The sequence below is a fragment of the Pogona vitticeps genome, chromosome 3 (genome assembly GCF_051106095.1).
Source record: "Pogona vitticeps strain Pit_001003342236 chromosome 3, PviZW2.1, whole genome shotgun sequence".
Classification (NCBI taxonomy): domain Eukaryota; kingdom Metazoa; phylum Chordata; class Lepidosauria; order Squamata; family Agamidae; genus Pogona; species Pogona vitticeps.
Genome location: NC_135785.1, coordinates 228,183,077 through 228,255,165, shown reverse-complemented (window position 1 = coordinate 228,255,165; position 72,089 = coordinate 228,183,077). Strand labels below are relative to the sequence as shown.

General features: G+C 39.7%; 1 long non-coding RNA gene across 1 annotated transcript; it reads right to left on the bottom strand.

The window, feature by feature from the left end:
• Positions 1–43,692: 43,692 nt before the first annotated feature.
• Positions 43,693–66,102, bottom strand: LOC144588013 (uncharacterized). Its single transcript, XR_013543315.1, has 2 exons — positions 65,915–66,102; positions 43,693–44,206 (listed from the first exon to the last, which is right to left on the bottom strand). It is a non-coding gene; the product is annotated as an uncharacterized LOC144588013 (long non-coding RNA).
• Positions 66,103–72,089: the final 5,987 nt, after the last annotated feature.

The window sequence follows — 72,089 nt, the reverse complement described above, 5'->3', positions numbered from 1 at the left end:
CTGATGACCGCATCCCGTGGACCAGCGACTGTGAGGAGGCGTTCCAGAGGTTGAAGGAGGCCCTCATCAACTATCCAGTGCTGCGTGCTCCAGACTTCGACCGGGAGTTCATCATATACACCGATGCGTCTAACAGCGGGGTAGGAGCAGTTCTTTGCCAGGAGGATGAAAATGGTGACCAGCATCCAGTGTCCTACCAGAGTAGGAAACTCCAGAAAGGTGAGAGTCATTTGGCAACCGTGGAAAAGGAGTGCCTGGCCATAGTCTACGCGATCCAGAAGGCCAAGCCTTACATCTGGGGAAGACATTTTATTCTGTGCACTGACCATTCACCACTGCAATGGTTAAAGACAATGAAAACCCACAATAGTAAACTTATGAGGTGGGCTTTAAACCTGCAAGACTATGACTTTGAAGTGAAGGTGGTCAGAGGGTCAGTGAACTGTGTTGCTGACGCCTTGTCAAGAAGACCTGAAGAATGAAGACGGCGAAAGAAACATGGACTATTTATATATTTTGGTGACCAAAGGTTAAATGTGCTTGTTTATTAAATATGCTTGGTTTGTATGAATAAAGGTAACTTGATGTATTGTAAATGTTTAAATGCCTAATTGATATGTTTATCCTAAAGTAAGTATGGTATTGTATGTTATTGTATAACTGTTTTTGTATGTTTTGGATCCAGGTTGTTTTTTGGAGAAAAGCACTTTACCTTTCCCCCTACAAAACAACTTATAAAGAGGGGAGGTGTTACATACAGCACTGATGTTACCTGTCTGTCATGGGTTGGAGGGAAAGTTCCATCCTATGGGGAGTGGAAGGCGGGACATCAGGAGGAGGGGCTGTACTGTATATATATGTGGAGCTTGTGTGGAGAAGTTAGGAGAGCTGAGAGGAGAGCTGAGAGAAGAAGCTGGAGTGGGAGTCTGTGTGTCAGACTGAGTACAACTGTGGGTCAGTTAGTACATACCTGATAGGTTCAGGTTTCTTTCTAGGTAGCCAGAACTGATAGGTTCAGGGTCTGTGCTTTACTTTAAAGGGTTCTGTGGGAACCAAACTGTTATATGTATATGTTTGGGACTTTGCCACGTTACAGTATCTTATTTACTTGATCTTTTTATTTACCCTGTTTGTTATTTAAATAAACCTTGTTCTTTTGTTTGTTAAAAATCCATTCCTGGTCTGTGTGACTCCTTATAGGGAATGGTTGGTGGCAGCTTAGTTAAAGGGTGGCACACTCCAGTAGGTCTGGGGTTGTCACATTGAGTACACCAGATTTTGAGTGATGCAGAGAGCCCCACAGCACAGAAAGGGGAAATTTCCCCATTATTCCCATTGAAACATGGAATTTAGACTTCAGCAGTGAGTGGGTAGGTGATAATAGTAAACAAAGTCAAGAAAAGGCGTGATAGAGGTGGAAGCAGTGTGGAAGAATTTATATCAAAGCTAGAATTCTTCTTCAGAAGTAGGCACGTTTTCTACGTGGATAAGAAGTGATACCTACTGTTTTTTTCTTTATAAAGAATGTGTTTAATTACATTAAACATCTTCAGATTGTGAATGCCATTTTTCTTTTCTAAAAAATCCCATAACCTTCCTATTACCTGCATTAATCTGCATTGTTATTATGAAAATAAAGAGTCAGTAATTTATTGCTGGCATATTTTCATTATGGAACATCAATACATTCCACACACACCCCCCATGATTCAGTTTCTCTTCAAACAGTGTTTTAGTACTTTTTCACTCTGAGATATAGATGTAAACATAGGAAAGAGGGACTTGTGTTGCATCACCTAATCCACTTAATTGTGGGGAGACTGGAGCCCTTCCTAAGATACAGTCCCACTTGGAGTCGGAGATAATATCCCAGCTGATCTTCCCAGGTGGGAAAGCTGGAATTTCCCTGGGGAATTCTGCAGTTTCCTTCTTTCGGTGATCAGAGACAAACTCAGAGATTGCTCTCTACACAGACAAACACACGCGACATACCTTCCTATCTCAGAAGGCTAGTGCCATGGCAGGGTGTAAAATCCTTCTTGCTGTCTCCAATAAGAGACAGAATAATAGGAATATGCCTTTAGCATCCATTTTCTACCTAAAATTTGGGTAGTTTCGGGGGATGTCTTGGGGAATGGACAAAGCCCATCATTCCTACTGCAGTCCTATAGCAGGTGCCTTTGCTGGGGGTCTGACTTCACTGCTTTGGGCTTTCTCTGACCTGACTATGTTCAAGAGCTAGCCTGAACCCCACCCCACCCCCACATTATGTCAAAATCAGTGAAAATATCCCTGAGTAGATAGAGAATACATTTCTTTCACTACTAATAATTACCATTCTTCACATCTTGTGGGGGGAGGAAGAGCTGGTAGATTTAAGGATTTCATTTCTGTTCTCATAAATTAAGTGCTTAAGTATGTTTAGCACAGTCTAGCCATGTTTAAGCACCTCTAACTTTCACTGATTCAGTGGGAAAAAGGGTTAGAGAATATGGTAACTGATGCACAGATATACCGTGAGGTACGGATTGAATGGCTGAAATATTGTTGGTTAGTGTACAAAGTCACACTAGAGTAGGCCCATTAAAATCCTCCATTAAGGTCCATTGTTCAAATGGGCCCACTCTAGAACAGTGTACTCTGCTAAGTAACAGGATTTCTGCCATTGTGTCATAAGACATGTCCTCTAATGACACTATAAGCATCTTAGTATAATTGTATAACGCCAGAAAATCAAATACTGTAGTTGAAATTTCAGGAGCATAGCTCACTGTTATCCACTGCACATGATTTTATTTGGAATAGTCAGAAAACTATGCCAAAATGAGAAAGAGAGAGATAGAAAGCAAGAGATGCAGCAGCATATTTTGCTTTCAACTGGGGAAAAATATTGTTCATGTTTTGTGATTTTTCAATATTATTCCTTCAGTGAATCATGGTATGAAAATAAAGACACAAAAACATGCTGTTTTTTGTTTGGTACAATTCTTATCAGTAAATCAGAAGAGGTCTCATGGCAAGGCAAGTGCTTCATGACATTTAACTAGATCATTCATCAGAGTAAATCTGTATAATTCAGTTAACTTAATGGAATTACGCAAACTATCAATGGTACTTAAATATTTCAGTCCAACAGGAGAGGAGCAAAGTATAATGGAATGATCCTTAGCTATCCATTAACTGTTCTTACAGAACACAACAGAAAATTGTTTGGGCAACAAGATGATCAAAATAAATGTGGTTTTGAAGAACTGTGCATAGAGTGCTTTGAAATATGTCAAAAAAGCAAAAGAAAAAAAAATCTCATCCATTTGAGTTTGGCATCTCCATGATGCTTCAGGAAAGACAATATAAAAGCATGTGAATGGATTGTCCTCCATTTTTCATAAAACATCACCTTCCTGGGAAGAAAGCTTTGCATCTTTAGACCCAAAGGGGAAAGAAAGCAGCTAAAAACTGTCAGTCATTCTAAGATTGTGGTTGCTGAAATCCAATAAGAAGTCACAACTAGAGTACCCCGTTGAATCACTGGGACTTATGGATGAATCTAGTTACTAAAGTCTAGTCTGAGTCAAGAGGCAACATATTACTGGATTTCAGCTATTATCTTATCAAGGCAGGTATGGCCAAGGAGAAGCCTATGGGTTGTATGTGTGTCCTCAACTGTCCCTTTCCAAAATATGAGGTGCTGGTGGTATATCTGTGCATGTGGGTGGGTAAGTCCACACATGTGTGTGTACATTCATATGTGTGTGAGTTTTTAAATGTTTTTAAGATTTTAATTTTTTAAAAAAAATTTGCTCTTGAACAGGGGCGGTAGCTCTCCTCTGAATTCCTAAAAGTCCCCCAAGGAAACTGTAAATTATTGTCCAGCCATTTCTTGCACTGTTTTCATCTTTCTTGGACTTGTAGGTAGCAACACAACCCATAGTGTGTTCTAGGATTGGGAATTTAGCCCATAGATCCCCATTACCTGCCCACCCCTTTTATAAGGATGGCATGTTTGTTGTTTCCCGCTTGCCAATGTTTGACCTGCTCCTCTTCTTGGCCTGCAAAAGTCAGCCAACAGAACTCACCACTGTATAGAGGGAAACAAAAAAAGACATTTCTCAAACAGCTTTTAAATGCATTAATCTTAAAAGCTGGTTCAGGAGTTGGCAATTCAGCCAGAAGGCCAACCACACATATGGAAAGTAGACATCTTTGTGCATGAGGTTGTTCTATACACACCTCTGTACGAGTAAGCTCCAGCCAGCACCATGGCCAGTATCTGATTCAGAAGATAAGGGAGATTGCACCAGTGGTCCTCTACTCTGCCATGTCCTCTGTGACAGAATTTATTTTGGAACTGGTTGTGCGAACAGTCAAGAAATCAGTGCAATACTGAGAATACAAATGATAGCTTGCTGGAGCTGAAGGAATGAATGTTTACCCAATCAACGCCTCAAAAATTTTAAATATAGGATATTTTAATATAGGATATTATTATGTTTTAATATAGGATATTATTATAATATTGCCAATTTTTAATGTTTTTAATGTTTTTAATGTTTTTAAAGCTTTAATATTGTTGTACGCTGCGCAGAGACCACTGGTAATGGTGCGGCTAAAATGTTTTTGTAAATAAATAATGATGTAACTCAAGAGGGTGCTGGCTCATGGGACTCACAGATGAATAATAAGTCCAGAGGAAATCCAGAGGACTTCACTGTAGTGTAAATCCCTCCATGACCTACTTCAAGCACCAAGCCTATAGAGACAACATTCCTCACAATGTCTAGACAGGCATTGTAAGAAACACAGGAGACATACAAATCCCTTTTTATATATGTACATTCTGACAAGAAACCAGAGATTGACACTACACTGCTGGGACATATCTAAGGAAAGCAATTAGTAGAAAATGTTTGTTTTATTTAAGGCATTCTTCCCTGCTATTCAGCTGAAAAAGGCTCCCAGAGTGGCTTACAAAGATTAATAATAAGACAGTACCTGCCCTGAGGCTTACAGTCTAAAAGAGACATAGTACAAAAGGAAAAAGGATTAAGAAGAAAAAGGCGGGGAAAATAAATGCAAGCATTAGCTTTTATTTTTACCTGCCTCCCCTTCAGCTGTAGATGAAAATCCTTCAGCTACAGCTTCAATTACAGATGTGTTACATGTTATTTCTGTCAGAGAGAAGTGAAACAAGTTCACTGCAGCTGCTCCTTCTTTGGCCAACAGACGTAGATAGATTGGTTTCTCCCATTGTCAAGGAATTCTTCTTAGGAGGCACATGTGTATACAGTTTTAAGGGGTTTTGTTTGTTTGTTTGGCTTTTTGTTTGTTTGCAACTTTAAAACCACTTGATCATAATATTTGCACAGGTAGCATCCATTACCATACAGAAGTAACCATTGATTAGACAAATGTCTTTGCAATTTGTACAGGATAAGGAAACAATAATTTAATTACTACATCCTATTAAGCTTAGAATTGCTAACATGCGCTGGATTGTGGAGAAAGCCAGAGAGTTCCAGAAAAATATCTACTTCTGCTTCATTGACTATGCAAAAGCCTTTGACTGTCTGGACCACAGCAAAGTATGGCCTTTGTAATGGGAGTGCCTGACCACCTTATCTATCACCTGAGAAACCTATATGTGGGACAGGAAGCAACAGTTAGAAGTGGATATGGAACAACTGATTGGTTCAAAATTGGGAAAGGAGTATGACAAGGCTCTATACTGTCCCCCGGCTTATTTAATTTATATGCAGAATACATCATGCGGAAGGCTGGACTGGAGGAATCCCAAGCCGGAATTAAGATTGCCTGAAGAAATATCAACAACCTCCGATATGCAGATGATACCACTCTGATGGCAGAAAGTGAGGAGGAATTAAAGAACCTTGTAATGAGGGTGAAAGGAGAGTGCAAAAAACGGTCTGAAACTCAACATCAAAAAACTAAGATCATGGCCACTGGTCCCATCACCTCCTGGCAAATAGAAGGGGAAGATATGGAGGCAGTGACAGATTTTACTTTCTTGGGCTTGATGATCACTGCAGATGGAGACAGCAGCCACGAAATTAAAAGACGCCTGCTTCTTGGGAGGAAAGCAATGACAAACCTTGACAGCATTTTAAAAAGCAGAGACTTCACCTTGCCGACAAAGGTCCGAATAGTCAAAGCTATGGTTTTTCCTGTCGTGATGTATGGAAGTGAGAGCTGGACCATAAAGAAAGCTGACCGCCGAAGAATTGATGCCTTTGAATTGTGGTGCTGGAGGAGTCTCCTGAGAGTCCCCTGGACTGCAAGGAGAACAAACCTAAGCCAGGAGGTGAGGCTGAGGAGCCTAACGCTGAGGGAGGCCCGGAAGGAGAAGACAAGAAATCGGGCCTTCTCGGCGGTGGCTCCTCGCCTCTGGAACAATCTACCTCCTGGGATTCGCGGGGCTCCCTCACTGGGTATCTTTAAGAAGCAATTGAAGACATGGATGTTTTGGCAGGCCTTTCCTCCAGACAATTCCTGATGTTTCTTTTCTTTTCCGCTGCACTTGGTTTCTATTTTTGTAAAGTTTTTATTATTTACGCTGTTGTATGTATGTATACTTTTATTACCTGATGTTAGCCGCCCAGAGTGGTCCTGAGTTGGCTAGATAGGTGGGATATTAAATAAATAAATAAATAAATAAATAAATAAATAAATAAATAAATAAATAAATAAATAAACCTATCAATTCTAAAGGAAATCAACCCTGAGTGCTCACTGGAAGGACAGATCCTGAAGCTGAGGCTCCAGTACTTTGGCCATCTCAGGAGAAGAGAATTTATTTATTTATTTATTTATTTATTTATTTGATTTATATCCCGCTCATCTGGTAAATCTATACCACTCTGAGCGGCTAACAGGAACATATATACAATTATAATAAAATAAATTAAAAATCAATTAACAGAAAATGACAAAAATCATAAATAATTGCAAATAATAAATAGATAAAGAAGAGAAAAATAAATTAAGTTAGACTAGGTGCTGGCAGGAGGGAAGGCCTTGACATAGAGCCATGTTTTTAGTTGAGTTTTGAATGTACCCAGCGTAGGGGCCGCGCGAATCTCAGGAGGGAGATTGTTCCAAAGGCGAGGAGCCACCGCCGAGAAGGCCCGGTTTCGTGTCTTCTCCCTCTGGGCCTCCCTCGGCGTCAGGCTCCTCAGCCTCACCTCCTGGGTTGCGCGGGTGGTCCGGGTAGAACTTGGTGGGTGAAGGCGTTCCGCCAAGTATCGAGGTCCCAAACCGTTTAGGGCCTTATAAGTGAGCATTAAAACTTTGAAGTCAATACGGAAACGAATGGGCAGCCAATGCAGTCTAGCCAGGATAGGAGAAATGTGATGGAATTTTCTCCCTCCGGTAAGGAGTCTGGCTGCTGCATTCTGCACCATCTGGAGTTTCCGTATCAGCCTCAAAGGTAGCCCCACGTAGAGCGCGTTGCAGTGATCTAATCTTGAGATTACGAGCGCGTGTACTAAGGTGGTGAGTGCCCCCGAGTCGAGATAGGGCCGCAGCCGGGCAATCCGCCAAAGGTGGAAAAAGGCGGAGCGGACAACCGACGCCACCTGTGTTTCCATGGTGAGCGTCGGGTCCAAATGTATGCCCAAGCTGCGGACCCCACTCACCGGAGCCAGGGTGGCCCCCCCAAATGAGAGAGAGCCAACCAAACCACCAACCACGGGGGGGGCCCACCCTCAGGACTTCCGTCTTGTCCGGGTTCAGCCGCAGGCCATTTTCCTGCATCCATTCCAGTACAGTCCCCAGGCAGCGCTGAAGGGACAGGACGGCATCACCTGCAGTTGGTAAAAAGGAGATGTAGAGCTGGGTGTCATCAGCATACTGAAGACTCCCTGGAAAGACCCTGATGCTGGGAAAGTGTGAAGGCAAGAGGAGAAGGGGACAACAGAGGATGAGATGGTTGGACAGTGTCATCGAAGCAACTAATATCAATTTGACACAATTCTGGCGTGCTCTGGTCCATGGGGTCACAAAGAGTCGGACACTACTAAATGACTAAACGACGACGATTAAGCTTAGAAGAAGTAGACCCACATTCAGATCTATGGACAGGTAAGACACCAATATATCTCAGTTGTAGGACATTTTATAGAGGACTTATTCTCAGGGGTCACCTTAAGTTGGATATGACTAGACAGAACATAACATCATCTTCAAATGGAGACTGCAACCATGAAATCAGAAGGAAGTTGAGAGGAAAAAAAATGATTCATATGATATGTAGCATTGGAGGAGAGCATTACAGATACACCAGGAAGCCAGCAAGGGAGAAAAAACTATTCATTTCAAATGTAGTGTTGGAAAAGAGTTTACATATATGATGGACCACTAAGAAGACAAACAAGTGGATTCTAGATTAAAGCAAATAGAACTCTCTCAAGGAGCAAAAATAATTACACTGTAGCTATCATACTTTGAGAAAACCATAAGAAGACTTATTGGAGAAGAAAGTAATGGTTGGAAAAGTTATTTAACCTTTTAATTACTTCTAGCACTTCTTGCAATATTTCCTTATTAAAATGTTATCTGGCACAGTGGGGAATCAAACTCCCAGATTCTGGTCCAATAGCCAGATAACCAAACCACTGAGCTATCCAGCAGTTCGTGTTGCAGTAGCAAAGATAATTCTACAAAGAAATAGTCAAACAATGTTTGTGGAGCTATGTCTATATGTCTAACATATGTGTGGAAGGCTTAGACATCAAAATATAATCTAAGCCTGAATATGTCCTGCACTGTGGAGAAAAAAAATGTAAAGTCATGCAAATCTTGATGATGGCATTTCCAAGTACCCTTAACACTGTCTTTAGTTTATGGGGTTTGAAACCCAGTTTCTGATTTCCTTGCTTTGTGGGTTGTTGCAATTGTTTGTCAATAATACTGTTGCTAAGCATGTTAAACTGTCCTGTGATGAAGAGTGCCTTTACAATTGGCGAGTTTTTGTTTTGGTTTGGTGTTTTTTTTTTTTTGTTTTTTTTTGTTTTGGGTTTTTCATTTTTTTTAAAATTGAATATATCTCTTTTCTGTGAGTTCTGGAAAGGTTCACGGCTCTCCATTTTTTGCTTATAAGCTGAATGCATTAAATTGAACCAATGCAGCTAAATTGGTAGAAAATAGCCTGGACAGTCTCACCAGTATGAAGACAGTGCTCTCCTATAAAAGTCACATAATTGGTCATTTGGGAAGTCTCAGCTGCCTGCTTTCACCTCTCTTAATAGGTATTCCTTCCAGCCTCTGGGATATTAATTGAGTGTTTATTACTCTACTTCCCAGAAGGCAAGGAGAAAGTTCTGTCACTTCAGGAGACCTCTAGCTGAGAGGCAGTTCAGTAACAAACACGGAATCTAACACCAGATACTTATTTGGGGAGGCTGAAGCAGAAGGAGTAACGGATTCAGTTGCTGGCTCCTTCAAAGGCAATCATGATGGATCTTCTTTCAAGGAAAAGAAAAGAAAAACTGCTGAGTAGCAGGTACAAATTTGGAGGGCGGAGAAGCTTTCCAAAATGTGGACAAGCGTGCTTTAGTAAGTGAATGCTTGGTTAGATAAATAGGGATTGGGTTATTGGTTCATTAGATTTGCATCTCACCTTTGGCCCAGAACTGGGACCCAAGGCAGCTATGCATTATCACAAGAACAACTGTGAACAAGAATGTGTGTGAATTACAGTGTAGAAAGGAAGATAACGGCGCTTGTGTGGAACCAAGATGGAAAAAGCTATGAAATGGAAATTGTAGCTCACGGATGAATTGAGCTTTTGCAGTCCATACATCCTATTTAAATCCCAGAGTAATTCATACCAAGGAGCGAAACAAAGTCTCTAGGTTGCAAATACTGCAATGCAAAACCTTTGCACAGCTTTTCTTTCTTTCCTTGCTTAGAAGCTATTTGCAGTGAGAATAAATGGCAGAAAGAATGGAAAAACCTGGGAGGGTTAAACATAGATGATAATATCATCAATGCCTCTGATAAAATTCAGCTTGAAACAAATCAAATGAAAATGGCAACAACAAAAATTGCCAAGCCGCATCCAAAATGTTCAAAATCCGAGCCTATGTTGAATTGATTGTTTGCAAATATTACATCAGGCAGCAGAAACTTTCACACTTGCAGTCTGGCATTGTCAACTCCTGTTTGACTTCTTCTACCCTTGTGCCAATAGCAACATATCCTGAAATAGCATGTTAGTAGGAGCAAGAACTGGATTAAACATTCCACTGGGAGAGAACAGGAACCCATCGAATTTGGTGTAACATTGCTCCACAGCTGGAGAATGGAAGAATATTTGCTTTTCATTGTTTTTGTTTCAAGGAGTGACTGTCAGCCCTCAGCAGCTACTTAAAGGGGTATTGAGTGTTCAGATGTTGGACCTTTTATGTATATTAATTCCCCCATATTTCTTGGCAGATTTGGCCTGTGAGAGGACATCTCCAAAAACTGTCACATGATAAAATGGGGCTAGTGCAAAACATGAATCCATAAATGCATCCACACAATAAAGTGCATATCTTTTCCCATGCGAGACAAGCAAAGATTAAACATGGAAGACACCACATAAATACAAATATTACAAGGTATGCAAAATCTGATATGAGTGCACATACATAGCATCATTATCTCACTCAGTCTGTGAAATTGTAGGGAAAAAATTAATTTGCCAAACATTTAAGTGTCTCTGTAGTAATAATGCAGTTCTAAACTTACACAGAGAAATTATACCAGAAAGATTTGGATATCCCGGACAACCCAGATAGTGTGGTTGCTGACCTTCAGCCAGACATCCTGGAGAGTGAAGTCAAGTAGGCCTTAGAAAACATGGCAAACAACAAGGCTAGTGGAGGTGATGGCATTCCAGTTGAACTATTTAAAATCTTAAAAGATGGTGCTGTTAAGGTGCTGCACTCAATATGCCAGCAAGTTTGGAAAACTCAGCAGTGGCCAGAGGGTTGGAAAAGATCAGTCTACATCCCAATCCCAAAGAAAGGCAGTGCCAAAGAATATTCCAACTACTGTGCAATTGCACTCATTTCACACACTAGCAAGGGTTTGTTCAAAATCCTACAAGGTAGGCTTCAGCAGTATGTGGACCGAGAACTCCCAGAAGTACAAGCTGGATTTCGAAGGGGCAGAGGAACTAGAGACCAAATTGCTAACATGCGCTGGATTATGGAGAAAGCCAGAGAGTTCCAGAAAAACATCTACTTCTGCTTCATTGACTATGCAAAAGCCTTTGACTGTTGACCACAGCAAACTATGGCAAGTTCTTAAAGCAATGGGAGTGCCTGACCACCTTATCTGTCTCCTGAAAAATCTATATGTGGGACAGGAAGCAATAGTTAGAACTGGATATGGAACAACTGATTGGTTCAAAATTGGGAAAGGAGTACGACAAGGCTGTATATTGTCCCCCTGCTTATTTAACTTATATGCAGAATACATCATGCGAAAGGCAGGACTGGATGAATCCCAAGCCAGAATTAAGATTTACAGAAGAAATATCAACAACCTCAGATATGCAGATGATACCACTCTGATGACAGAAAGTGAGGAGGAATTAAAGAACCACTCAATGAGGGTGAAAGAGGAGAGTGCAAAAAACGGTCTGAAGCTCAACATCAAAAAAAACTAAGATCACCTCCTGACAAATAGAAGGGGAAGATATGGAGGCAGTAACAGATTTTACTTTCTTGGGCTCCATGATCATTGCAGATAATGACAGCAGCCATGAAATTAATTTCTTTCTGAAGGAAATCAACCTTGAGTGCTCACTGGAAGGCAGATCCTGAAGCTGAGGCTCCAGTACTTTGTCCATCTCATGAGATGAGAAAACTATCTGGAAAAGACCTTGATGTTAGAAAAGTGTGAAGGCAAGAGGAGAAGGGGACGACAGAGAACGAGATGGTTGGACAGTGTCATTGAAGCAACCAACATGCATTTGACCCAACTCCGGGAGGCAGTGGAAGACAGGAGGACCTGGTGTGCTCTGGCCCATGGGGTCATGAAGAGTCGGACACGACTTAACGACTAAACAACAATAACAAATATTTATTCAGAACTGGGTTCCACTAAGTTCAAAGGTGATTTCTGCCAAGTAAATAAGTGTAGGATTCCAATGATAGTATTTTTAAATAAAATTCCATTCTCAGATACAGTGTTCAACAGGGGCAGGGGCTTGAAGTGTGCGTGCATGATTATTATCAGGAAAAATGGTAGCTTAGACAAGTGGTTGCCAATGTAGTTCATCAGAAGTGAAATCCAAACTATGAAAGCCAGTTTTGGAATAATTTTTACTCTGGTCTACTAACGGATGAGGAGCAGGCAGCAGCAAAGCATGTGAGAGGCGAGTAAAAGCAAAGCAATATGTGGTGCTTATATACCGCTGTCATAGTGCTTGAAGCACTCTCTCATTGATTTACAATTTAATTATGCAGGCTACACATTGCCCACCTCGCAGTGAACTGAGTATTCAGTTTAACAACCTCGGAAGGATGAAAGTCTGAGTTAATTCTGAGATGTCTACCTGAGCCCATCAGGATCAAACTCAGGTTGTGAGCAGAGTTTGTCTGTGGCACTGCAGTTTAAGAATTGTACCACGAGGCTCTCAAGTAGACAGATATTCTGCTTTCACTTGGTAAATAATTGGGAGAAGGCAGGCTGCTTTTTTTTTGTCACCATGTCTCACTGTCCAGCCTTTACAGTACAATGGTTTCAGAAAGAATCTTTGTACTTTTCACTTTGTGATAGCAGTGAGAATTCCTTGGGTATGCAGCCAGAGTTTGCTTCCTTCAGGACAGGATGTGAGGTGTGGTGGGTAGATTGAATATAACACTCAGGGTTACTTGAAAGAAAAGCAGTATAATTAAGTGTAATGTAAAGAAACAGATGAAGCATGATGTTCAGATGGTATGAAGCCAAGAAATAGTGGAAGGAGGTCTCCTCTTGTGTGCAGTCCTTTGCGGTAATTGCAAACGTTATGTTTAGTCCCATTTTTCAGGTAGATGGATTGATGTTGACAGAACCTTCCATCCTTTCAAGTTTGGTAAACTGAGTACCCAGCTTGCTGGGGAGGGGGGACAATGTAGATCTTACATAATTAAATTGAGTGTTTGAAGCATTATGAGGTAGTATATAAGCAGCACTCTTTGCTTTTTTGCTTTCAATTGTCTTAATAATTTCTCATTCTTCTCAAGACTGTCCTTCTGGACCCATTGAGACAGTCTTTGATTTCAACCCCCTCAACATTTCTTGCCTGTAACATGAGCATGAAACAATGTTTGTGTGTGTGTGGGGGGGGAGAGTGGTTCCTGACCATGCTTCCACATTTTGACCAAAATATCTCTGTGCAAAACTGGAGATGATTCCCTTGCACAGGCACATAGGACATATACAAAAGGAACGGCTCATTGATCAAAAGGATGCAGAAAATCCAGTATCTTTTTCTAATATTTCAAAGTCCATGCAACAAAACAGCAAGTGTTCTAGTTTTGTTCATCAGCCCAATTTGCATAAAAAGTGAAAACTCTTGGCAAGACCAACTAGAAAAAAGGAGAAAAAAGGATGTTTTTCATTTTTCCACATGCAAACAGGGCAAGAGATTATTTACATCCTCAATACGATATATTGGAACAATATATCAGAAATAAAGGTACCACTGTTCTGGTGACTGTTTTGTAGAGTGGTTGTAAAACCTGTGACATATTTGCTATATTCCATAGGGGAAAAGTCTTTAAATTTTATTGCTTATAGGAAGGGTGAATGGCCATTTCAACATCCCAGTTTCTTTTCAATTCCAATGCAATAGACCACAACTGTCAACCCACCAGCGATACTTCATTTCCTGAATGCAAGCTCATTTGACATAGCAGGGATGTTTTCATTTATCAGATGTTGAACTATCAGTGGGGAAGCTCCAAAGTCTCAGTGCATCTGTTTCAAGGCAATAGTGCCTTCATTAAAAGCTTTGCCAGAAGGACTCTCAACAAAATGGATCCAATAAAGGATCTGCTTTTAACATCAGACTCTAGTACAATATTGAACATATCACTCTGGAAAACTCTGCATCAAGAGTCAACCAATGTGAGCAATGACATTTGCCCATAAAGTATGTAGCAGATAAAAGTACACAAGTGCTGAACTAATAGTGTGCCATATTTGCTCTCACAATATCTATCTATCTATCTATCTATCTATCTATCTATCTATCTATCTATCTATCTATCTGTCCGTCCGTCCGTCCGTCCGTCCGTCCGTCCGTCCGTCCGTCCGTCCGTCCGTCCGTCCGTCCGTCCGTCCGTCCGTCCGTCCGTCCGTCCGTCCGTCCGTCCGTCCGTCCGTCCGTCCGTCCGTCCGTTTGTTTGTTTATTTATTTATTTATTTATTTATTTATTTATTTATTTATTTATTTAATAGTTTTGCTTGGAAACAACCATCTGGAATATTTGCATTTTCAGTTTCTTTCCAGAGCTGAAAGGTGTGAATCCAAACTAAATGAAGGTATGGCTGTGGAATGATGGTTGTTTCATGTTTACATGGCTTTTCTTCTTAGAAAAGGATTGATTTGTAGGACTAGCTGTGCTCTTGGATAAAATGTGGTGACAGTCAAGCTAGGTACTGTGAAGTGCTTAGTCGAAGCTGAGATGGAAGACAGAGTTGTACATTCTAAGCAGCTTCCCTCCAGTCCCTAAGCTAGCCTGCTACTTTCAAGAATGCTACAGTTGAAGTAAAAATCAAATGTCAGTCTGGTGGACTTGTTGAGGGTGAAAAAGAGAGGGTTACTATTTTTTCCACACCACCAGGTAGCTAAATGCTTTGGGCTGCCCATGTTGGCCATGGGGGAATAAAAAGCACATAAAGAAATTGAAAAAAAGAGAATGTATGTATGTATGTATGTATGTATGTATGTATGTATGTATGTATGTATGTATGTATGTATGTATGTATGTATGTATGTATGTATGTATGTATGTATGTATGTATGTATGTATGTATGTATGTCCCACCCATCTGGTATATTTTACCACTCTGGGCGGCTTACAACGTAACATAAATAAATTAAAATAGCACAGGAGAATTACAATAGAAACAGTAAGATACATGATAGAATATGGTAAATAATAAATAGCAAGAAAAGAAAGAGTGTTGACAGGAGGGAAGGCCTGGATGTACATGCATGTTTTAAATTGGCTTTTAAATGTGCCCAGCATAGGGGCCCCACGAGTCTCCGGTGGGAGGTTATTCCAGAGGTGAGGAGCCACTGCCGAGAAGGCCCTGTTTCGTGTCTTTTCTCTTCGGGCCTCCCTCGGCGTCAGGCTCCTCAACCTCACCTCCCAGCTCGCGTGGGTGATCCAGGTAGATCTTGGTGGGAGCAGGCGTTCCGCCAAGTATCGAGGTCCTAAACAGTTTAGGGCCTTATAGGTAAGCATTAAAACTTTGAAGTCAATGCGGAAACGGATGGGCAGCCAGTGCTGCATTCTGCACCATCTGAAGTTTCCGCATCAGCCTCAAAGGCAGCCCCACGTAGAGCATGTTACAGTGGTCTAGCGCCCCCATGTCAAGGTAGGGCTGCAGCTGGGCTATCCGCCAAAGGTGGAAAAAGGCGGAACGGACTACAAACGCCACCTGCATTTCCATGGTGAGTGTCAGGTCCAAATATACGCCCAAGCTGCAGACCCCACTCTTCGCAGCCAGGGTCACCCCCCCCCAAATGAGAGAGACTCACTGAGGTCGCCAGCCACGGGGGCTCCCACCCTCAGAACTTCTGTATTGTCCGGGTTCAGCCTCAGCCCATTTTCCTGCATCGATTGCAGTACGGTCCCCAGGCAGCGCTGAAGGGGCAGGACGGCATCACCTGCAGTTGGTGAAAAGGAGGTGTAGAGCTGGGTTTCATCCGCATACTGATGATAAGACACTCCACACCCCCTGATGACCCCTCCCAGCAGTCTCATATTGATGTTAAACAGCCTTGGGGAGATAATCGACCCCTGTGGAACCACACAGTTGAGAGTCCATGGGGTCAAGACACTCTCCCCAAGCTGTACTTTCTGGGGACGGTCCTCCAAGAAGGAACAGAGCCAGGCAAGCGCCAGGCCACCAATTCCCAACTCGGAGAGCCTCCCCAGGAGGATACCGTGGTCAACGATATCGAAGGCAGCCGAGATGTCGAGGAGGACCAACAGAGACATTTTGCCCCTATCAGCCTCCCTCAACAGGTCATCATACAGGGCAACCAATGCAGTCTCTGTACCGTGGCGTGGCCTGAAGCCCGACTGAAATGGATCCAGGGCATCTGTTTCATCCAAGTGTGCCTGAAGCTGGTCGGCCACCACCCTCTTGACCACTTTGCTCATGAAAGAAACCTTGGCGACGGGCCTATAATTACCAATCTCATCTGCCGCCATATTAAGTTTCTTTCTGATGGGCCTAATGAGTGTCTCCTTGAGAGACTCATTTATTATTGCTATGGCCCATTTTATGAAAAAGAAAGGAAATACGAAAAGAAAAAGGAAACCAAGCTAGCTTATTTTGCAACATTTTGGTTTATGCTGTTATCTGTCGAATGCTGCCAAAAAGGAGCGAGAGATTGTCCACAAAAATATCCTCAGAAACAGATTCTACATAAGCATAATACCAGTGCCCCTGAAAAAGGTTTAAAGTGCAATAGCCAAAACGCGTTGAGCTTATCTTTGAAAAAGTATTGATACCCATTTTACATCCCGGGACTCCCGTCTATCCTTGCTTGACAGCTTCAGTGGATGTACCAGTCCTTTTTGTTCTTGGTTTATGCTGATAGCAACATTGCCATTTTTTCCTTGCATTTGGAATAGGATGAAAGGACAAGTGGTCCATGTCCACTGTTCCTTCCCTGGCCATTTTGTACTTGGTCAGTCCCATTAACCCCTGTAGGGGGAGGAGAGCGGGGTCTGAGATAGGAAGCTTAGAGCCTTCTCTGATATGGAACTCTTCACCTTCAAGATTTTCTCCAAATGAAAGCAGTAGATTCAGAGGAGATGCATGTGTCACGAGCATATCATGAGAGGGAAAGGTTAAATTTTCTCTCCATCCATGCCTGCCTTAATCTCAAGGATGACCAATCCCCCTCCCCCCCCACCAAGCAGGTAAGACTGGCATCTGCAAAAACCTGTATGCTAAACTGAAGGATGTGTTTGACATCATGTCTAGTTTGTCCTTCAGTTATTGTTCACAGAGTAACACTGAAGGTCTTCAGGAGAAATGCTTGGTTTCACAAAGTCTGTGTTGCCTCATTTGACTCAGATCCATGACCTGAGAGTCAAATGAGGTGTACAATGTGAAAAGATGGGAGGGGGACGGGCCTCACAAGCCTTCACTGGGTGACTCAATGTCTGGTTGAATTATTCTGCAGTGTCTTCTTCCACAGTGACAGCAGCAGCAGAACAAAGGCCTTTTACTTTATAACAAGAAAAAAATGGTTCCTTACTGAAATCTTGCAGCTTGGGGACCACAGTCTCTCTAGTAGCATTCCTGAGAACAAGTACTTGGAGCACACATTATCTAGGATTCCCTGGTTCAGATTCTGTAATAAATCAGACTAGGCCAGAGTGTCCTCAGCTATTTTACCAGCAAATAAAGAGGGAATTATACTCATGCCGAAATGACATGCATGCTGTCCTTGCAATATTACACACACAATGAGCTATGCAATTTGCAATCCTAAGTAAAGTTCTTAGTACTGAAGAACTGTTTCACAACACTTCAGGGGCATATTTAGAGATGTCTTGTTGAAATTATTGAGAGTTTACTTACTTATAACAAATAACCTAAATCCTATTTATTTTAATACATCTGCTATAAGCATGACTACATTTGGGAGTGAGTCAAGATATAGCACAGGCAGTTAGGGGCTATAGCACAAAATCTGACCAAATATTATCAGTCAGACTCTACAGAAAACCTATCAACATAACCATCATTCAACACTGTGCCCAACTACTGATGCTGAAGAGGAGGAAATTGAAAGCTTTTCTGCAAGCAGCCAAGAGGAAATTGACTATATGTCAAATCAAGACATGCTTATAATCATAGATGATGTTAATGCAAAAGTAGGGAGCAAATCAGAACAAAATGTGGTTGGAAAATTTGGCCTGAGGGTTAGAAATTAAGCAGGAGAATGAAATACAGAATTCTGCAAGCCAAAAATCTGTTTATTGCAAATACATCCTTCAAACAACTGAACAGACAGCTGTCCATGTGGACATAACAAGTTGATGAATATGTAAATCAAATGGATTACATAATTGGAAGCAGGAGATGAAGAAGCTGTATTCTCTCCACCAAAACAAGACCAGGAGCAGATTCTGATACTGAATATGACCTGTTAATATCCAACATTAGAATAAAGCCATAAAAATATATACTAGAAGATTTGTAGTGTCAAAATATAATTTAAACAACATCCATGATAAATTTAAAGTCCATATAAGGAACAGATTATCAGTGCTAAACTCAATTGACCATGAACAGAAAAACTGTGGATTGAAAGCAGAGATATTGTTAGGGAAGAATGCAAAAATGTAGTTTTTCAGCAACTATCACATAGAGACAAAGGAAATGATTACAGTATTTGACCCAACTCCGAGAGGCAGTGGAAGACAGGAGGGCCTGGCGTGCTCTGGTCCATGGGGTCACGAAGAGTGGGACACGACTTAACGACTAAACAACAACAAGACAATAACCAGTTCAAAGAAACAAAGAATAACAAAGAGGGGAAAACAAGAGATCCTTTCCAGAAGATTAAAAAAAATCAAAGGGAAATTTAAGTCTAGATTGGGAATGCAGAATCATCAACAGGGAAGCACAATATCTGACAGGAGAAAATAAAGAAAAGGTGGAAACAGTATGCTGAAGACCTATACAGAAGAGATAAAAGAATGGCAGACTCTTTGAAGAGGAATACTATGATGAAGAACCTGCGGGAAAGCACTAGGAGCTGAGCAAGTCAGTTGAGGACAGGACATTTTGAAGATTTCTTGTTCATAGGGTTTCCTTGAGGTGATTTAACAGTATGTAACAATAATCTTTGGGACCCCTCCAACTGGGAATCAAACATCTATTTGTTAACATTTACATTCAGGGTACGTTCATCATTAAGACATGATTGGCTGCTGTCTTCCTTATTAAATTTGGGTGCAGTGATGAATTGGGATTTTTCTTTACTTAATCTATGAAATGGCCCTAAGTGGCATGAACACTGGAGAATACATCACAACTGTTTCAAGATATATTCCATTTACTTGCATCTGATCATTTAATACTCGGCCAGACATACATATCACTGCCTGAGTTTTCAAAATGTGAATAAAAGGGTAAATAAATAACATCCCAAGTGGTTCAGAAGTGGAATTATTTAACATTGTCTTGCACATCAATGAATTATAGGATTGCCTCTGAAAAAGTAATTGTTTCAAGTTTAGTGCGGTATACTAATACCCGAAACCATTTTCAAAACAGCTCTTCTCAACAAAATTGAATCCCATCTTCATTTTGCTATGTTTCAGGACTGATTAATAAAGCAGAAGGTGAACAAATTTGTGTTTGCTGTTGCTGCTGTTGTTTCTCCCAAAGAGAATAAAAGAAATCAATCTATTGTCAATGATTGATTCCTTATGCTGGAACGCCTAATAATAGAATATAGGATTAGATGCTCTGACATAAAACACTCAAGAGTTAAGATATTTTTTCTTTTTCCTTTCCACAAGGGATTAGTCAGTTTTGAGAACCAAAGGTTTATTATTCTCATTGATCCACATTATCTCTCAACTAGCGATGGGTGTGTTGTGGTTTCTGTTCTACTGGTGAAGACATCTTTTATCCCAAAAAGAGGCAGGAAAGTAACCCTGGACTATTACAAAGATCCACATGGCCAGCAGACTAGAATACTAATTAAATATTAACCACATCAGACACATTATTTCCACTTTGCTTTGAAATGAGGCATTAATTAGAATGGGCGAGGCAAAAAGAGAAATGAATGAGGTGTCATGCTTGTTGTCGAAAGTAAATATTTTGACCCATTTGGCACTGTAGCACTTAAAAAGTCCCTGGAGACATCCAGGCTGCGACTCTCAGATCAAAGGCAGGTGTCATGTAGCAGGCACAGTTTTCAATCAGGCAAGGATTGAGAAGCTAAATAAAAGTCCTGCTGGCCTTGCTTAAATATTAAGAACTATGCTTTTGCAACATTTGGCCTCTGCCTTTTCTGAGCTGCTTTGCTTTTGAAATATATTGTACTGACAGTTTTTCTTTCTTTTCCCCCCCGGCCAGGTATACAGAATGTTGGATAGAGGCAAGCTCTTGAGAAAAAAGACATTCTGAATATAGGTTATTTGATGCTTTTTCCCTCTCTTCTGATCTTATTCATGAATTGTTCCTTGCCACATTCACATTATATGAGAGAGAGATTATGTGGATGAATAACAGAGAAACAAAAAATTGTCCCCACCTATGATCACTGACAGTGAGGGGCAGAAAACTGGGTATAATCAAGCAAGAGTATGTGTTATTCCTCTGACTACAACAATATCTCCAAGAAATGGATTATGGATGACTCTCTGGCTTTGAGTTTCATGACATGTTAATTCCTAATTGCAAATTCATTTCAGCCTGAATTGGCATCATTTAGTGAATGAAACACAAGCCCTATTCAGGCATTCATGACAGAGTTCATCTGAAGATTTTAGCAGACAGAACTGGCCCAGTCATCATCAATTTCTGTGCATAGAGAATGATAGTCTGAACCACTCATTCCTCTGTATGAGGTTCTACAAGTCCTGGAGGCTGTTCTTTTACATTCCAGGAAACAACAACAACAATAGAGTCATGTGGTCTCCTGCACAATACAAATACCTTTGGTAGACTACTAAACAACTCATGTGAGCTTCTGAGGATGAAAATCTACTTCTTTAGTAATGTGCCAGTATCTTGTGGACAGTGCAGATAAATTATAAATGTATGTCCCAAAAATTCATGGGAGAAGTATGCTTCAGTGTGTAGCATACTTCAGAGAGTGCTTTAAACTCTATGGAGTGGTATATAAGCAGCACAAACTTTTTCTTAAGGTGAGCTTAACGCTGGTTATAACTGGGCTTTCAAGTATGTGGTTTAATACTTCATCCCTGGTAAACTGTGGTTGGACTTTCCACCCAACTATTCAGACAGAAGCAGTCAGTTACTCTGTACAGGTATATACCTCTCTCCTTCATATCACCTGTTTTTGAAATACAAGTGTACTATTTCTCTGGGAGTGGGTGGAAAAAGGCCCTACAGAAACATAGCAATCTCTATCAGGAAGCTGGGATAAAGGAGACTACATGGGCTCCTTACATCAACCAAACTGGACTACAAACTGAGAATAATATCTGCTTAGATAGTTACCAGGTAACATTATCAATTTGGCTTCTACTCATTAAACCAAACTTTATCCCAGCTTTTCAAGTTTTTGCCCATGGCTCTCCTGAAGACTCTAGGCACCAAGAATCCAATCTCCTTGTGTCCTGGGTTCTGTTTACAAGTCACATTACAAGGCAAACTGGCTTTTATGTAGATGGATGCCTGCAATAATAAAGCCTTTGGTTTTAATTACAGTGGAAGGGAAGGAAAGAAAGATATGAGTATGTACCAGTGAATTTAACATATAAAGAGTTTTGTATTGTTTCTTGATCTGCTTCCTTTTATGTTCCTTGTATCTTGATCATTCTTTTGAATCTCTAGACTTCTAATTATGGCACCCTGCAGTTGTGTGGTTAAGATCTTCCTCCCTCACTCCTCAGCCCCATGAAATAAAAATCCATTCTGCCAATTTATAGTAAGGAATTTGAGACTTCTTGGTGAATTCTGAATGTGATTAACCATTGACTAACTAAGCAAATGAGTGGATCAACATAGCTGTAAATAAAATCTGTTCCTACTTCTTGCCTCACATGATTTTCAAAAATAAATAAATAAATAACCTGATCTATCACTGAAGCTGGAAGAGGAAATGAACAGAAATAAAGCTTCTCTTTAGGCTTCATTAACTCTTGGCTCCATGTTTTACTCATTAATAATTAAAAATCTGATAGGAAAAGACACAGCCGCGTCTGTGAATTATAAACCGGGGGTAGAAATATAAGAATTACTGCAGTGTGTCAAGCTAGCAGTTCATTATTGTGTCAGTGGCAGGCAAAAGAAGTGTGAAATTGTTATTCAGTGAAATTTATAAGGAAGATGCAATGAGACATACCTCTGCAAGACTTGTACCCACTAGATTCAACTAACTGAGTGGGAGAGTTTGGTCAACTAAATTCAGCTAGGATATTAAGTAAAACTTGGGTGATATTAAAGGGAAATGAAGCTCAATAGAAGAATTTTGCCTTATGTTAAGTTGTGGATTGGAATCTTTACACTTCTAGATGTAGTTGGACTCTACCTCTCATCCATTCTACTTGAAGAAAAAAATGAATGCCCCATCCTAAGTAATCATAGAAAATTTGAAAACAGGAACATGTTGCAACTCTGAGTTGTCTCCATGAGTTACTTAGTGGGTGTATGTGCGTCTAAATCCATCCCCTTTTGATCCTTTCAGAACAGTTAACCAGCACTCTCATCAGTTGTCTGATTTGTATATTGCTTTTCCTCCACAATGAACTGAAAGCATTGCAGATTATTGTCTTTTCCTCCACATTACAACAAGCCTAGGAGGCAATTTAGGGCAAGAGAGCACAACCAGCCCATGGTTACACAGTGTGTTGTATGGGTCAGTGGGGCTGGGGGTTGTGAATAAACCTCACCACTGTCAGGGCTCTAGTCAAGACTAGCATTTTCAGCACAATGGGACAGGGTTTTCCAACTTCTATGGGAAGCTGGGCTCATGGGTGCAACCTTGCATGCTTTAGACACTAAGAATCAGTGGGAGGGGGCGTGATCTACCATCATTTACTACTTGCCACTAAGTTGATTGGTGCAGTTTTCCCCCTCATCTGTAATTAAGCTAGCCCTTCTTCTTGTTCTGTTCTATCCTCTTGGTTGGTTGGCTGTCCTCCTCTTTCCTGGTCAACTTTCGAGAAGCAAGCATGGAGCCTTTCTCCACGTGAGAAACTCAGTTTTTACCCATTGCCTTCCGATCGTAACTACAGATGACCACTGTGAATAAACATAATTTTGTTCTAAAAATTCATCCAGAGTGATCATTTTACTACAGAAAGGGCTGGTTTATGTGCCCAAGGGAGTGTTGGTGAGACTGGGCTGATCTCTCATGCTTTTGTGTTTTTCTGTCTTATGCTTTGCTAACAAAAGGAATGATCAAATTCATAGTATTTTCCCCCTTTTTACCGAATCCCCCTAGTAGTTTTGAGGCAGTAAACAGGAGCAAGAGGGATTCAACTGCCAGTCCACCCAAATACTGAACAGTCAGAGCTGAGGTTCAAGGACCATCTATGAGTGAATCAGTGGTGAGTGCCAGCAGTCAAGCTGTAGATCATGTACATACAAATTCAACAGAGCCAAAATAAAGCAAACAGATGTAATATAGGCCAAATCAACAGGGAATTCTTGCTGATGTGATACAAGGAGGGTTGGAACAGAAAATGGTTAAAAATGATGCTTCCAGCAGCCTGGGTTTGAGAAGATCATGGTATTTTTTCATCATGGCCTAGAAACCCCCCCCCCCAGCTTCAGCTAGATTTAACTGGGTATTTACAGAAGGTGTCTGACCTTAAGAAGACTCATGCTGCCTTTGCAGTTTCCCCCTTCCTGAAACCTGAAGTTGCCTGCATTCGCTAGGCTTGAGAGGTTCTCCACTCATTAACCTGTTGTTATATCCTGGAGGGACTTTATTCTCTCTGTCAGGGCCAAGTAGCTCCACAATCTTCTATGTTTCAGGGGAAATCCTGCCAACTGGGCATCAAGTCCTTCCACAGTCCTGCTAAACCCCTGTTGTGGTAAGTCACCCTTGGCTTCATCCACGAAGAGGACTCGGGCGAGTAGGGCATGACATAGCATGTGACTGAGGGTTGTCTACACTTGACATTAGGCTGGAGAAGACTGAACAGGATGTCTAGGAGATCCAGTATGCCATTTGGAGCAATCTTAACATCCAAATGGCATATGGGCCTCAAGTGACCCTATTTGTTCCATAGCAGCCTGCTGTCAGTTTATCAATGATGTGAAGCAGTTTAGGAAGAGAGCCACTTCATGATATAGGCAAATTAGTCATTTTTTTCTGCTCCGTACATGGGCCAAAGAAGTGGTAAAAAAAAAAACCAACCCAAAAACACCCTAACTGTCTATAACGGCAGTGAATATGTGCTGCACAATTTAAAATAATCTAAAGGACTAATGGAAAGCAACTGTATATTTTGACAGCAAGCTGCCCTGTCCTGCTGGAAATGGGCAAAATCAGAATGATCCTACACACACCAGAAAAGTTGGCAGCCCCTGACAGGGGCCATAAATATGTGGATGGGAACACTCTGGGGGTGATTATGTTGTGTGATCACTAAAGAAGTGAACCAACCCATGCTCACAACGATCCAAACAGCAGGTTAACTACCTGCCTGCTCACACCCTGAGGCACTGAGTGAATTTGAGTATGGGGGAGGGGAATCGCAGTATTGGTAACTTTCACAAAATCTGATTTGCATATGTTGGTTCCTATGAAAGGCTTATTTTCTGAAGCTAAATAGATATACAGGCAACACAGAGGGATTAAATTCAAACACACAACCAATGCATCCAGTGATACTGCTTTTACTAGCTCATTCAATAACAAAATGGTCACCACACTTTCCAGTTCTGTAGATTTTATACAAGTGGATTAAAACCACGTGCAAAATGTGGAGGTGTTCTCTGAGACTGAAAAATTTTAAAAGCCACCATCTTATAGCAGTTTCTGTTATTGAGTGAAAAAGCCCAAATATTTCAACGTGAGAATGAGTGAACTCAGGTTTTTCATCCATAGCAGGGTCTCTTTATGTCACACTAGCTATTCATATTTCCATATGACTCCTCTCATCCGGGATATCAGCTCTTTAAACTATTACCATCAGGAAGGAGATTCAGGGTATTGAAAGCAAGGACAAGCAGATTCAAGAACAGTTTTTACCCAAGTGCAGTATTGAGTTTAAATGCGGGGCCATAGGTTTTTGGTGGAATTTTAATTGCTGAGAGAAAACGGGGTATCTATATTTGGATGGTGAAAGTTGTGTATATTTTAACTTTTTTTGTAGTGTTGTCCAGTTTTACCTTGGGGAAGAGCACCTCATTTTGTTGCACCCACTTGTGAGCGCAATGACAAATAAATTTCTTATGTCTTACGTCTTATATATGACAGGAACAGCGTAGAAGGAGACCTATACATAATGTTCTTTGCCACATGTTTCCCACTATCATCAGTTTTAGAGAAAAGTGTAGTGAATCTGTCTTACCTGTTTACAAAGTTCAACAGTATTTCCACCAAAGGCATAGGAGTACAGAGTAAATTTAATATTGCGGTAGTATAACTGCCCACCCCAGAGTTTTCTGAATATTTCTTGCTTTCCCTGAAAGCATGCCAGATTTGTTGGTTTTATCAGCATGATGACAATTCACTTGACCAATGAAGAAGAAAATATATGAGACTTCAGTTATTCCAGGAAAATCGCCGTTAAGCGAAAACACCATAAAGCAAAATAAAAAACCCCATTGAAATGCATTGAAACCTGTTCAATGCATTCCAGTGGGGTAAAAACTCACCATCCAGCGAAGATCCTCCATAAGACGGCCATTTTCGCTGCTTGTATAGCAAGGAATCCATCCCTAAGCACAGCGGGGAGCCATTTTAAGCACCCGGCAGCCATTTTGAAAAACCGACAATCAGCTGTTTTTGATCATCATAAAGTGAAAATTGGTTCCCAAAGCAGGGAACCAATTGTCACTAAGCGAAATTCCCCCATTTAGACCATCGTTTTGCGATTGCAATTGTGATCGCAAAAAGATCATCGTCAAGCAGATTCATCATAATGCGGGGCAATCGTTAAGTGAGGCACCAGTGTAAAAGATTCTCTGGCATCATACACCTTCAAATCTTGGGTCTTATAAATTTTAGACTACTGTAGTTTATTATAGTTGCAAACTTGTAGATATCTCATGAATATTTTCCATTGTGCCCCAATAGTATTTATTTATGGGAAGGGTGTGTAACTTACAAGAAACTGTATGAAGTTCAGCTATAATAATCAGAGGACTGGACACCAAGACCCAGGAGGAAAGACTTAAGGAAACAGGTATATTTAGACTTGAGAAAAGAATACTGAGGGGAATTATGATCACACTTTTCAAATACTTGAAAGGTTGTCAAGGCATTTTAAAACCATTAAAAAACATATATGTTAAAAATAGGAATCATAGTTAATAACTGAAAAGTACAGCATATCCTTTAAAGGAAAGGATAGTAGAAATCAATCAGTTACTTAAGGCCTGCCTAATGGAAAGATCATTGGGTGCTGGTCTCCAGCTTAGGTCTTCTTGGCATTGTGTTATACAGGCTGGAAGTGGGCACTGGAAAGGCCTCTTTTCATGTCCTTGTGTTACTGAAGGTGGCAATACCAAGATAAGGGCCTTTCCTATAGATCTTAAATTAGGCATGCATGTTTTGGAAAAAATGTTGCAACTCAAAAGTCTTGCCTTTGCCATCAAATTGCAAGACATCTGGGCTACTCCATCCTACCAACAACCAGTGCATAAAAAGCAAAGAAATCATTGTGAAAGAAGCTAACATTTAGAAAGGCCCTTTTTCATCTAAGATGTTGCATTATAATCTTCTGCAAACAATGGATTAATGTTCAATATTAGGGTTGAGTAATGATGATTGCTGTGCATGATTAGTAAAGTAATTTCAGATTAATGAGGTCATATGTAAAAGGACAATTGAAACAATGTACCACTTTCCATATCCAGACTATTTTTCTCAGCATTTACTAGCAAGCACTAGAAGGAAAGTCCCTAAACTCAATGCAAGCAATCCAGCCATTCATATATGCAGAAGATTTTTCTATTATGACCAAATGATGGTACAGTAAAGGTATGGGATTGATACCATATGCACAATCTGGTCCAAAAGTGGCTTTGCTGTTAACAAAGGCATGGCAATAGCTTGGGACAGACAGTTCCCATACCAAGATTTTGGACTGAAACTCCAATCATTACCAACTGCCATGGATACTGAGAGAGAACAATTGGAACAGCTTTTCAGCACATTTGCTAGATTGGCTGCATCTGCTGTAGAAGAAGGGGAAGGAATTCATAATATCTGTGTCTTTGTTATTTAATTAAAAGAAGGATATCTCAGTCTTTCCTATGCATTCCTGCAGAGAAATCTTCTCAATATGTATGTATGGCTTATTCAAAGGCACCTTTGACTTTTCATAGAATCATAGAAAAGTGAAGTTGGAAGGGACCTATAAGGCCCTCAAGTCCAACCCTCTGCTCAATGCAGGAATACAATCAAAGCATATCTGCCAGGTTATTATCTAAGTTTTTCTTGAATGCCTCCAGTGTTGGAGCACTTACCAATTTACGAGATAACAGGTTCCACTGGTGTACTGCTGTAACAAGATTTTCCTGATATTCAGCCGAAATCTGGCTTCTTTGAACTTGAGCCTATTGTTGTGAGTCCTGCACTCTGGGATGATTGAGAACAGATCTTGCTCCTCCTCTGTATGACAGCCATTCAAATATTTGAAAAGTGCTATCATATCACCACTCAGTCTTCTTTTCTCAAGGCTAAACATGCCCAATTATTTCATCCTTTCCTCATAAAGCTTGGTTTCCAGCCCAATTTTATATCATCTGCAAATTTGACAAACATTCCCTGCACTCCCTCATCCAAGTCATTAATAAAAATATTGAAGGGCACTGGGCCCAGGATTGAGCCTTGGGGTACCCCACTTGTTACTTCCTCCCAGTTAGAGAAGGAGTCATTAATCATCACCCTCTGAGTACGTTTCGGTAGCTAATTGTGTATCTACCTGACACTTGATCTATCCAGCCTACACCTAGTTAGCTTGCTAATCAGGATAACATGGGGCACTTTGTCAAAAGCTTTGCTGAAGTCAAGATGTACTATGTCTACAGCATTCCCTCTGTCTATCAGGGAGGTTACCTGATCAGAAAATGAGATCAAATTAGTTTGGCAGTATTTGCTCTTGACAAATCCGTGTTGGCTTCTGCTTATTACTGCATTGCTTGCACGATGACTGCTTTATGATCTGTTCCAGAATTTTGCCTGGGATTGATGTCAGGCTGACTGGCCTGTAGTTCCCAAGTTCCTCTCCCCCCCTTTTTTTTTTTGAAGATAGGGACAGGATTAGCCCTCCTCCAATGCTCTGGCACCTCCCCTATTTCCCATGATTTCAAGAGTTCACATGATTTTGCCTGAGTTCCTTAGGTTGTGAAAGCATCTGTGAATTACATTTGCACCCTTCCTGTGTTTTTGTGTCCTGTGCAAATCTGCCCTTATAAAACAGAGACAGTGTGACCTCCATGTTAGTCAGGCAGCACCATGACTAACATTGCCTTTGCTTTTCCTAAGAGTGCCACAGTTGCTTTGAAGTGACCCAAATAATTTCCATTAATAGGCCCAACATTACTTTTCATTTAAAAAGAGACAAGTCATTTAATAAAACATGTATTTAGTTGTGTTCATTAGTGCTAATCGGGAGTTCATTAAACCTTAATCACAGCCATTCAGGTAGTCTAATAAAATACTTAGCAATAAAAAAGCAGCATACTTTGCATATGCAAAAAGATGGTCATCCATGGTAGACATAGGAGTGAAATTTGCCCTTCATGAGAAATTTCAGGGTGAAAATGTAACAGAGGGAAGAAGCCCAGTTTTTCTTGAAGATGAGAAACACATTGAGAAATTAGGAGTATTGGTAAACTCAATGGATGGTGGTGGTTGCAAGATATTTATGTTCTCAGTAAGGCCCTAAACAATCCCTGCCTTTAATACTCTAATCCTATGAATATCCAGTAACCACAAAGAAATCCCACTTAATTCAGTTTAAGTTTACTCCTGAGTAATCAGATGGAGGATTGTGACTTGTTTATTTATTGCAATTCCCAGTCTTATGTCCCCAGATGTCCTTGGACTAAAAATCTCAGAAATCCCATCCAGCACAGCTAGTGGTGAAGGCTTCTGGGAGGGTTTTTCTTTCCAGGGGGGTATTGGACTACAACTCCCTGAATCTCACAGCCCACGTAGCCACTTTATTCTGAGAAGGAATTTATTGATACAATCTGATAAGGAAAATACGGCAAGTGAGACCTACTTACTACTTGTTTGACTTATATTCAGTATGGGAATAGGCCTGAGGAACCAGACCCCTCGCTTCAGCTATGAACTCCAAATGGTGTTTCCTCATTAAAAGAATCCAACTGCTCCTGCATCCTCCAGATGGCTCCTTAGAGTTGTGGCTCCCATCCTTGGGTAACACACAGAATCCCCAGCTAACATAACTAATAGTGAAGGCTTCTGGGAGTTGTAGTCCAAGAGCATCTGTGGATCCAAGGTTGGGAAACACTGATCTATGGCATTATTTTCAACTTACAGTCTTAATCCTATTTACCAGGCAGGTACATATGTAGCATTAATACCTAATGGGTCAAATTTCATGTAGATATTTTTAGGATCCAGCAATGGCAAAAGATATTTGGTTTGCTTGCAATTGGAAGACTGTTTTGAAATATGAAAGAGAAAGTTGCCATAAATGTGCACAATAGCTTTCATTGAAAACACTAATTTAATTTCAGTGCTATTGTTTTTTGAAACATGAGAACAAGAAAAACTTCAAGTTAATGCAGAGGTTTCCACTGCATTGCCTAATTCATCATCAAATCTTAAAACCTTCCAAAACAGCAACAGAAGAAACTAAACTGGGAAAGGCTATAGCTCCTTGGGATAAACAATCTGCTATAAATTTGACATCTAAATAACAACTGTCGTGAATGTTCCTTCAGCATTCATTTGGGAAGACCCAGAAGCTAGTGCAGAGAGAAAGCAGAAAGAGCCAAAAATTCCCCTGCCCAAAGAGAAGACATGACAGCTGCAGGTGGAAATAGAAGAATATGTCAGTGTTCTAGTTTTGCTCAGTTTTCACTCCATTTCCATAACAGTTGATGGGCTTTGAAAAAGATGTAGCATAAAAATGAATGCACATTTTCAATTATGGTTCTTTGAACATGTGTCTGTTTATAAACTATTTTGCAAACATATTACAACACATATATTTGTGCTAACAGTTTATTCAGGCGGAATCTTTTCCTTTGGAATCTGAGTGATGAACAGCGGGATCATAGTCATGTAATAAAGCCGGGAACTGAAGAATGCAATAAGCAACACAAACATAAAATTGTTTTAAGAATAAAAATTGCAAGGCACTATGTATTCTCAGTTCTATTGTATGCTATGTAATTGTGGACCTTAATACAATAAAGTACTAAAAAGAGACAAATTTTGAGATGTTCATTTATTACAAAACACAATATTGCTTGGAGTGAGGAGGTGACCAAGAAAGAACTAAAGTGACTGTATAAAGACTAGAGTGTGTGAATACCAGCCAAACAAATTTCTCTTCAAATATTCACTGTACAAATGAGGATCATCCTGCTGTAAGTTGATGTGGAGGTGGGCTGAACCATTTGGGTTTCTAAAGATACTTGTATGCATTTCTATGTTTCTGTGTTGGCAGGGAAACAAATCTGAAAATGTGGACAATAAAAGTCTGTAGAAGATGTCCCCTTAGTATCTCCAGTGAGAAGCCTGACTTGCCTAGGCCGAATCAGAGTACTTCAAATTAGTATCTATCCATTCTGGAAAAGATGCATACATCTACAGCAAGTTTTTAAAACACAGAGAGAGAGAGAGAGAGAGAGAGAGAGAGAGAGTTCTGCAATTAAAGTCCAGCAGCAGGCTACCAAAATTAAAATACAGTTGAATATTTGTGGGGCTGGGGATAGACAGTCCCCAGTGCTATTTTGGCCTATTTAATCAAAGCCCATCCAGGAGGGTTATTCAATCACTCACCCCACCTTCACAGGCATAGTCAACTTTACAGGAAATGAAGTAGCTAGCTAAACTAAAAAAAAGTGGGAACATTCTAGAGCATGGCTTGTAATGCACCACACTCTTCTTGCCATACCTGGTAGATCTAAATAAACAGAGCCCAGTGAGATCAAACTGAGCCCTCACCAGGGCCCAATGGTTGGAGCTGTCAGGAGAATTTTTCATTTTCACTGGGAAGTTCTGTTGATTTTTTAAATTTTTTCTTTGTTTTTTTGTTTTGCTACAGTTCTTGCCAGCAAGTATTTTTGTTCAGATTTCAGAATATTTATCCCCACTCCCTAATACTGTGGTGCCCTGCATGACAACAACCCTGCAGAACGATGAAATCGCATGACAATGACTTTTTTGTGATCACTATAGTGAACGCAAAACAATGTTTCCTATGGGGGATTTTCATTTGACGATGATTAGGTCCTTGCTTCATGAACCGTTTGTTCGCAAAATTACGGTTTTTTCCGGATCTGCAAAATGGCTGCCCTGTGTTTTCTGGACCCATGCTTCACAGGGCAGCCATTTTAACAGCTGATCAGCGCTTGTAAAATGGCTTCCCCTATGGGCGATCTTCACTGAACGACGAGGTAGTTTCCCCATTGGAGCGCATTAAATGGGTTTCAATGAATTCCAATGGGAAATTGTTTTTCTCATGACGACGATTTCGCTTAACAGCGATTTTCCTGGAACAGATTATTGTCATCATGCAGGGCACCACTGTACCACAGAAAACATGAGGTTTTTTTATGTTAACACCCTAACAAGCCTAATCACAACTGAAGGTTAATTGAACTCCTCTGTATCTGCTGAGGTAATATGCAGATATATCTTGATGTCCTGTCTCTGGTAAAAGATGAAAAAGAGTAAGAAAGAGAAGGAGCGGGGGGGGGCTTTTGGCCATTGTATCTAATTAAGATACAGTAGGACCATGATATCTGTGAGGAATTGTTTCCAAGCCCTCCCACCCCCACATGGATGACCCCTGTGCATTTACAAACCCTATATATATAGCATAGTCTCTGGTTCCTTCTAGTGGCCAGTTCTGGTAATATATTTTAGAAATGCATATTTCTGGAGTTTTTAATTTAATCTTTTCAGGGAATAAAACTGCAGATATTGATACTTCAGACATGCCTGTCTGTTTTGTACAGAGACAGATTGTACAAATATTTAATTTTTTGCAGATCCCCTCAATAGTCTTTTTTTAATGCACTTTTCAATTTGACAACTACAGTATGTTGCCAAATTGGGAAAGATGCAAATATATCCATTTCTGTTTTCACATTGGTTGAGCACATGCAATTTAAGAATGCTCACTTTAGAACAAAGGTTAAAGAAAGGTTATACTCTATACTGCTAGAAACCAGTTCCTTGTCTCCCTTTGCTAGTCACTAGGGAATCAGGGAAAATGTAGAGAAAGAGAAGTACCAACTTGTCTCTGAAAATGAAAGATGTTGAAGATGAAGTCTGTTCAGAAATCTCATCTGTTTCTCCGGAAACTGTTGTGTATCATCTTTTATTATCACTAAGTATCAGAAAGATTCAGTATCATGTAGAGGAAATTTGTTTTCATTTACCAATAATGCATAGAGAGTTGGTACTCAATAAGTGATGGATATAGGTGATTTGCTTTTGGTAATGGCTTGAAAAGTCATCATTATCCCACACATCTACTTTAAAAAAAAAGGAAAAAGGAAATAGAAACCAAGACTGAACAAAACAAATCCCCCTTTCCTCCTGCCCAGTAGATAAGACTATAAAGGACAGACTATTTACTCTACAGCCTAGCTGTTTGGTTTTTTTTTTTCTCTCTCTCTCTCTCTCCCTTTTGTTCAAATGAAAAACTGTGAATTATTGCAACAAGATATATGGAATATCAAAGGCATTTAGCAAATAACTTTCTGGGCATCTTAATGCAACAGAGCTATCAGTGCCTCTCTAAGATTGTTAGGTTCATCATATCCCTTCTGAATATGGATCTGGAGGTAAACAAATAGAGAATTTACTTTCTCAGTGTGCTCTGTTCAGTACTGAATTAGAAGCACACAAAATGGTTTTAAATCGTTTCTATTTACTACCTTGATAGTTAAAGTTAGTACACATTTATTTCACTTGTCTGAGAACTTCACACTTTGTCTGCCTTTGTTCAGTGAAGCTTACTGTCTTCTGCTCAGATTTCACTGTGTCCTTTAAATTCAACGTAAGTCTACTCTGGCATATGAAAATGAACTTCAGCTATCTAAGTGGGAAAAGTCTGTGCATGTGTGTGGGAACTCTCTACTATCTCTAGGCAGGCAGTTTTAATAGAGATGGTGCTGCTAAGGTTTCTTTATGACACTAAGACCCTGTTCAAGAGGAGGGTTTGAGGTAATAGTACAATATTCACATAGAAGCTGGCATCCTTTCTCCCTGGGGGAGAAAGTTGATCAGCAAGACTCTCACTTGCTCTGTTCTGCTCACTTGATCAATAGCAGACCATACAAACACACATACAACATGCAATAGCTGAAATCCAGTAGTACGTTGCAACTAGCATACAGTCATTGAATCAATGGCAATGTGCTCATTCACCTCCATGAATTCCATTGATTCAATGGGCCTACCTTTGGCTGCAGCTTGCTACTGGATTTCAGCCACTCTGTGTGTATACATGCATGCACTAGGCAAGGCTTTGAAAACTTTCCTGTAATTCTGTAGCAGTGTTTTCAAAGATCACTCAATTTTTCTGAGCCGAACATAACCTGAAGATTCTGCAATTGGACAAATAATGGACATTCTGTTAAGTCTAATCAAGAATGCTTCTTTCTTTGTGTTTATACATGTACCTCAAGGCACTTGGAGGTGATAAACAACAATACATTAAAATGTCACTGCAAATTAAGAAACACAGAAGTAAAAAAAAATCCCTACACAACAGCATTTGGAAACGACTTTCCGCTGGAAGACAAAACATTATACAACAATAACAGCCTGATAGAAATCATTATTTGTCGTTATGTAGTCGTTTAGTCGTGTCCGACTCTTCGTGACCCCATGGACCAGAGCACGCCAGGCCCTCCTATCTTCCACTGCCTCCCGGAAATCATTATTACTTGCTGCCTATCAGAAACAAAATAAGGAGGTACCCAGTCTTTGAGAGGTAGATCTAGAATTTTTGTGCTAAATTGTTTCCACTAGATATTTAGAAATTTATCAGTTTTGATATGTGCTTGTTGGGAATGAATCAAGTCTAATTCTTATACAGGAGGGTTAAGACTGTGTTGTACCTATTAGTTGTTTTAGCTGAGAAGCCCACCACAAAGAAGAGGTTCCAGCTGTGATCCAGAATCACAAACATAACTAAATGCACAGGGAAGAAGGCTTTCTGTCTAGATGGGCAAATTTCTTAGTTTTGCACATGCTTATATTTAATTTATAATTATTTCAAACTTCACTGTGAAGAAAGGTGTGGATTATATTAAATTCTTATTTGAAAATATGTGAAATGAAATTCGAATTGATTCCTAATTTTCAAGAAGCTGTTTTATTCTCAGGTGTAATTGTGCACCCTAAGGAACTGACCTGCTCTGAGAGAAAAGATGGCAATGAAAGACAGACAGAAGGTGAGTAAACTAACCGGGGAATGTTTAGCACTTGCACAATATTTCTGTTGGAAATGTTAATTTTGTAACACCACCTAGAAATGTTCATTTTATAACAGAACTTAAGAATTCCAGGGTTTTGAAATTCTGGAAGAAAAAAGTTTTTCAAGCTTCATACTATTATGAAGGGAAAAAATAGTTACTTTTTTTTAAAAAAGTTATGGCTCTTATAGTAGTGACTTCTATTAATTTTACTTTTAAATTTTTTTATGTGCTACCCAATCTTTTGATTCATTCTCATGCATGTAGGTGAGAAATTGAATTTATTCTCATCCATAAGACAGCAAAGTATTTTATGATGTTCTAGACAATGCAGAGAAAGAACAAGGACATTTTTGAGGAAATAAGCAGAACTGCTCAAACAACAACAAACCAACCCACCAAATTGTAACAAATAACAAAGATTGTAATTTTGTCGCATCAATTTCTGAGGCTTTGAGACATTAAGGTTTTTTGTGGGGAATTTTTTGCATCTTATTTTTTTTTAAAAAAAAACAGTCTGTAGTTTCTCTGTGTGTTTTGTTTTTCAAAGGGAAAGGAGTTAGTTTTGTACAGAGACAGTTTGTACAAATTTAATTAGACTTTAATTAGACAAAAATAGTGTTCCTTTTCTGTCACCTGGAGATAAGGAAGCCTGTGTAGCTTGAAATTCTCTCATCATGGTGCCTTGTTGAGTGGGGACAGCCTAAATTAATGAAAATGAAGAGATTTGCGAGCAGCATCTTTATGTTTTAAAGCAGATATTACTGGAAGGGTTAACATATTGGTGTGTGCATCTTACAAAGCATATTTTGGAAGACAGAAATATAGGAAAGACTGCTGTTCATCTTCAGGGAGCACAGCTGAGGACTGAGAACTCCATTTGAAACTGACTGAAGATAACATGTATTCTGGTTCTTGTTGTCCAAAGCCGTGCTGTTATTAATTTTCAAATCATTGCATTTCTTTCCTTGTGTGGAAACATGCTATACATATACATACACACCCTTCTCCACAGAGCTATGTGCTAGGGATTCTTAGACCAATCCAACTGCAGTACATATCAGCACTGCGTGTTCATTCATAATCCTGTCTGTTCAATTTTAAATCTCTTCATCTGGGTATTTTATTTGTCTCTCCACTCATCCATGCATCTTGCACAAAAGTCTGCATTTATTTATTTATTTATTTATTTATTTATTTATTTATTTATTTATTTATTTATTTATTTATTTATTTATTTATTTAACTTATAAGCCACCCATTCTACCCAAAGGTCTCTGGGTGGCTTACAACAATTAAAATACAATAAATGTAACAAATTTAGCTTAAATGAATCTATGTGGATTTTACCACAGTTTTCTCTCTCCTCTCATTTTCATATGGTGTTTGAGTGGAGACGTGTATCACTATGAGCTAAGTAATGTGTAATAATCCAATTGAATAATTGGATTCTGATCCCCATATTTAATCCAGGAGGTGCAAATCAGTTCGTTTGCTTTAAAATTGATACTAATTGAAACCCTAGAGCATCCCACGTTTTGTCTATGGTTTCACACCAAGGAAGGGGCTAAGCAAAGATAATAAGTGCTGTCTCAGTACTAAGTAAGTACTGAAGTACGAGCACACAAAATATTTGTTTTAAATTACCACTGTTGTCCAGATAGTTGATGTCTACAGAACCTTGTGGAGTATTGGTTAAATTGCAGCACTATAGTGAAGACTCTGCTTACTACCTGAGTTTGATTCTGACAGGCTCAGTTTAGCAGGCTTGAGGTTGACTCGGCTTTCCATCCTTCTGAGGTTGGTAAATTGAGTACCCACCTCGGGGAGGGGGGGTGTCAATGTGTAGCTTGTAAAATTACATTGTAAACCACCCAGAAAGACCTTTAAGTGCTATGGGTCTTAATATAAGAGAAAAAAGGAGAGGGAGAAAAAGAGAGAATGGTGTAGGGAGAATCTTTCGTTAAGATCTTGCTGTACTATCACACAGAGTTATGTAGCTTTCATAATACATAGTACTATAGTAATACATAGTACTATAGTAATATTACTATGTTAATATGAACAATTTCTATGGCATTCATTTATTAATGGCACAAAGAAATCTGCCTTTTGCAATAGAGGTCCCCAGGGATTTCACAGGCACACACACTCACACAGTGTGATAACAGTAATAGCCTCATCTACAAACAGTTGAAAATCTGGTCAGCCTCAGCTCCTGAAAGTTTGCTCATTAAACTGTTTCTAATTCATTTGGGAGGTTGCTTGTCAAAGCAAAACAAACATGCCTATGGATCTCACAGAAAGATGCAATAACGGCTTTGAGAACTTCTCACACACTTATAACTGAACATGCTTTATAAATAAGAGAAATATTCATGTCACATTATTGGAATCTCTCAATCCTAGAATTTCTAGCCACCTCACAATATATCTCTTGGCCCTGCATTTTTTAGACCTCTTCTTTCACTGTTTTCACCAGACACCCATTTTTAGTATTGGTAACAGGAGGAAGTAGGAATATCTGAAAAACATATAGGGTGTTATTTCCTGGGTGTGACAGGACAAGATTCTGGATGAAGCAGAGTAGAAAGATCAAAGGGAAAAAAAAATAAGTAAAATAGGAATACTTTAATATAGGGAAATTTTTCTGTGAATGTGGATGAATCAGTGCAGCATTTATATACATGCAATTTACACCCTAACACATCTAGTAAATGATCCAGAAGATCTAGTGAATGGTCATGATAACACTATTGTCTGATCATAATAATATTTTAATTTGCTCAAATTTTATTTACATTTTATAGATGTCTATAATTTTAAATTGTACAACATTCTGACATGAAGAAAGAAAGACTAATCCTTGCTGCTCATAGTGGGACTGTGAGTAGAATGAGGGAAGCTGTATTTGTCATGGCTGGGGCTGGGCAGAAAGAACGGCAACCTTAGAGTCACGTCATCATTGCTCACATTAAAAAGTCATTACTCCAGGCTTTGTGGAAAAACCATGCAAAGAAAGTTTGACTCCAAATGTTTGGTGTGTACCAATGCAGCCCGCTCCACACCTGACCTTTACAGTGATTATATGAATGGTTGGCTTTAGTATAAGTGCAAAATGAGCAGAATCTACCAACACTTCCCCTGTTATTCTCCCCACCACCACTATTGATAAGCTATTTCCTCAGCTGAAGAAGAGAAGAAAGAACATATTAGTTATTTAAAATTATTTATTTAAAATATTTATATCCCACCATTCTCCTTAAAAAGGACTCAGACAGACCCTTGTAGGCTCCTTCCTGTTGGGAGGACTTTGAGTTAATAATGCTGTACAGTTACTAGTTTGATATTAATATCTTTCAGCAGTCTAATCTGCACAAGGAAGGTCTGGGATAAAGGCCCTTGAGTACTAAAATACCAGACAGTCCCTATTCTAGTAAGTCTCAGTAGACCAAGAGTGACCGGACAGTTTCTCCTCCAAAGAAGTTTCAGCCCCAAGTTGGATATTATAAGTAGATATTATACATCAACTAAGGCCATGGGCACACTAGAGAAATGCCCCCCTTCTTTCTCGTGTCTCCTGTTTCGTACTTAGTCAAGTGGAATATATCCTCTTTCTTTCCTTGTGCCTTTCTCTGCTCCTTCTCTCTCTTAAAAATGTGTGGGTACATTGGTGTGTCAGCAAAACACCTGGGCCATTTCTGGGCCATTTCTTCCTATTTCCATGCTTCATTACCCTCTATGGAGGAGAACCCACAGTGCGCTGCAGTGGTGTCCAAAAGACAGTAGGAGGACTGATGTTCCATATTTGACAGAAGTATACCAATGCACTGACATTCCCATTTGAAAATTATTTTTTTTAAATTAAAGGAGTCTAATGATAGTGGGTGAGGGATGTGGAACTGCATGACAGATGAACAGAAAATGAATCAGTTTCGGAGTACACACTCAATGGGATGTTGGTTGTGTTGTGTGATGAAATGTGGAACCAATATAGTAGTAGCCTCCCAGTGGGCTGGAGTTGATGTGGAGAGCAACAAAAGAATCGATAATGGTGTTGTGTCACCTGAACAGCAACAAAAAAAGATGGAGTTTAAATTCACGAGGAGTAACTCAGAAACATTTTGCTAGTGTGACCACAGCCTAAGATACAAAAACTTTCATAAAAAAAACAACAATACAAAGTTACAAACAGAAATGTCTTCTACCATGTGTTATGTACAATTTTTATCTTGTCATGTTATCAAGTCAAAACTGATTAATAGTAACCTTAATAGGATTTTCAAGATAAGTGAGATATTTAAGGAGCAGTTTTACCAGTTCTACACCCCCAATGAGTTTCTATGGCTGAGGGGAGATTCGAACTCAGGCCTCATGAATTCTAGTCTGTCACTCCATTTACTTCACCACACTAGGTAAAGCATTTATTTGGCTGCAAAAATAAGAAATGAAATGTGACATTGCGATATTCTGAAGCATTGGTTCTTTTCTCATTACATGGGAGCTGTGCACTTTAGCACAAAAATAACTTATTCTAAATAAGAATTAAAAAGATAAAAGGCAGTAACATCTGATATTCCAGTGCTACGGCAAGACATTCTTTGAACAGGAAAGTGTTGGTGATTCTGACTGATTCCCAGTTCCAGTGGGAAACTGGAAGAAGAAAGAGAAAGAAGAAAATGGAGGAAGGGTTGTTATATGGAAACATAGAAGGGGGCGTAATGCTGAACCAAAGGGGATGGTGAACAAACCCCTGAAAACAGACCCAGAAGGAAATGTTGGTTCATGAGAAACCAACAAACAGCACAGAACAGTGCAGATCGGTGTGATACTAGGGTTTGCATGAGCACCTTGTGTAGCTGTGCAAATTTGATCCAGGGGGGATGTTATTTGTTCTGCACGGTTGACACCAGTCTCAGCTCAGGTGGAAAAGTATAGGTATCAAGTATCTCTTTGCATATTTGATACCTATACTATTTGTATAGGTATACATATAGTCATTATGGGCAAGCAGTTAAAGGTACTTATTATAATATAAATAAATAATAGATGTGCACATACACATTAATATTGTTATAGATCGTGATGTAATCTTCATATTTCAAATATAGTCATCATTTTGGCTATCTGTCAACAGCTTAAAAACATGGCTATTTTGATTTGTTGTGTATGATTAATAAAAAAAACAGAAAATGGCTTTATAATATCATTTGTACACATATGGCGACATTTTTAGTCTCAGTAAATGTGTTTCCAAATTATTTATTTATTTTTGACCTGCTGTCTTGTGTGCCCTGCCCTCCAAACTGAAAGACTAAATCCAAATAAGCACAACTGTTCACTATAGCACATATATTATTTTAATGTTGTTGATCACTACAGTAAATGCTTCTTTTAAATGTTTTCATTTTGCCCTGATCACACAAATTTTAACAAGACATGGCAGCAAGAAAATTGATTGTTTCCTTAACTGTGCCTTTGTCAAATCGTGGTGTTAAGCAAATTGAAATTGTAATTGATTATAGCAAACATGAAGAACTGTGCGTTTACAGTTAAAAACTGGGAGTAGATCCAGTAATATTTATACCATGCAATTGTAATTGTGCCACAAAACATACATTAGCATTCCACACTATTTAAGGGGCAAGGAAAAGCTAGATAGATAGTGGTCATAATGACCAGATAGGCAGGGTATAAATGGAATGAATGAATGAATGAATGAATGAATGAATGAATGAATGAATGAATGAATGAATGAATAAATAAATAAATAAATAAATAAATAAATAAATAAATAAATAAATAAATAAATAAATAAAAAAGAGAGAGAGAGGTGTGCAATAGTATGAAAGTACCACTAGATACATGCTGAATAGATTGTGCTTCCTAGGAGGACCAAAAGATAGCTGGAAATGACATACAAGCTATAGAATGCGACGTAAGGTATTTTATTTAAATAAAAGTTACACATACTTTAGTTTAGAAAGTAAAGTCTGTTTAATTCTACAAGGTGTGAGTGAGCTTTGAAAAAGTATGCACCAAAAGTTGTCATGTCACATGATCTTAAGTATTTCATATATTCAACAAACCTGAACATGTATATAATAGCACTGGAAAACGAGAACCCAATTACTGTACTAAAAGGACTGGGACAACTCTCTATAAGAAAATGTTATAATACTTGGAGAATTACTTAAAGAGGTGTATAGAATTGTATATAATAAAGAGAAAGCACAGGATTCATAGAGAGCTATAGTTATCGGTTTGGGCTAGTCACCTGACTGTAATAAACAAATTCTATTCTATTCTATTCTATTCTATTCTATTCTATTCTATTCTATTCTATTCTATTCTATTCTATCAGTTGTTACTAGCCATTATGGCTAAATATTACACCTCATTCTGAAGGAAGTATGCCTCTGAATAGTAGCTGATAGAGAACCTGAGTAGGAAAGTGCTACTGCACTCACGTCTCTCAAATCTGTTACTAATAAGTAGTGATGTGTGAATACCCTGTGCTTCAGTCAGTCCAAAATTGTTTGTCTTACAAATCGTAACTGATTTGTTTTGAGCTGATTTGTAGCCTGTCTATCTCAGTGTGTACCTAAATATTTTGAAGTATTTGTATGCATGTGTATTTGTCCAAATAATGGGGGGAAACATGAAAATGAGGAAAATAAAGGACTCTGATAAAGAATGGGGAGTTAAATGCAGTGCCATTGAATATTGCTTGATCTCCAGTGGGCAGCCCTCCCACCAGTTTCTTGCCTGCCTGCCTGCTTGCCTGCCTGCTGGGATTTTCCCTTGCTTGGTGTCACTTTATGAATGGTGATGAGTACAAGGATCTGAGAAACACAGGGTGAGGGGGAGTAGACCTTCAGCAGAGGAGAAATAGGAGTCCTAGACAGGGGAGCCAAAGGGAGATAAAGGAACCCTCAGACTCCAAGACCAAGAGAAAAGGGAACAGCAGGACAAGGCCTAGCCTCTCAGCCTCCAGAACCACCATGGGGAAGTGAGCCCAAGTCAACTTTTTGTACTTTTCAGTGGAGAAAGCTAAATGGTGAGCTAAATGGTGAGGAAAGGGGCTGAAGAGGGACCATCATGCTGAAGAGTCTGAGAAGCTGCGAGAGAAAGATGAACAAAGTAAGGAGGGAAGGGAAGAAAGATTGCAGAAGTCTTGGCCATTGGCTTGGCTTGTGGAGAAGAGCTGGAATTGGGGCATGTGTGCAAACAGCCAATTCTCATTCCAGAGGTTTAGCCATGTTCTCACACTACGTCAAAAAATTCCCTCTGGAAGGAGCTTCTCTTTACTCCTCTGTTGATTAATTCAGTTCACAACTATTACAAATAGCATGCATAATTTACAGATTTTAGTTTTAAAAAGTGATTTAACATTACCATTTTCTTAAGACTCTTTTCAAAGAAAATTACTTTGTTAACACAATTAGATCTGACAGTTTTATCAAATTATATCTTTCTCCAAAAGGAATATTCCATAGCTGAGCAAGAACTTTGAAATATTAATGATAGAACACTGCCTCTACAATGATATTAAAAAAGGCACAGATGATCTTTATACTTATCCCAAGATTTTAACCAATTTGAAAGAACATCTTGCCTTATAAAAACTCAAACCAGCATTCTGTCTTGTCCAGTGCTTTTGACTCTTCCAGGGCTTAAAACAAACACAACCATTTCATAACAATATCTGTTACTGCACAAGCACAAAGCTCTCTATTTGGATTGCTTTGGTGCTGTTTGGTTTACAGGGTAAACACATGTTTTGACTTACAGTGATCCATCCCACCCTCTTTTAGAGCTGTCCCATTCCTTTTTGGCACAGCAGTGAGACTACCATCATTTTGGCATGATTCGAAGTGTTTCTGCTTCGCCCTTTCCATAGCCCTGGAGATGGATGGTCCACACAAAAATAGAGCTGTGGGGAGTGTTATCTGAGATGATAACCCCAAAACAAACATTTGGTGGGTTGTGACATTGGAAGGAATGATGGAGAACCCCCTCTCCTCTATTTTCATCTACTCTACCATTTTAAGGTTGTTGTTTTTTTTTAAGTTTTAAAAATATATTTTAGCTAAATTTGATATGTTGGTATCATGTGCAGCATGATGTTTTGTTATGTCACTTACTTTATTTAACAATAAAGGCTGCAGCCTATTGCAGGTCTTCTGACCTTGCAGCACAGAGGCTGCTTTAACCCACAGCGCCACCACATTCCAAACTAGAGTACGTCCACTGAATTAGTGGAGATTTAGTGAATAAACTAAAGGAAATCAACCCTGAGTACTCACTGGAAGGACAGATCCTGAAGCTGAGGCTCCAGTACTTCGGCCATCTTATGAGAAGAGAAGATTCCCTGGAAAAGACTCTGATGTTGGGAAAGTGTGAAGGCAAGAGGCGAAGGGGACGACAGAGGATGAGATGGTTGGACAGTGTCACCGAAGCAACCAACATGAATCTGACCCAACTCCGGGAGGCAGTGGAAGATAGGAGGGCCTGGCGTGCTCTGGTCCATGGGGTCGCGAAGAGTCAGACACGACTGAACAACTAAACGATGATGAGTGAATAAACTACCCTGTAAGTTTATTCACTAAATAAACCTACTCTAATTATCACTTGCTTTGATGTAGTAAGTTGCAATTAGACTAAGCCTATTTGCATCAATGGAACATACATAGGAACTGATTCACCAAATCCCCACTGATTTAATGGCCCTACACAAGTTGCAATGTATGATGTTAAGCAATAGGATTTTAGCCATTATCTTATCTTATTATTTTTCTGGGATGAGATACAAACATAATTTTTTAAAAATCTGTCTCAGCAGGCCCAAAACCTGAAACATTGGTGTGTGTGGCCTCTTCAGGAAAGGGTCTCTCTCCACAAAACAGTTCACAATTCTTTTGGGTCAAAGAGTGTTTTTAATGGATCCAACTCCCTCTTCTGATGTACATAGCACTAAGAGTCAAGAGAATACCATTTCCCAATATTCTGAACTTCTTGCAGCAATTAAACTTCTAACCCACCAATGCCAGAGGGTATTCAAGTAGTGGTAACAGATGACCTTTTGTCGCTGTGGAGAGGAGGTCAAATCTTCAAATTACTTACTCTATCTGTGTCTATTGATTCATCCATAAAGTGTCCTCTTTTCCCTATATAGATCTCTCCAGACTGGGCAATCTTCAATCGACCCTCTGAAATAGGAAGTAGATGGTAGAATAAAGGCTTTCTCTTCATTCCTTAGACGCCTCACATATAAAGAGTTCACAAGTAATCGATATAACCTCTGGTCCCACTAAAAACCTAAAGGGGATGTCCTGTAGAGACTACGCAATTTGATAGTCTTCATCATCAACGGTGTAGTGTAGTTCATTGTTCAAATCAAATTGGATGGAATCCTCCTTACTCTTCTCACCTGCTGAACATGAAAAGGAGGAAAAGAACTGTGTGTTATGAGTGTACGGAGGACAATGCAGTCCAAAATTCTAGACGACCCATCTCAGTTGGTTATTTAAACATCTTACAAGCACTGTGGAACATCTGAAACTACTAGTTTTATTAATGGTTGCTGGGATATTAGAGAGTGGCAACCTTGGTACATCCTCTTTTAGGAATCAATATTTGCCACATAAGAAAAGTTGTAAAACTAGTCCCCGTTATAGAAGATCACCTTTCTGTGTCATAAAATATGTTATCTGACAATGTTAGATCAGTTTAATATCAAATCAGACTACATAATGTCATACTATAGTACTTTACTGTGGTAATTTATAGTACGTTCTGTTTGTGGCACAGAATTATTTACTAGCTACATAGTTAGCATTCACATCAGAGCTGCAGCGCCATGTTGTGTTATTTCCTCCCCTCATTTTGTCTTCCTGTTACCAAATATTTGAAAAGGATTATTGCCTCTTTCTAAGAAGATGTAAAGTGAGAGTAGTGAAGTGTGGCCTTCCAGAGATTGTTGGTCTGCCAATAGGCAGAAATGCTGGAAGTTGATGTTGAACAATATCTGAGGGGGGTCACAAGCTGCCCATCCAGTTATAGTACAATTCTATGCATACCTACTATAGATAAGTCCCATTTCAATAGGATTTAGTCCAACATAAGGATGCAAAGATTCCAGTTGAGGGTTGGCCATCTCTGCATGTTGAGAGACCACCACAAGGATTCTATATCCTACCTCAGGAAGCACAGCTGTGGTGCAAGGCTGAAATCTCCATGGGTTTTCTTCCTTCTCCTATGTAGACTTCCACAAATGCCCCCAAATACAAATTACACAAAACTGCTTTTTTGTGTGGAAAACTTCTTATCAGACAAACAAGCATAACCACAATTGTCTGTGCTGCATGATTTTCCTAACATGGAGAGGCAACATAGCTCTTAAAGAGGAGGAGCTTGGCAGATGGGTAATTAAATAAATGTCTTGGGATTCTAATCCGGCACCACAAACCTGATTGGATACACAAGGATAAATAAAACAAACTTTTTTATGACAAAGCACTCTGCATGGGTGAATGAATCTGTTAGTTTTGTGTTTTCCTATATTTGATATTTTAACTCTCAAATTATTTTCATTGAATGTATAAAGAAAGGAACTACTTTCAGACTCTGCTTGCCAACACCCCCCCCAAAAAAAAAGCCAAATTAAATTTCCATCTCTCTTTGCACTTTGTAAAACCCAAACATTAAATCCATGTTCATATTTACAGCACAGTCTCCTGCTTAGCTCCTCAGGAGACATTATTAAACTTAATATGATATACCCATAGGAACACTTGTATTGAAATTTCAGTGCCAGATCATTTTTACCATAATTGATCATTGGGAAATGACTACCTCATGTATGTTCTTAATCCATTTTAGTGACACTGAAAGTTCTTCATCACAAGTAGAGGTGGGGCCAGAGGAGGCGAGGCTGGGAACTGCAATATACCTGTTTGGCCAAGAAACAGACTGGCAAAAACCACAGGTTCAGCAGTTTTTGACCATTTCGACGAGGGAGGAACCTATGATATGGTGTCAGCCTGAGTCTGAGATTTAAGATCAGTGTGAAAAAAACTTGTCACATCTTAAGAAATTTATGAGCAACAGGGTCATACTTGTAAAGTGCTGTGACTCTAGAATGCCTTCTCCAGTAACATTAATCAAGTTTCCTCTTTCTTTGTCTTTTCCATGAAACTACCCGTGCTTTAATTGCAAAAAGCTTTCAATGTATAAACTTTTTGTTTTATTTATACTAGTTTTAATGCGTAATATCTTGCTTGCACTGGCTTCATATTTTGTTCTGTATTCATGTTCCATCTTTGTGTGATTTCCTTCCTTCCTTCCTTCCTTCCTTCCTTCCTTCCTTCCTTCCTTCCTTCCTTCCTTCCTTCCTTCCTTCCTTCCTTCCTTCCTTCCTTCCTTGGTGTTGGGTGTTCATTGCAATTTCTTTTAGGAACTGTTCCTTGTACTTTTTCAATTACTATATGATTTTATTATTAATGTTGTATTCTTCTCTGTGTGGTTATGGGAGCATGCAGGGGAAATACCCTTGATGATTTATTATTACATTTCCTTTCCACCTTCCATCAACTGCCTGTGAACTCGCATGAGAAGACATTCATGTGTAGTGCTCATTTCAATCCAGGTATCATCACTGGCATCATTGGAGATTAGCTTCCATTTGTTTCTAGGAGGTGAAGAGGTTACACCTTGAAGCAGTGACTCTTTGGAAATATTAAAGGCAGATGGTGGGTTTCAAAGTAGTTCAGATAGCAAAGTGAGATGAAAGCTTGAGAGCATATCTTTGAAATGAAGTGATATTAGCTTGGGGTCTTATGTGCAAACAGTTTAATATAGCGATCTCAATCATCTTCCCCTTGCAGTCTCCAGGGGGAGAACTTGATAAATCGATTCATTACAATATTTTACACATCACTTTCCAGGTCAGTATATGCAGAGAGGCATCCTTTCTCTGAAGTAAAGTCCTGAACACACATACGCGTATAAGCCAAGGCAGACAGAAGGATAAAGGAAGATGAGAGGGAAGCTTCTCTGAAGTTATTGGTGATGCTTATCTAAAAATGAAACCTGAAGTCTCTAAAAACATCTGCACTGGTCCATTATGATCACCACAGTGACAGATACTGCAATAAACTAGTAATGAAAAAGAAATTATGTCCTTCTTCTGAGATCCTCAAACTATTTTTAATGTCTCTGGAAATAGAAGGCACTGAAGCATTTGAATAAACAACCAATATTTTAATGTGGATTCCTGAAGACATTCTGAGCAAAGCTTTGTGACTGACTATTAGAACTAAGGATAGAATGGAGGATTTGGTCCAGAGTTTATCAGAAAAGAAACGGATCTGGCACGGGCTTTGAACTTATTATCTGAACATCCATATGTGATCAAAGCTGAATATTGCTTTTTGTTTTATTCTTTTATGATGGGCAATTAAGTTACATTGAATAACACATATGCCACAGAAATCAATTAAATTGTTAGAGAAATAGGCTAAAAGTCAAAGTCTTAAAAAAATTAGTTATACTTTGGAATCCAAGTGCCTTAATAGAACAACTTCGCAATCAAGGTAGCATGTAGTAGAGGAATGTTAAATCATCTTGATATTCAAGGTCAATGTTACTGATTTTTTTAAAATATAAAAACAATTATCTCCTTTGTAAAACTCTTTATTCGGAGCACTTTTGCTTGCCCCTCTTATTTTCCCATATTATTTCTACTCTCAGTTGTTCACATTTAAATGAAGATGGAGGTCATAGCCTGGTAAATAAAGAAGAGGGCAGACTTCAGTGTTAATCAAACTTGGATCTAGAATTTGAAACTCCATTTACAAGCATGCACATCTCCAATGCATATTGTTCTGATTACAGTTATGGGTGCTGACAGGATTCCAGGTTATTGTTCCCATGCGAAAAAATAAAAAGATATAGTGTCTTGTGTTTTTTCTATTCTTTTTAGCAACTTTACGGCTCTTATTCATTGTTCCTATAGCTTCACCTATCAGCTATGCTACCTTCTGAAAGCACCAAAGTGAGAAATATGGAGTTGCAATTACAAGATGAATATTGTGGTTTTCAAACCTCTCTGCTTCTTGGGCAGAACAACATTTTGGTACAATGTACCTAAGCCTGGAATGTGTTTTCCCAGACAACAACTTTGAATAACACACTAACACACTATGGGGGGAAAGATTTATACAGAGCAACTTTCAGTATGCAGTATCTGTCTCTTCCAGAAAGAGGCTTAAGTGGCAAGTTTTCCATGTTTCTCAATGGATGTTGCTTCCTTAGGGAATCAGTAAGGACAAGTTGAGGGATGCTGATCTGTTTTGCAGTGTAAGATTAAGGTACTGTGTTGTTGCTAATATTTTCTGCCCTTCATTCATCAGGTAGCTTTTTAAAAATCTGAAGTTTTTCAGTAGAAACAAACTTGCCACCAAACCAAATTCTATGTCTTTCTGATGTTTCCAATAATGGGCACATCTGCATTGTAAATTGCTATTTGTAGATGGCAGCTCTCTTAAAGACTGTTTACTTTCTTCTACTAGTGATGTTGTATAGAGAATGAGTGACTAGGGGGATTATATTGTCATGCTTACTTGGGATAGAAGTTAAGGTACAAGAAAGGTGAACCAGTGTGCCTATATATTAAGAAGAGGTGTCTCTGTGAGCCAAGACCTGAATTTTCTCACTTTGGGGAACATCATTTTAATTACAACATTTTGCTTTAAACCAAATTATTTTGTGGGACGGGGAAGAATACATGAATACTGATGAAAAAATGAAGTTGTTATTGAGACATTCAATGTTATTGAAACATTGTCAGTCGCAAATCTTTACTGGTGTGGCCATGAATGTTCCGGTAATTCCTTCCACACAGAGAAGAAAAATTATAGCTTTATACCCATATTAGACAACACACCAGATGTTGTAGGGCTTTTCAGATTTTTTTCCTGTGGGTGAGAGGCATGATTTCTAAAAGTTGTATTTTGTGAGCATGCACCACAGCATGTGCCTCCTCAAATTCTTCTCTGATATCTTGCTTGCAAAAGCATGGTAGTGATCTTGGAAATGGAGAAAAGTTTGTCTTTTTCAATTGATTGAATAACCTTTTATGATGTACGATATGATGGGAGCATCCTTTTAACTCTTTTTAACTGTGATTTTTCTGCTACCTATTTAGTCTAATACTATCCATGTTTTTTTACCTTTATATACCTTTTATTTTTTTCCTTTATTTTACCTATCCTTCACTTCAGCAGTCACATTAATTCCTCGGATTGCAACAGAGTAGAGGTTTGGATCCATACAGAGTTGTAGTTTCAGTAGGCTCAATAAAATTCACAAGACTTAAGTATCAGTGATTTCAGTTTATCTATTTTAAGTATAATTTATATGCCATCGATTTTGATCAGTCCATTCCATGTAAGAGCAAGTCTAGATTTAGCCCATAACGATGAGTTCATCTTGTGTACTCTGACTCATGAGTGGCTGAGAACAATAATTTGATTAAACTAATAGTTATTATATTGGCTGAGAATTAACTCCTAGATGTTTAAAGTGGTAGGTTACAAGTCAATTCCAGAAGCTATTGCAATTCAATTGGAGCTCAAGTAGAATACAGGGAGACAAGGACTGAGCACTCTTTTTAGAAGGAAATATGAGCCTTTCATTATTATAGTTGGTGTGGCTTGTAGCTCTAGTGTGACCCTTTTTTCTTTGGTAGGATGCAGATAGACCCTGTTGTAAGAGAATTTTCAGCCAACCAGTGTTTGGTCAACAGCTGCAACTATGTGGAAAACTTACAAGATTATACAGAAAAAGATGGAAGAATACTGTCCATCCCTTAATTAGCAGGTTCGTGGCAATTCTCACCATTGCAATAAAAATAATTTTTTTAAAGTTTTTTAAGTCTTAGTTTTAACAAGATTGCAGTTGTTACTTCAATCAATACAACTCTCCTTGCAATAATTTATTAGCAGCTAGAAGCAAGACACTGCTTGTAAGGTATATTCTAAAATGCAGTTTGCTAAACATATGAACCTCCCCCCTTTCTTGGAAATTACTATAGAAAGGACTGTGAAAGGCAATTATTAATCCCCATATCCCTGGATAAATAAAAAGTACACTCTGAGGGCATGAAGTTACAGCACCATTCTAGAGCACAGACATGCGCTACATGTTAGATCATAAGGTGCAATATTGTTAGTTTATGAATAGAGTTTGGTTAGCTACTAAGGGAGATGGTGGCGCTGCGGGCTAAACCGCAGGCTAAACTGCAGAAGACTGTGCTGCAGGGTCAGAAGACCAAGCAGTCGTAAGATTGAATCCACGCTTCGGAGTGAGTGCCCGTCGCTTGTCCCAGCTCCCGCCAACCTAGTGGTTCGAAAGCATGCAAATGCAAGTAGATAAATAGGGACCACCTCGGTGGGAAGGTAACAGCGTTCCATATCTAAGTCGCACTGGCCATGTGACCACGGAAGATTGTCTTTGGACAAACGCTGGCTCTACGGCTTGGACACAGGGATGATCACTGCTCCCTAGAGTCGAACGCGACTGGACAAAAATTGTCAAGGGGAAACTTTACCTTTACCTAAGCTTCACAATGACCTGATGACTTACAATACTCACCACTAGTCATGATCCCCACATTTCTTTTCTGGCTTAGGTAATACTCTGACATGAAGTTCTCTTAACCCCTTTCTCTAGATACTGACTGACCACCACAAATAGCAGGGTTTTGGGGAGAGAATATCCTTCCAATAATCCATAATTTGTGGTTGCTGCACATACAGGTAATAAGAAAGAAAGGCTAGTTTTGTTAAAATACCCAAGAAAATACAGGGAAGGAGAGAAACTAACTGGGTCCACTGTCACTATGGAACTGGTTAGATAAGGATATTTCAGTGGGTTGGAGTCTACTCCTTTACTGGGTATCTCCATATGGAGAGGCAAAATGAAAATAGCTTCCCTTTGAGCATATATGTTCATTAAAGACCTTCATTAAAAAATCAGAACACGTGAACAGTAACAAAAACTTACATATACTTCCAAAGTAGTAGAAAATCCCTGAGTAGAGCAAGCCAAGTAGAAACTGTTAGCCCCTGACAGCAGACACATAGGCATAAACCCAGTTGCTGATGCCAGCTATAATAAACCCAGTGAATCACCTGCTGAATAATAAGTCGACATTTGTGTAAATCCCCTTAATGCAACGAGTACAAAAGCCAGGATGCCAGCTGGTACAACAGAAGTGCTCCTAAAACTTTTCTATTATTTGTTCATCTTCACAATTAGTCAAACTTTATTGCAGACTCACAAGAAACACATTTATGTGTTGTTGAATGCCCCAACACTGGGGGCATTCAAGAGAAACTTCAGCAACCATCTGGCAGATATCCTTTGATTTGTATTCCTGCAAAAAATAGGAGGTTGGACTTTATGGCCTTATAGGCCCCTTCCAACTGCACAATTCTATGTCTGAAATCATATGACCCATGAGCATATATATTCACATAATACACATTTTAAAATCAGGAACAACAAAATGCCTTATGATACCATGTTTCCCTGAAAATAAGGCAGGGTCTTATATTAATTTTTGCTCCCAAAAATGTATTAGGGCTTGTTTTCAGGGGATGATTAAATTTTTTATGTATAACAATCTACATTTATTCAAATGCAGTTATGTCATCTTCTTCTGGTTGCTGCACAATGGTGGCGGGCAGGGTTTCACTTAACTGGGGCTTATTTTGGGGGTAGGGCTTATATTATGAGCATCCTGAAAAATTATACTAAGGCTTATTTTGAGGTTAGGTCTTATTTTCAGGAAAACAGGGTACTTGCTATATAAAATAGTAATGGCTGCATAGTTTGTACAATCATCATTCTAGTAGCCTGAAACTCAAAACTCTTGGTAATACTGTATATTTTGTAACACAGATAACCTCAACAATAAATGGGAGTAGATTTACCCTTTAAACTTCACCAACTAAGGCTGCCACTACACAGTCAAATACTGTGGGATTTGCTGCATGTGTAAAACGTACGATTCTTTTTACTGATCACATGATGAGAAGGCCAGTTTGAGTCAGTCCAGCTCTTTTTGCTCTCAACACAGTTTTTTCTTTTTGTCACTGGGAGCTTCTCCTTTTTTCACACTGGAAAGACTCAGACTTTCCCCCATGTGGTCAGTTGTTTTGTTCTCTAAAAATATGGCAAGTGTGTGACTGTGGGTGGTATTTGGGAGGTGTTCCTATGTTCCTGTGATATGTGGGTGTGTGTCTGTATGCTATGGAGAACTTTGGAAAGCAGCCTCTTTTCCCTAATGCCATGCACCATTTTATATAGCCCACTAAATAAGGTGTAAAATGAGAACAAGGTATCAGCAGAGGATGAAATTAAAGGAAGGAGGTTAGGCTGTGGCAAGGATCAAACCACCTCTGCCTGAAGGGCCAGTGTAGGGACTGGCACTAAAACAATCCAGTTTCTGTGTGATCACCTAATCTGAACAGAAGCATAAAGTAGGCTGTAAGTCAAACTTCAGCAAATCCGAATCACTCTGATTCAGTTTGCCAGTTTAGTCACAGGGTAACGCCCTCCTGTCAATAAATCAATCAAGTACAAATTGAGTTAATTAATCTTAGAGCCTTCATTCAATTCACTTTTGAGGATCCGTTTCTTGACAGCTGGCAGTGGATTTTTCCCATTTCTTGACAGCCAGCAGTGGATTTTTCCTCTGAACATGGGGTGTCTGTGGATTTCTGTCCTTGTTCTTATCATGAACCACCTCTACTGTCAAGCCTGTGAATGGTTTTCTATATTTATTATTTCTCAGGGGCTTACAGGAGAAGTGTTTAAAAAGTTCTAGATTGCTTATTTAAATGTGTGTCATGATCTTCATATTTAATTTACCAAAGGAAAGGATTTCAAAGATCTAAGAAAACAAAGCATGAACCCAACCCCATCATTTGAATGGGCCTGTTGCATAGCCCAGTCTCAGAATAATTAAACATTCGGTGTACCATGGAATACTAGTTAACTCCAATGTATCATCCTTTGTCAACTTGTCTTTGTAAATACCCGCTGAAATGCTCCAAGGGGTTTTAATGAACCTAAGTGCAAAAATCCTCATAAAGCGCTGAAAAAATAAACTCCCTGCGCCTGCAAACCATATGAAAAAATAGAAGCAGAGGGAAATACGGTTCATGCTTCGCCATGCATGCTAACAAAAATAAACATGGGTATAAAAAGTCCTGGAAATACTCCTCAAGAATAGTAAATGTTTGATTTGTGCTTCTTTGTAATGTTGGAGTGAAACTCTGAGTTGAAGCAATTGGCAAGGAAAAAGGTTTATACATGTATGGTAATAGCAAAATATGCATATAAGTGGACTGCAGCAAACAGTATGCCAGGAAATAGGAAAGCTGTGTCCTCCTGATGTTACTGAAACTCTGCTCCCATTAAACCTGACTGCTGCCTATCATTTGATAGGACTGACAGAAGTCGCAGTCCAGGAACACAATATAAGATATTAAAAGGGTCCATCTTCAATTTGTTCATAGATTTTTTTCCTGCTTCCAGTTATAGAAGACCCCCAGGCTTTGGACAACCACGGCAGACTATGGCTATGATAATGGTAAGATCAATCTGCTGAACTTTCCCCAGGAAATTGACCGTCCCATTTACAAAATTATTCCTATACAAGGATAAGCCCTTCCTAAAAAGGGCTAATTTTTAAATGCGTGGCCAGGAAGAAAGATCTAGTTCTGCTCCTGTTATTACCTCCATGGGAGGGGAACTGTCTGAAAAGGAGAGTCTCTGCTACACATGGAGTCTCTCCACATAACAAGGAGCTTTGAAACCCAGGGTTCATGATGATGGGAGGATGCCGCCTATATAGAGGCCTATCTTTTTTTCAGACCATTCTGTTTACATGGAAACAGGGATAGCTGTAGTGGGAGGGAGCTAGAATTCTCTCTGGTTACAGTTTCTAATTAATCCTTTTAAAAGCGCCTGGATCAGACTTATGTTTTTCTTACTGTAGGTCAGAGGGGCTTCCTTGCATGGAACTACAAATGGATGTGGTTTCCACTACTGTCATTTTGATTTGTGCTTAGAATTCTCAGTATTCTAGTGTTGTCTCATTTCAAGAAAGTTTTGCTCTGAAATGTGCAGCTGTGTTTTGAAAACTAGGCCTTTAACTACAAGCCGGTGAACTTTAATGGGGAAGTGGCTGTAGCAAGGAATTTTCCAGCCCAGTATCTGAACAGGTCTTCAGATATTGCAATCTACCATTAAATATGGATATCTTAAGACAGGATAGTTATGAATGTATCCACTTCATTATCTGTAAGATTTATTATCTAAAGCATGTGGGTATCTTCTGGATTTACTACATTGGGACGAAGCTGCTCATCTCAGATTTTCCCCTTTGTTGAACAGCATGCATTTACACATATATACCTACACATAAACAAAACATATTTGTTCGAAAATATACATGTGTACAGCTCACTCGATGAGGCAATATCTAAACAATGTATATGTTAAGAACAAAATATATTAAATATGTGTACATTAGGCAAACAGATTTCTGTACAGGAAGATATAAGAAAACTCACAACTTAATATGTACTTTGATTGGTCCAAGATTCTATAAATCAGGGCAAGTCTTTGCGTCCAAGTCCAAAGTCCAAGTCTGAGTCTTTGGAACCAAGTAGAGATGGGCATGAATTAAGTTGTCCCTCAGCCAACCACTCAGACAAGGAGGCTTTATATGTCTGGCTGACAGAGGTGGAGGAAGGAAAAGGACACTGCAAAAAGTGAGTGGCCAGTCATACTGGGGAGGCAGGGAAAGAAGTACACGTCACGTGAGGAATTGGTGAGCATGTTGGGGAGGTGGCAGCCATGCTCGCACAACACCTGGACAGAGATGACTTAATTCGTGCTCATTTCTAGCACTAAGTCCTGAGTTCCAAGCCTCAAGTTCAAGTCCCTATTTAGAAATGAGCTTTTTTCTTTAGAAAAAAGGGAAGGGTGGGTGCGTTCTGAGTCTGAACCACTGGGGAAAAAATCCAGAGTCAAGTCCAAGTTGAGTCACTGGTGCGACTTAAGTCTGACTTGACAGTGGGTCATGCAACTGGACTCCCCACCTTTGCTAGAAATACATGAAAATGAAAACTGGCAGGTTTTCACCTCCCTACCTATAGGATGAGAATCTGCCAACTCTAGTAGAATTAAGATACAGGAAAAGAGAAGTCATTTCTGCATTCCTGAATGGTGAATATAGATCGCTTCTGCACTTCCACAGAAATGCTTCCATGTTTCTACTGTGCCTATGTTTCCTCTTCAAAGTGTACATTAATAAGTTTGTATATTAATAGAATATTGCATATGTTTCCAGCTTCCCCTAATGGGGAAGTTGTGTGAGAGAACAGGGGTGAACAGGTAGTACAGTTATTATTACCACAGTGATAATTAACGTGATGTAAAAGCCAAAGATTTTGACATAGTATTAGTATTAAGATAATTGCACCGTGCACAGAATCAATGACAACTAGCCATTTTTTATATTATAGTGGAAACTGGCTTTAATAATTGCACTGGTTCAGACAAGCCTCTGAACCAGAAGCAGTCAAAGGACAGTTCTTGCTAAGCTGTAAATCTTATGAGCACCTGGTAGCACAGTTAAAGGTAAAGTATCCTGGGGATTGGAGCCCAACTGCTCAGTGGTTTAGATATCTAGTTGTGGAGCAAGATTACCCACCGTGCCTCCCTGACAGGGGCTGGACAAGATGATTCTTTGGGTCCCTTCCAGTTTGGGTCCCTTGGCAGTTCTAAGGTATTCTCAGATATTCTCAGAAATTCTAGTGTCTGTGTTTTCATCACCCTTGACTTCAACGATGGTTGGGTGATACGGCAGAAACTCTAATAAGCCTTGAGCTCACATATTCCTCTTCTCTTCTTCTCTCCCTCTGCACATAAGAGACAGAAAGAAAACTTCTGTTTTTACTGTGGAACAAACCACATTACATATGAGTAGCCAGTGCCTTCTCCCTTATCAGAGATCAATTATTAAGCATTTTGATTTAGTTTTTTATAAGATGTATCTATTACTCTGAAGGGGGAAAAACACAACAGGGCTCTTCCTGAGCATCCATTGTCTTAGATCATTGTTAGGGTTATATATATATAGGGTTATATATAGCACTTAGGGTTATATATCCCCTTCATGCTGTGGAAGAAGGAAAGTCAGGAACATAGATGGAATGCTCGGGTGGAAAAAGGTTCCCAAACTGAACATATTACACTACAGTGGAATCATGGCATCCTTATCTGGTTTGATAAACAAATGGTGTCACTGAAAGAGAGAGCACTAATCCACATTAAGTTGCATTTAAATTCATTGGCATAAGCAGAATCAATTCAGGCATACAGTGTAGTAGTTTTGCATTTACTTGTTTACATATTTGGACTGTTTCACATTACAATGTTCCATGTCTGCAGTGGATCACCCAGCTATCATCCATACCCACCATGGAACTCTTGAGTGACTACATCTCCACTGTAATCTACTGTGAAGGTGGAACAGAGTAAACAACCAACAAGGATGGTCAGAAACCACTTCATCTCTGTGCAGAAGAAAATCATGTGTAAAAGGTGAAGATAACAGGTGAATCAACTAGTAGCCAAGCTGGGGGTTTGGGCAGGCAGAGAAACCCTGATATTCTGACATATACCTGTCTATCAAGGAAAGGCTTGAGAAGCTAAGTGGTAGAGCATATGCCTTGCATGCATAAGTTCAATGCCAAGCACCCACAGTTGATCCCAGTTTGCAAGTAATATCTGCCAGACAATATGAAAGACTTGTGCCTGAGACCCTAGAGAACAACAGAAAAATCAGATAACGTGGGTGGGATGGGAGCTGAAAATGAGATAAACTAGGTGGACAAGCAGTCTGATCTTGTGTAAAGCAGATTCATTCCTAAACCCCCCCCCCCAGGACAATACTGCTTCTGCCTCTGTCAAGATCAATTCTAAGATAACATAATGGCGAGGAGGCATTTTACACTTGAATGTTTGGGGGAATATTTGGAGGAAGTTCCAGAACTCGCCTTGAAATGTATTCAGGCTAGGTAGAGCTTGGAAAATAAATCAGTAATAGAGTCCGCAGTGATTTTGTAGCACATTAGCTAAAAAGGCAGACATTTGACCAGCAAAGTCAGGGAGCTGGACAGGGGACAGATTGTATTTGTGTTCAGTGCGGAAGGGATTGTGACTCTCAAACTGGCCTTCTCAGCCGCACTAAACGCTGTTCCAAGACTTCTATTCAGAGCACGTTACCATAGTTTCTCAAGACTGAAGGATGCCTATATATATAAAAAAGCTAAAAATGCCAACAGCTGACCAGAATAATAGGTGATAGAAAATAAAACAGGAAGGTCTGAAAGTGTCAAGAGAAGATGTGCAATCCATGCAAGAGAAGAGTTATTTATGGCAAAACTGAGAGAAAAGAGACGGGGGGGGGGGAAAGTAGGCAAATGGCATGTATGATTTGCTGCCAAGACACCAGGGAGCTGTTGAACCAGAGGGAGATGCCGGAGCAGACATCCAGAACGAATACGTTCACTCATAAAATGTGTGAGTTGGTGATGCCGCTGTAGTGCTCAGAAAAGCATAAATAGTCCTTTCCATCAGGTTATGAAGTGATAAAGCTTCAGTGACACCTGCCTTTTCAGTAGGGAGGCAGTAAGGCTAAAGGACTGGTTGAGTGCCACCCTTCCAGGACGGGAAGGAGCAAAAGAGGAGATGACATATTACATATGAATGGGGAGTGTGCTTATTGAAGTAGGCTTAATATTTAGTTTTTTATTATATGATACTACGATATTTGATGGGGCTGGAAGATTACATTGCTGCCAGAATATCACTTTGTTTGATATTAAAATGTCAGTGAACATGCCTCTCAATTATTTCTTCTTCCCAAGAATATGACTCGCACAGCTCCCAACATTACATGTATTCCAAAGAAATCTGATAGGATCAATGTTTATCTACTGTATCAGATACGAACATGTGGTTTTCTGAAAAACCAAGAAATAAAATTCCTCAATCCTTCAGCCTACAGTGATTACAGCTTGGTAGCCCCAGTTACAGACTAATCAGTGTCAGTGATTAAAAGAACAACCAAGAGATGCTCAGGGACAAGAATTAAGCTATTCTCCCCATCGCCAGAAACTCTGTACACCATTTTATGTGTCCAAGGCAGCTCTGAAGTTCCTGCCAATAAAGTGGAGCACTTTCAAAACACCCCAACACTTTTCAAATGCCACAATTCAAGCACTGTGTCATATGGTAATGTGCAGAGCGCATACACTTCCTCTCTTTTGTCCACCACTGGGCTTCTTGTCCAAATTCACCAGAGGGCTTGGCTCGCTACACAGATGGTGTTGCCAAATGTTTTGCAACAACATAGACTGTGTATGTCACTTTGCATATTCAGCCAAAGAATGACAGGGAAACACAAAAGGATAAAGCACCTGTTTTTTCCCCCCTTTTGGGTTCTTTTTATCTGTTTTGTTTCTGGAGGACATTTGAAGATGGTTCTCTTACAAAGTGTCCAACTGCTCAGACCAATTGTGTGGGATCAGCTCCACTAACATTTGTGGTTCCCATAGCTAGGCAAAGACTAGCACAGGCCCAAAGCTGATTGATAGTCTGCACAGATAGTTGCATGCCGTGAGTAGAGATTGTCTTTGCTTACAGCCTTTGGCACATAGTAATGAGGTCATTGCCATAGAGTGGAGTTTAGGGACCATTTCTTGACCCAATCTAAATTATAGATTAATATGTCTAGTAACTAGCTCCATGAGTGGAAAGGAGGATTTGTATATTGCTAAAACCAAGAGAATATTCCCATTGGTTTTCTTGTAGTCACAGAGCACTTAGTCCTTGACTGTGCACTGTCTATGAACAGCCAGTGCTGATTCTTCAATGATTTGCATGGCATACAAAAGAACTGCATACCACTAGTTCCCAAAACTATTACATTCAACACAAGTGGTTGCTAATTAGAAGGTTATGTAAGAATACCTCACAGGAACATAGGAAGCTGCCTTCTACTGAGACAAACCATCAGTCCATCTTGCCCAATATGGTTAACTTTAGCTATCAATGGATCACTAGGGATTCTTCCCTAGCATCACCCAAAGATCCTTGATAGCCTCTGGTAATCTAGTCCATCCAAGGACTTACCTTTTTATCACCTGAATTCAGAAAAGATCATGTGCATTCAGGCTAACATAGAGGTTAAGAGGTCCAACCTGCTAACTTGAAGCTAGACTTCAAATATTTCAGTTCTAGGAACCAGCCTAGCATTTTCTAAATTCTGCCTTTCTGTTAGAGAAAGACCACAATCACCATGCAAACTGTACAAACTATACAAAATGTACTGCAAATAGTTTTTCATTAAAAAGTATAGACAAATATACTTTTGGTAATACTAATGTAAAATAAAATGATGCAGTCATTCTTTGATGGAACCCAACATATTGCAGTAATTAAAAGAAACAGAACATAAAAGCTTGGGCACATTTGGAGGCTACAGATGTCATTGTAGAGTATATGTGGCCTTATAAATCACTTGTATACACAGTGTGAAATACTTGTGGTTTTAAATGCTACCATTGAAAAGCAGTTAATGATAACGAAGCTGCTTGAATGCCTTCCTAGCACTTCCCAAGCCTGTTTCCTCCCTAACATCAAGCTTGCCTTCTGTTGCTGCGAACAAATTGCAAACGAACAAATATAAGAATTTACTGCCTTTGAAATAGCAGTAATCACCTGGTAAATATAGTGAGACATATTTGTCTTGTTAATATCACTTGTATCTGCCAACTGTGGTTCCCCAGGGCATAACAATTAAGTCTGCCAGCACTTCAAAAGACCATCTTAGACAAGGCATGGCATATGGATCTGAGTCTCGGAATCTTTCTGCACCACTTGGTGGAACCACAAATTTCCCATTTATTATCTCCCCTCCACACCATCAAATAAAAAGAATTGAGGGGATGCACATCCTTTAGTTATAAGATGCTCTCAGGAGAGCAATAAACACTCACTGTAATGGGATCTATTTCTCTTCTCTGAATATATTTATAGGTGCTATGACATCATAATGCTGGGAAAGAAAATATTTATACATTTTCTGTAGGATATTCATTCGTACTAAAGCTGTTACAGTAAATGAGGGATTAAAATATAGCATGTCAACATGTGCTATAAGCTTACAAAACAATGGCCTCTCCTAAGATGTCAGTCACACATTTTGCCTTAATTAACAAAGCAGGTACATAATAGCATTGCATATTAGTGCTGGGTTGCTATATATTCAGAAAGGGAAAAAAATCAAGAGTGCTTTTGGAGAAATTAGCTCAAGATCCTAATTATCTCACATACTAATTGTCTTTCAAATGTGTCCTCTGATTTCTCTGTGGGCATCCCTTGTACTGTTCCGCAATATAATTGATACTCATTACATCCATTGTGAGCCTTTCCTACGCTCACTCTCTGTAATTTGAGGGAAGGGGAAAGTGTTTGTTTTTCCACGCATGTAGTGAATCCAGTGGCACACAGAGCAGTTTGGGCTAATGCTACATAAATGTTAGCATCAAGAGATGGACTGGAAAAAAAAAACCCTCCTCATTTCAGTTTGGTCTGGAATCAGGTTGCACTGACATTGCCATTAATATTCATGTTAACTGTCATCAAAGTCTAAAGAGATGTGTTAATATCAGACTCAAAGCATTCTGGAATCACATTATGGTTTCGCTGCCGAGGAACAAGCTGTTTTAGATGTAAACGCTCTGTGATTTCTGCAGCAGTGTTGATTGTTTCCTTTGAAAATGCTTCCCCATCTTCCTTCCAGATGTTCACAAAGCAAAATGGAGTGTTGGGGATAAATGGAAAGCATGCAGTTGCCAGGCAAAATGGCTTTGTTATTCACCAACACATTGGTTTAATGTTTCTCTGAATGTGTTGTTGTTATGTATCGTTACGTCAAAACTAACTTATAGCAACCCTCATAGGGCTTTCAAAGTGAGATATTTAAGGAGTGATCTTATCAATCCCATCTCCCCACCCCCACCCTTGTCCCATGGGTTTCCATGGCTGAGCAGGGATTCAAACCCAAGTCTCCATCATCCCATCTGATATACTGGATCTGAACATACTGAAAAACAAGCATTTGCTTCTACCTTTTGAGTTTTCCCACAATTGAATCAAAATGTTTCAGTCTCAGTGTCCAAAATCTCATGGCATTAAAAGTTCCACATAAATACTGACAAACCCAGGCTTAAATAAGGAGAGAAACCTTGCTCTTTAAAGACATTCGTTCATTTAATTATATCCACACAACTCTGACGGTCACATTTAAGTGATGCTTATGATTCACCAGCTGTCTCTGCGTTCACAGGCTAGGTAAAGGCAAAACACCTAAAGTGGTATGGAAACATAAGTTGGAACTAGAGATGGGCATGAACCTCAGTTCACAGGTTTATGATGGATTGTCAGACAGCACCACAGATGCCACACATTCCCTTCCTTCATCCCCTCCCAACTGAATCTTCCACTTACCAGCTGGCATGTGCTGCTCTTCTCCTCCTCTTTGCTCAATTTTCCAGTCGCAGCAGAAGTGCATGCTTCCCTCCTCCAACTCCTCCAGCAGCCACCCACTCAGATGAGAAGGTGGGGAGTCCTGCAGCACTGCCTTTGAGGGGGCAGCTGGTAGAGAATGCTGGAGAAGGAGGAGAAGGAAAGTCTGTGCTCCTGCTGCAACTGGATGACCATGTGAAGAGGTTGAAAAAAACAGCAAATGCTGGCTGCTGAGTGGGGAAGCTGGCAGGGAGGAAATGAATACATGGCACCTGTGATGCCATGCCAATGAAGTGGCATGAATTTCCAAACCAAAGTTCATGCCCAACTCTAATACAGACCCTGTAACCTCTCAGTTAAACTAATGTTGCCATGCCCGCTCTGCCAACAGACTGGAAAGCTATGTTCTAATTTCATATTCCTTTCTTTGAGTTAGGCAAAGTGAGAAAGAAAACCTGTACAGATATGTTGAGTACATGTTTTTCAAAATGTGTCCCTTTACTTTTTGATATATATAAAAAGGAAGAGATTGGAGTTAACAATGTATCTGTAAACCAAGGTCAAAATCATGCATGCTATGTGAAAGGAATAAAAGAAGATGACGATCCATGCATCAGACCCATGTTTTACACCACTGCAAGACCATGCCCTGGGGAACCCATGATTTCTGTGGTGTACTCTCTGGACACAGATGGGCCCTATGATTGTATAGTAGTTTGGGGATGAACCTATGTTAAAAATATGTGGATCCATGAGGATCCATACATCAGATGCATGTTTTTATGTAACTGCAAAGCCATGTGCTGAAGGGTCCATAATTTCTGTGGTGTAGTCTGTGGGCAGAGATGGGACCTATGATTGGACAGAGGTTTTGGAATGATCCCGCAGAAAAATAATTTAGATGTATGAGGATCCGTATGTAGGATTCATTCTTTTTACAACACTGGAAAGCCATGTGCTCGGGGACTCATGCTTTCTATGGTGTAACCTATGGGCACAATTGGGCCCTATGAGTGGACAATGGTTTGAGGAAAGATCCCGCAAAAATCATGTGGATTCATGAGGATCTCTGACTTATATTTGTGTTTTCCACCACTGCAAAGCCAAGCGCTGGGGGACCCATGTTTTTTGTCTTGTAATCTGTGGGCAGAGATGGGACCTATAATTGGATAGTGGTTTGTGGATTATCCTGCAGAAAAAGCATGTGGATGCATTAGGATCTGTGCTTTGAATCCATGTTTCTGCATGACAGCAAAGGTATACACTGAAAAACCCACAAATCTTGTGTTTTAGTATGTGGGCAGAGATGAGACCTATGATTGGACAATGGTTTGGGGATGATCCTACATCAACATATTGTTGATTCGTGGGTATCCACCAAATCCATGTTTTTGCACCACAGCAAAGACATGCATTGGGAGACCCTTGATTTCTGTGGTGTAGTCTATGATTGCAAGTATAATCTATGATCTGATAGTGGTTTAGGGAGGATAACATCTAAAAATAATCTGAAACCATGTGGATCCATAAACTTATGCGTATAAACATACTCATGAGTGAACTGAGTAAACCCCAGGTAAAATTTGCTTTGAGATCATTCAAAGCCACAAAGGGGGAAAAAACAGTAATTTCACAGCTTAAATGAGTAAGCTGCTCTGTATTATTATCTATTTTTAAAATAGCTTTTAAAATATTAGGCAGGAGCTAAAAATGTGTGGCCAGGAAAGAGTTCAATGCGTTCTCTCACACTGAAGGCCATGGTAGGATCAAAAGTGAAAGACACCTGCCCTGTGAGTTGATTCTGATTGGTCAGAATTCTATGATTCTATGATATGCAAATAGTTCCTTTGGAATTGTTGGAAGATATAATAACAGACAGCAATTTCAGAGCTTTTATGAGTTAAAAAACAGTAATTAAAGGGTCTGAATTAGAGCCATGAATGGCTCCATCAACCTAAAAGATAATAAAAGCACCTCCCACAGAGCAGGGTGTTTTTTTTTCCAGGTATGCAAATATTGTTTTATCCACATATTGTATCTCTTTTGTATCAGCTGTAGATTTATTGTCACATGACTTTACAGGGATTAAAGCTGTGTTAATTTTAAAAAATCACAGCTCAAAAACCTTTTGCCCGAATGTCCCCAGATTTTATATAGAACAAGAGTGGACTTTCTGCTATGTTTGTGCAAAATCATATGCTCATCTGAGGTCCAGTTTCATAATGATAATTTTCTTTTTTTGGGAACCCCCATATTTTGCTTTTGCTTCTAGAATGCTTTTTGCTGTGCTTACACAAAATATATGTAGTCATAATAAACCTTTCGAGTCCTAATTATAATTCCTACCCAACTTTATATGGTAATAACTTGACATGTTGTAAATATAGACACATCCCATACTTTGCAGAAATGACAAATTGTTTTGGTTGACCAGATTGTTTGCTGGCTTTGAAGTAAAGTAAAGGTGTAAAGGTTCTCCTTGACAATTTTTGTCCAGTCGTGTCCGACTCTAGGGGGCGGCGCTCATCCCGCTCTTCAAGCCATAGAGCCAGCGTTTTTTTGTCCGAAGACAATCTTTCCGTGGTCACATGGCCAGTGTGATTTAGACACGGAACGCTGTTTACCTTCCCACCGAGGTGGTCCCTATTTATCTACTCGCATTTGCATGCTTTCGAACTGCTAGGTTGGCAGGAGCTGGGACAAGCGACGGGTGCTCATTCCGTTGCGTGGATTCGATCTTACGACTGCCGGATCTTCTGACCCTGCAGCACAGGCTTCTGTGGTTTAGCCCACAGCGCCACCACGTCCCTGCTGGCTTTGAAACGTGGTTATAATTCAATTTCATTTCAAAACAGGAATTTTCCATGTATAAAATTAAAAGAAACTCACTCCTACATATCAAAAGAAACCTGTTTGCACAAGTAACTAGTAACTAGGGTATGTGCGTAAAGGTGCCCCATCCAAATGGCACCCTGCTCAGATGATGAGCCACCACTACCATTTTGGCAAAGTTGAGGTACATATGCCCCTCATATGTTGTTGGACTTTAACTCCCAACAACCCAGACTAGCATATCTGATCTCCAATCAATGACAAAAAATCATTATTCTGAGTGTTCCCTTAGTGACTCACTCCTGATCCATGCTTATTGATCATGAAGCATGCCTTGTATTCCCCTGAAGAAAAGCAAAAGGAGTGAAACTGGGCAAATTAATGTATATAGCTTTTTTTTCGTAAGAAATCTGCCTTCTTTTTGACATTATTTCATAATGTCTTAGTATTTTTTATTCTACCAGTAATTCTTCATTTGTCACCTTCTGAAATTTTTAGCATCCTGTGACAAATTCAAATTTCAGATGTTTGTCTCTTTAAAAGTAAAACAAATCCCCAATTTCTTAGCTTGACTCTCCATCCGACATGGTATTTCTTCAGAATCCAAGGGCTACATCTTGACTAACTCTGTGCCAGACTGGGCTTTTCCTGGGTACTGAAGTGGCTTCCCTGTGGAAAATATGATATGTGCACAAAACCTTAGATCCCATTAAAATCAACGAAACTTAAATGCTTAAATACGTGCTTAATTAAATCCAATTGATTTTGCTAGATTTAAGCCTACTTAATTTTCTTTGTGCTTGTCTTGTACATTTTTATGCATCGTTAAAATATAGCAACAGTCAGACATCTAGATTTCAAGCAGTTTGAGTCTGCTTCAGCTAAAAGCAATGAAAGCAATTAAATGAATCACCAGAGCAGTAATGAAGTTCTATGTTTGACTAGTCCAGGAAAGTCATCTGCTGATATCTACAGGTTGGCTTGGCTTAGTACGTCTCTCTCCTCTGTCCTGCTCCCGAGTAGCCATATAATGTACCTTAGCACACAACAATACTCTTAATACAGTAGTATCTGTGATGATGATCTCAAGTTTGGGGTATGAATAGTCAGGGAGTTCACCTGTTATAATGCTGTATTAACATGATTTTTATTAAATATTTCCAGTCAGTATGCTAGATAGCATATTTGTAATAAATCCAGTCACCAAAATAACTTCAAAGATAGCCCCACATACAACACATTGCAGTAAACAAGATGCAGAGTTCCAGATCATGGATCATAGAGACAGAGCTATATATAAGTATATTTAAGGTAAACTTGTTAAATACTGTATGCTGTGTGCCACAGAAGACTTGTATGTCTCCGCTTATGAGCATTCCCAGCTGTAAAACGTCATCCTTCAAGATTGTGTTTCCCATGTATGATTCCCCAGATGATTCTGGATTTCAACTCTCAGAATTCCCACTCATTGGTATGTTGGCTGGGTCTTCTGGAAGGCCAGCCTTCCCTCTCTTCCTATGGCTTTCCCATTCTGCCTATGGGCCTGCCAATCAACAGGCCAATAGGCAGCCACCCACGTCCACAGCCACCCATGCCCACAGCCTATCCCCTGCCTCCTTCCTCTCCCTACCTTAGCCTCTGCCACTATCTGGTGCTGCCATCATCCATTGCCGCCTGCTGTGGTGGCCTCCACAGCCATGGCCTGCAGTAATGGACACTGTGTGCCCTTTGCAAAGATGGTCGCTGTGGCTTCATTTAGGCTGCAGCTTCATTTAGGGTAGGGAAGCTGCAGCTTCATGTCCTCTCTTTACTGAATCACTGCAGAAAGAAAAACAAAACAAAACAGTAACCCAATATCTGTTCACAGAATGCTGAGAGAAATAATGTGCTAAATTTGCCATGGCACTCATTTGCTACAAATTATTTGCTGCATTGTTCAATTAATACTTTCTAGGAACACAGGTAATACACATTCCAGATGTTGCCTTCTGGACTATTTATTTGAATATAATATTCTAGGAAAATTCATTGCTTACGTAGTAGAAAATTCATTCCTTACGTATTAGAAAAGTACAGTGGTGCCTTGCTTAGCGATGTTAATCTGTGCAGCAAAAATCGCTGCTAACCAAAAACATCGCTAAGCGATTTTTAAAGGCCGATAGGAATGCACTGAAACCCCTTCAATGCATTCCTATGGGTAAAAAACTCACCTTTAAGCGAAAATCCTCTATACAGCGGCCATTTTCGCTGCCCGGTAAGTGAGGAATCCATCCCAAAACACAGTGGGCGGCCATGTTTTTTCTGGCAGCCATTTTGGAATTGCCGATCAGCTGCAAGAAAAAGATCACTATGCGATAATCGGTAAGCGAAACTGCTTACCAATCATCGCAAAGCAATTTTTCCTATTTAAAACATCGTAATGCGATTGCTTTTTCGATCGCAAATTCTTTGTCGCTAAGCAGTTTTGTCGTTAAACGGGGTGCTCATTAAGTGAGGCACGACTGTAAATCCCTATTTGTGAAAAACCCACAAAGTTACCAGTGAGATGGCAAGACATTTTGTTTCAGTATTGATGGGAAGTATCATATTTGCAAGAACATTTTTTTTATTCCAATTGTACATATGTGCAAAACTACAATAGCAGCTGTTAGGTCCCCTGGACATCTAAATATAGGTAGCATTGGATGGGTTGTTTGTGTCTTTTTGATCAACCAGGTAGTCTTGTGCATGATTTTCTTTACAAAAGGGGGACAGGACATTAGTTTTGCACAAATATGATTCACACAAATAATGGAAGCCTCAACAAAAAGTTCTCCTTGTCTCCTTGTCACTGGGAATGAGAAGTAGGACAAAGATGAAAAACTTTCAGCAGCTTGACACAACAAGAATGAATAATTTAGCATGATAATTTTCCACATTGCTAAATTGTATGTAGACTTTGGATCCTATTCTATATTGGAAGCATATAGAAAGCAGAGCATATTTTAAGAACCTCATGCTTCAGAAACACTGTTTAAAAGGGTATTTACTTTTATCCCTGTCCATACTTGATTCTTATCCTGGCCACTGTGAATTGGTGTCAGGAAGGTATGTTAGATCTTTATCTCTTTAAAAATGATAGCATACTGGCATGGTTTAATAAAATCCACAAGCAAGTTGTATTTCAATCTGTATTTTGAGAGACAGAGCAAAGGTGGAAAGCATGCCATGCAGTGGTGTAACACTGTCTTTTGCATTTCGGCAGATCTGCTGTTAATTGCCAAGAGCTTCATTCTGGAAGCACAAAAGAGGTTCATTCTGGAATAATGAGGAATGAAAACTAAGTCACAGTGTCTATCTTTGAGTGGATCTCAATTTAAACCCAGCTTTAAATTGGGTTTCTATCTATCTTCAGAAATGTGTGAAATCATTATCAGTGAGACATGAGAAGTCCAATTTTGAAAATGGGGCATGGACATGTGTATGATTGTGGGAGGTATGAGGAAAGTTAGAAGAGTGGCCTACATCTGCTGCAGATCCACAGGATCTACCATTTTTCTGGTGCAGGGCTTTTTCACCCTTTTATAACCTAGCTAGTAATCTACATCAGCTTTAGATATTGTATTGATTAATTCTATCCCAATAGTTTTGTTATTTTTTAAATGCACTAAAGATATATAGGTTTGCATTGCCCTGTAAATTTTGAAACAAGGAACCTGTTGTAATGAGTGGAATACATATAATACATATAATAATGTAGAACCCACTGCAGAATACTTTAGAGAATTCAGCATGCACAGAAGAGTTTTCAGAAAAAAAATGCAAATACCATGAAGCCTACTTATCAGAAAAAAGTAATTTACAAAGATGCTGGAGAGAGCAATGGCAGTGTTTCAGGTAATATGAAACCAACTTCTCTGGTGTTTCCCAGCTGGACTATTACACATGTAGTCTGAATCCAACTGGTAGGGCCAAGCAGAGTAAACTCATTGAATCAGGGGAGTTTATGTACATGTTAACCTACAATTCAGAATATTTTAGCAAGTCTCCTCTAGTTGGAATTACTAAATAAATCTAGACCATGACTTCTAATTAATAAAATGTAGGCACGACATTGTGTTTTTATTTACTGTGTTCCTCCCTCTCTATCAGGAGACAGGAGTGCTCAGTAAAGCGTATTTTCCCTGCCAAGTTCAAAAAGTTTTGAAAACCACAGACCAGCCATGACAGGTACCAAAATATCTATGCAATGTAACATTGTTGTTATTGTGTGTTCTCAGATCTTCCCAGAAATATCAAAACTAGTATGTCAAATGTGACGATCCCCCTTTGTGCCCTTTATACCACTGGGCTCCACAAAGGTAAATACGTCCTTTTCGCTGCCACCAGGTATTTTCCTAATACCAAATCAAGTCCCACACACAGGAGCTGTCACCCCAAAGGGTCATATAATTTTAGGAGGCAAGGGTTTTAAATAAATTTTCTTTTATTATTGAACAAAATCATAAGGAGAATCAAATATAACTGTTTCATATGTTCATGGATATTAAAACAGGTGTTAAAGTGTATCAGATCATGTCATTATCTCTCATATTATACTGATGCGCTTATTCCTGCTTGTTCAATATATTTTACTCTTTCAATTTCCTTTCTTAGCCCTTTTTGCTACTCCTAAGCCCTAGCACTCTCTCAATAACTTCTGGTCCCTAACTCTGCCTGAACCTCTCTCTCTTCCTGATTCCAACCCCTAACTGTCTCACCCAGCTGTTCCAACTGTCATTCTCACTCCGCCCCTCCTGCTCCATCCCCTGATTGACATGCAGGAACGACGTCATACTTTGGGTTCCGTTACACACATGTAGTCTGAATCCAACTGGTAGGGCCAAGCAGAGTAAACTCATTGAATCAGTGGAGTTTATGTACATGATAACCTACAACTCAGAATATTTTAGCAAGTCTCCTCTAGTTGGAACTACTAAATAAATCTAGACCATGACTTCTAATTAATAAAATGTAGGCACAACATTGTGTTTTTATTTACTGTGTTCCTCCCTCTCTATCAGGAGACAGGAGTGCTCAGTAAAGCATATTTTCCCTGCCAAGTTCAAAAAGTTTTGAAAACCACAGACCAGCCATGACAGGTACCAAAATATCTATGCAATGAAACATTGTTGTTATTGTGTGTTCTCAGATCTTCCCAGAAATATCAAAACTAGTATGTCAAATCTGTCTAAGCCACGCTTGCTTTGTAATGCCTCAAAGAGAATTCATTTTCCTGCGATTATGTATTGGAAGTTTTCCTCTGTGGGACTGAGCTGGGGTGCTTTGCCATCTCATCCAAGCACATCAAAGTTTCCTTGCTGCTCTGAAATGAATAACTGGAGGCTGCTATGGTAAAATTTATATGCATGCATAATGCAGTAGGCAAGCCCCGCATAGCCATTTGACTTTCCAGGATGGGGCCCTGCATGTTCCTTGTCAGCAATTAGTCCAATTCAACCTGTTCCCTAACTGGACACCAGATGGCATTAGTTAAGCTGACACAAGACAAATGCCAGTTCATTCTCACCCCTGTTCTGCTTCCAGACGTCCAGCAAAGCCCATCTGCTATCAGTATTCTCAATATATGTTGTACAATGTTTCACATGTGCTTTTTGATAAAGAAACTATCTCCCCATTAGCACATAATTAAAAACACAGTTTTAAAAAGCAGCCTCATTATCATTGAGATGGTTTTTTGTGCTGCCAGAATTGATGCCTCATACAGAAAACTTTGACTTTATCATTGAACACAAATAATAGGAAATTCTGTATTCTATTATTTATATCATAGAATCCTAGAATTGTACAATCATGAAGCTGGAAGGGCCCTATATGGCCATTAAGTCCAACTCCCGGTTCAATGCAGGAATACAAATCAAAGGATATTGGTCAGGTGGTTGTCCTAATTTCTCTTGAATGCCTCCAGTGTTGAAGCACTCATCACCTCTTGAGGTAAGTGGTTTAATGGCTGCACTGCTCTAACAGGATGTTTTTCCTGATATTCAACTGAAATCTGGCTTCCTTTAACATGAGCCCATTGTTGAGTATTCTGCATTCTGGGATGATCAAGAAGAGACCCTGCCCATCATATGTATGAAGTTTTTCAAGTACAGTGGTGCCTCAACTTACGAATGCCCCTACTTACGACCATTTCGAGTTATGACCAGCTCCGACCACAAAATTTTGCTTCAACTTGCGGCCAGAGCTTCGACTTGTGAAAAGAAAAGGGCAGGGGGAAAGGCAGGAAATTCAAACCGTTGGTGGTGAAGAGACTGCTTCTTTGTAGCTCTTTCACCACAATGGTTAGGAAAAGGGATGCAGTGGCAGGGGGAGGCAGTGGTGGCGGCCGCGATGGCAGTGGAAACCCAGCGTTGGGAGGCTGAGCCTGGCCAGTATGGTCTGGCCGCTTTCCTCCTGGTGGTGGCAATGGGGACCCAGCACTGGGAGGCTGAGCCTGGCTGGGATGGTCCCAGCAAGGCTCAGCCTCCTAGTACTGGGCCTCTAAGATGGTCCAGCCACTTGCCTCCTGGCGGTGCGGCAGCAGGAATCAAGGACCAGGATGCTGAGCCTGGCCGGGTTGGTCTGGTTGCTCACCTCCCAGCAGCAGCAGCAATGGCAGTGGGGACTCATCACCAGGAGTCTGATCTTGGCCGGGATGGTCCAGCTGCTTGCCTCCTGGCAGTGGCAGTGGGGACTCAGCGCCGGGAGGCTGAGCCTGGCTGTGATGGTCCAGCTGCTCACCTCCTGGCTATGCTGGTGGCAGCAGTGGCAACCCAGCACTGGGAGGCTGAGCCTGGCCAGGATGATCTGGCCGCTCGCCCCAGCCTCGCCTTCCACCATGGCCAGCCCACACCAGGGAGTGAGTGAGATCAGAGGAGGCTTCAGACTGGTAAGGTAAGGTGCTTCTTTTTTCTTTTATAAAACTGTTCCAGCAGGCTTTTGCAGAGTGGGTTTGGGCTGGGGGTTATGTTTCTGTGCTGTGTTTTTTTTTTTTGTTTGTTTTTTGGTAATTTTTTTATTTTGCAGTCCCAGCGTGGGACTTGCTCCAATGTTTATTTTTGGGTTTGTTTTGTTTTTTGCAGCCCTAGCACGTTCCTAAGGGGCTTGCAGGGTTTTATTTTTATTTTATTATTTTTTTGTATTTTTTTAATGCTGGAAAGGATTAATCACGTTCCCATGCATTTCAATAGGAAATGGTGCTTCGACTTATGGCTATTTCAACCTACGTCCATCTTCTGGAACGGATTATGGTCGTACGTCGAGGCACCACTGTATTTGAAAAGTGCTATCATATCTCCCACCAGTCTTCTATACATGCCAATTTCTTTCAGTCTTTCAGTTTCCAGCCCTCTGATCATTCTTGATAAATTTATTGTCATTGAAAGTATATACATAGTATACGCATACAATGAAATTCACACAGACCAGACCCACATGCACACACATAAAAAATCCCCAAACATTCCCCACCCACTAAAAATCTCCCACTAATACAAACATATACACCGTAGGCTAAATAACACTGTCCAACTATTCACTGCTGGTGGACTTTAAGCTCATTATTAAGGGCAATTATAGCTCTGGGATAAAAACTATTCAGAAAACACGTGGTACGAGTCTTAATTGTCTGTGACATTCCACCCAGTGTTCCCTGTTTGCTTTCCCCAAACCAAGGTTCACTCTGGAGATGTTTTCTCATTCATTGCCACCAGTGGATATCCCTTATCCACACTTGCACATTACTTGAATCAGACACTTGCTGCCAACATAACATTTTTATTTGA